We start from the raw sequence: 72,089 nt of genomic DNA, 5'->3' as shown, positions 1-72,089 counted from the left end.
CACCTACATCTGACCATAGAACAGGGTCCCCCTGTCACCTCCCCACCTTCATCTGGCCATAGAACAGGGTCCCCGTGTCAGCTCTCCACCTTCATCTGGCCATAGAACAGGGTCCCCCTGTCACCTCTCCACCTTCATCTGGCCATAGAACAGGGTCCCCCTGTCACCTCTCCACATTCATCTGACATAGAACAGGGTCCCCCTGTCACCTCCCCACCTTCATCTGGCTATAGAAAAGGGTCTCCCTGCCACCCCCCCACCTTCATCTGGCCATAGAACAGGGTCCCCCTGTCACTCACCTCTCAACCTTCAACTGGCCATAGAACAGGGTCCCCCTCTCACCTCTCCACCTTCATCTGGCCATAGAACAGGGTCCCCCTGTCACTCACCTCTCAACCTTCAACTGGCCATAGAACAGGGTCCCCCTGTCACCTCTCCATCTTCATATGGCCATAGAACAGGGTCCCCCTGCCAACCGCCCACCTTCATCTGGCCATAGAACAGGGTCCCCCTTCTCAGCTCTCCACCTTCATCTGGCCATAGAACAGGGTCCCCCTGTCACCTTTCCACCTTCATCTGGCCATAGAACAGGGTCCCCCTGTCACCTCTCCACCTTCATCTGACCATTGAACAGGGTCCCCCTGTCACCTCCCCACCTTCATCTGTCCATATAACAGGGTCCCCCTGTCACCTCTCCACCTTCATCTGACCATAGAAGAGGGTCCCCCTGTCAACTCCCCACCTTCATCTGGCCATTGAACAGGGTCCCCCTGTCACCTCTCCACCTACATCTGACCATAGAACAGGGTCCCCCTGTCACCTCCCCACCTTCATCTGGCCATAGAACAGGGTCCCCGTGTCAGCTCTCCACCTTCATCTGGCCATAGAACAGGGTCCCCCTGTCACCTCTCCACCTTCATCTGGCCATAGAACAGGGTCCCCCTGTCACCTCTCCACATTCATCTGACATAGAACAGGGTCCCCCTGTCACCTCCCCACCTTCATCTGGCTATAGAACAGGGTCTCCCTGCCACCCCCCCACCTTCATCTGGCCATAGAACAGGGTCCCCCTGTCACTCACCTCTCAACCTTCAACTGGCCATAGAACAGGGTCCCCCTCTCACCTCTCCACCTTCATCTGGCCATAGAACAGGGTCCCCCTGTCACTCACCTCTCAACCTTCAACTGGCCATAGAACAGGGTCCCCCTGTCACCTCTCCATCTTCATATGGCCATAGAACAGGGTCCCCCTGCCAACCGCCCACCTTCATCTGGCCATAGAACAGCATCCCTCTGTCACCTCTCCACCTTCATCTGGCCATAGAACAGGGTCCCCCTGTCACCTCCCCACTTCATCTGGCCATAGAACAGGGACGCCTGTCACCTACCCACCTTCATCTGGCCATAGAACAGGGTCCCCCTGTCACCTCCCAACCTTCATCTGGCCATAGAACAGGGTCCCCCTGTCACCTCTCCACCTTCATCTGGCCATAGAACAGGGACCCCTGTCACCTCTCCACCTTCATCTGGCCATAGAACAGGGTCCCCCTGTCACCTCTCCACCTTCATCTGGCCATAGAACAGGGACCCCTGTCACCTCTCCACCTTCATCTGGCCATAGAACAGGGTCCCCCTGTCACCTCTCAACCTTCATCTTACCATAGAACAGGGTCCCCCTGTCACCTCCCCACCTTCATCTGGCCATAGAACAGGGACGCCTGTCACCTCCTCACCTTCATCTGGCCATAGAACAGGGTCCCCCTGTCATCTCTCCACCTTCATCTGGCCATAGAACAGGGTCCCCCTGTCACCTCTCCACCTTCATCTTGCCATAGAACAGGGACCCCTGTCACCTCTCCACCTTCATCTGGCCATAGAACAGGTTCCCCCTGTCACCTCTCAACCTTCATCTGGCCATAGAACAGGGTCCCCCTGTCACCTCACCACCTTCATCTGGCTATAGAACAGGGACACCTGTAACCTCTCCACCTTCATCTGGCCATAGAATAGGGTCCCCCTGCCACTTCCCCACCTTCATCTGGCCATAGAACAGGGTCCCCCTGCCACCTCCCCACCTTCATCTGGTCATAGAACAGGGTCCCCCTGTCACCTCCCCACCCTCATATGGCCATAGAACAGGGTCCCCCTGTCACCTCCCCATCTTCATCTGACCATAGAACAGGGTCCCCATGTCACCTCCCCATCTTCATCTGACCATAGAACAGGGTCCCCCTGTCACCTCCCCACCTTCATCTGACAATAGAACAGGGTCCCCCTATCACATCCCCACCTACATCTGGCCATAAAACAGGGTCCCCCTGTCACCTCCCCACCTTCATCTGGCCATATAACAGGGTCCGCCTGTCACCTCCCCACCTTCATCTGACCATAGAACAGGGTCCCCCTGTCACCTCCCCACCTTCATCTGACCATAGAACAGGGTCCCCCTGTCACCTCCCCACCTTCATCTGGCCATAGAACAGGGTCCCCCTGTCACCTCTCCACCTTCATCTGGCCATAGAACAGGGACCCCTGTCACCTACCCACCTTCATCTGGCCATAGAACAGGGTCCCCCTGTCAGCTCTCCACCTTCATCTGGCCATAGAACAGGGTCCCCCTGTCACCTCTCCACCTTCATCTGGCCATAGAACAGGGTCCCCCTGTCACCTCTCCACCTTCATCTGACCATAGAACAGGGTCCCCCTGTCACCTCCCCACCTTCATCTGGCCCTATAACAGGGTCCCCCTGTCACCTCTCCACCTTCATCTGACCATAGAACAGGGTCCCCCTGTCACCTCCCCACCTTCATCTGGCCATAGAACAGGGTCCCCCTGTCACCTCCCCACCTTCATCTGGCCATAGAACAGCGTACCCCAGTCAGCTCTCCACCTTCATCTGGCCATAGAACAGGGTCCCCCTGTCACCTCCCCACCTTCATCTGGCCATAGAACAGGGTCCCCCTGTCACCTCTCCACCTTCATCTGACCATAGAACAGGGTCCCCCTGTCACCTAACCACCTTCATCTGGCCATAGATCAGGGTCCCCCTGTCACCTCTCCACCTTCATCTGGCCATAGAACAGGGTCCCCCTGTCACCTCTCCACCTTCATCTGACCATAGGACAGGGTCCCCCTGTCACCTCTCCATCTTCATCTGGCCATAGAACAGGGTCCCCCTGTCACCTCTCCACCTTCATCTGGCCATCGAACAGGGTCCCCCTGTCACCTCTCCACCTTCATCTGACCATAGAACAGGGTCCCCCTGTCACCTCCCCACCTTCATCTGGCCATAGAACAGGGTCACCCTGTCACCTCTCCACCTTCATCTGACCATAGAACAGGGTCCCCCTGTCACCTCCCCACCTTCATCTGGCCATAGAACAGGGTCCCCCTGTCACCTCTCCACCTTCATCTGACCATAGAACAGGGTCCCCCTGTCACCTCCCCACCTTCATCTGACCATAGAACAGGGTCCCCTTGTCACCTCCCCACCTTCATCTGGCCATAGAACAGGGACCTCTGTCACCTCCCCACGTTCATCTGGCCATAGAACAGGGTCCCCCTTCTCAGCTCTCCACCTTCATCTGGCCATAGAACAGTGTCCCCCTGTCACCTTTCCACCTTCATCTGGCCATAGAACAGGGTCCCCCTGTCACCTCTCCACCTTCATCTGACCATTGAACAGGGTCCCCCTGTCACCTCCCCACCTTCATCTGTCCATATAACAGGGTCCCCCTGTCACCTCTCCACCTTCATCTGACCATAGAAGAGGGTCCCCCTGTCAACTCCCCACCTTCATCTGGCCATAGAACAGGGTCCCCCTGTCACCTCTCCACCTACATCTGACCATAGAACAGGGTCCCCCTGTCACCTCCCCACCTTCATCTGGCCATGGAACAGGGTCCCCGTGTCAGCTCTCCACCTTCATCTGGCCATAGAACAGGGTCCCCCTGTCACCTCTCCACCTTCATCTGGCCATAGAGCAGGGTCCCCCTGTCACCTCTCCACATTCATCTGACATAGAACAGGGTCCCCCTGTCACCTCCCCACCTTCATCTGGCTATAGAACAGGGTCTCCCTGCCACCCCCCCACCTTCATCTGGCCATAGAACAGGGTCCCCCTGTCACTCACCTCTCAACCTTCAACTGGCCATAGAACAGGGTCCCCCTCTCACCTCTCCACCTTCATCTGGCCATAGAACAGGGTCCCCCTGTCACTCACCTCTCAACCTTCAACTGGCCATAGAACAGGGTCCCCCTGTCACCTCTCCATCTTCATCTGGCCATAGAACAGGGTCCCCCTGCCAACCGCCCACCTTCATCTGGCCATAGAACAGCATCCCCCTGTCACCTCTCCACCTTCATCTGGCCATAGAACAGGGTCCCCCTGTCACCTCCCCACTTCATCTGGCCATAGAACAGGGACGCCTGTCACCTCCCCACCTTCATCTGGCCATAGAACAGGGTCCCCCTGTCACCTCTCCACCTTCATCTGGCCATAGAACAGGGACCCCTGTCACCTCTCCACCTTCATCTGGCCATAGAACAGGGTCCCCCTGTCACCTCTCCACCTTCATCTTACCATAGAACAGGGTCCCCCTGTCACCTCTCCACCTTCATCTGGCCATAGAACAGGGTCCCCCTGTCACTTCTCCATCTTCATCTGGCCATAGAACAGGGTCCCACTGCCACCCCCCCACCTTCATCTGGCCATAGAACAGGATCCCTGGTTACCTCTCCACCTTCATCTGGCCATAGAACAGGGTCCCCCTGTCACCTCCCCACCTTCATCTGGCCATAGAACAGGGACGCCTGTCACCTCCTCACCTTCATCTGGCCATAGAACAGGGTCCCCCTGTCATCTCTCCACCTTCATCTGGCCATAGAACAGGGTGCCCCTGTCACCTTTCCACCTTCATCTTGCCATAGAACAGGGACCCCTGTCACCTCTCCACCTTCATCTGGCCATAGAACAGGTTCCCCCTGTCACCTCTCAACCTTCATCTGGCCATAGAACAGGGTCCCCCTGTCACCTCACCACCTTCATCTGGCCATAGAACAGGGACACCTGTCACCTCTCCACCTTCATCTGGCCATAGAACAGGGTCCCCCTTCCACTTCCCCACCTTCATCTGGCCATAGAACAGGGTCCCCCTGCCACCTCCCCACCTTCATCTGGTCATAGAACAGGGTCCCCCTGCCACCTCCCCACCCTCATATGGCCATAGAACAGGGTGCCCCTGTCTCCTCTCCACCTTCATCTGGCCATAGAACAGGGTCCCCCTGTCACCTCTCCACCTTCATCTGGCCATAGAACAGGGTCCCCCTGCCATCTCCCCACCTTCATCTGGCCATAGAACAGGGTCCCCCTGCCACCTTCCCACCTTCATCTGGCCATAGAACAGGGTCCCCCTGTCACCTCTCCACCTTCATCTGGCCATAGAACAGGGTCCCCCTGTCACCTGTCCACCTTCATCTGACCATAGAACAGGGTCCCCCTGTCAACTCCCCACCTTCATCTGGCCATAGAACAGGGTCCCCCTGTCACCTCCCCACCTTCATCTGGCCATAGAACAGGGTCCCCCTGTCACTTCTCCATCTTCATCTGGCCATAGAACAGGGTCTCCCTGTCACCTCCCCACCTTCATCTGGCACTCAAGCCCCATTGAAGTCTTTCCCCCTCCCAATTTAAACACTCCCTTCAGTTTTAGACTCTCTCATGCCAGGCAAAAGACTGACCAGCTTTTTCTTTAAATCAATGCCCTCTTCCTATCTTATGAACTTCTATTAATGTCACCCTCCACATCCCTCAGTGGAAACAGACCCATCAGCCGACCCAGTGTTATTCCAACCTCCCCAGTCTTCTGTATATTTCTGTCTTCCTTCCAGCAGAATGAATTCCTTCTTCTCATCAGGCAACTTTGTAGCGATTTCTTAATTCCTCTGGTGTGTTGAGATGATTATTGGAACATTTCCTAGGACTGAATTGCCACAAACTGTCAATGACGTTCAACACACCAAGGCTTTAAAATCTTAAGATGGAACATGTTGATTCTGTTTGCTTTTTATAAATATTAAGAACAGGGAGTTAAATGTCCCGCCATCATCAATGTTGCCTGCACAACATTAGGATGCCTTCTCATCAGTGAGGTACCATGTGGTGAAAGTCTACAAGGTGAAGTTCAAGTTTTACTTTAATTTATATACATTAGGAAGATTTGATGTGTGAAGTAGTGAGACATTTGGTGTCTGCTGTCTTTGCTCCAACATTCAATTCTGCTGAACTTTGTTTGGTGTAACAACGCAGCCACACGTTCATTGTCCTTTTTCTGTTACTTCAGCATTCATAGAACATTACAGCTCACTTCACAGCCCTTCTCATCTAGACCAAGTACTTGGGCCCTTCCCAGTTTTGGGGGCCGGAGAACACCAGACTTTTGACCAGGTTTGATTGTAACATTGCAAGGTGAAACTCTCATATTCTTTATAATTTCAAGCTTCTTAGCTCATTTATCATCAACCCAACAGAATCCTGTCTGTGCACAATATCAGGTCACATCCAGAATGGCACAGTCCACTTAACCTAGTGAACATCGGACAGTTACTCGTGTTTCATCTTAAATCAGAAATGAATTACTGTTCTTTCTCTTGTTAACCCCCATTTTGAGTCTGCAAAGGAGAGGAACATTTAATATCCACATCCACACAACTAATCTCTTTACATTGACAGTGTTCATTCTAAAACGATTTATTTGTCAACGATTAACCGTTTTGTGATATTTCAAACTTTATTTAAACTGCATTTTTATTTTTAAAAAATTTATTTCTTAAATACTTTATTTACATGTTTACAATTTACCTCCATTTTCAGCTTCACATTCCGATTGAACCAACAGGAAACGTCAAGATCTTGGAGAAGAGTTTACACCTACTACAGTGAGAAGGGTCTTTTGGTGAGTAGTCTGATGTGGTAGCTATTACATTAATACTACTGCACAGTACAATTACAAAGTATAGAGTTGCAATTTAAAAAAAAACACTCACTACCAAGCAAAAGCAGCTTGAGTGCACAATTGTGGGGTTCATTCAGGAGCCTGATGACTATGAAGATGACACTGTCTTCAGGCTTGTTGGTAATCATTTTCACATTCTTGAGGCTTCTCATTGATGGAAGGAGAAGAGAGTGTGTCCAGCATGTGAACAGTCCTTCAGCAAGTTGCCTTCCTTTCCTGGACATTGGGAAATAGAGATGGTTCATGGAGGGGAGGAGAGTTTGATGATGTTCTGAGCTGCATTTACTAACTTCTGTAGATTCTTCCTCTCTTGTGCAAAGCAGCTCCTGTCCTATGCTGTGATGCACCAGGCAAGGGTCCTTTCGATGGTGCCCTGTAGAGGTCGATGGGGGGGGGGCAGGGGGGTGGCATGCTGAACATCCAAAGTCTTCTCAGAAAGTCGAGGCATTGGTGCTTTCTTTTCTTTTTAAAATATTTTTATTGTCTAAGCATACATAATAAATGACAATTAGATAATGATTCAATTGTATACAAGTAAATACATACAGAAGGGAAAAAATAATGAGTAAATCAGAAAATATGTATAAATATATCAATGGTTAATTTCAATAACTCAATCTAGTAATAAACCATGTCAGACCCATTTATTGGAATGTTTTAATAAAATAAAGATAAAAACGGAAAAAGAAAAACTAAAAGCTAATGGACTAAACTAATCTAAATCAACCCCCTCCCTCTCATCAAGGTTACCTTATATGTTTGTAATGAAGAAAAACAATAATGATGTGGAATCACTGACGATCCCCAGAGAACAGACAAAGAGCTACTGGAACGTATAGTTATTACTGATTCTTCCAATTATAAATTCTAAGAATGGGCCCCATAATTTCATAAATTGAAACTTTCTATCTTTAATATTATATCTGATTTTCTCTAATCTTAAATAGGACATGACTTCCTATAACCACTGTGTATGAGTTGGGACGAATCTCCATTCCATTTCAATAAAATAGCTCCTCTGGCTATCAATGTGTAGTAAAAGCTCAGACTTTTTTCTGAGCTGCCGATAAAGGTTCATTTGAGTTGTGAGAAAAACCAAACAGAGCAATTAACAGACAGGGTTCCAAGTTAATCTTGAAAATTGTTGATAGAGTTTGAAAAATCTCTTTCCAAAATCTCTCTATATTTGGGCATTCCCATAACATGAATCAGAGAGGCTTCAAAAATTTTGCATTTCTCACAAAAAGGATCAATATCTGCATGGAAACGGGATCATTTAAATTTAGACATGGGAGTTCTGTGACCTTAAATTTAATAAGCCATGTTTTGCACAAAATGAGAAGTTATTCATCAAGCTGAGAGTGGAGAACCAATCTTGCCGAACATAACCATATATAACCATTTACGGAGCGGAAACAGGCCATGTTGACCTTTCGAGTTCGCACCAGTTCACTGATTTTGTGTGCCCTCTTCAGGCATTGGTGATTTTAAGTGTAGTGTATCTTTGTGAGAATTTTAACATCTATCCATAGGTTCTCTGTACTTTGGATGTGAAATCTCATACTAAAATCTTCAAAAACATTGGCTCTGTGGGAGAAGCCAGTGAGTGGCCGTGGACAATAACTTCTCAGACTGGAGGCCTGTGACTAGTGGTGTGCTGCAGGGATCATCCAAAGTCTTCTCAGAAAGTAGAGGCATTGGTGCTTCCTTGGCTGTTGTGTCAACTGCTTACTCCCAGATCAGGTCATTGGAATATTTATTCCTAAGAACGTGAAGCTAAATACCTTTTTCACTTCAGCGCCATTGACGTGCATCAGGGTGTGGTCTCTGCCCCCTCTATTTGGTCTTGTTCATGTGGCATTATGCCACCAGACTTTCAATCTGCTTTTTGTCACCTGTCTCTTGCTATTTTTTTAAATTTAATTTAAACATACAGCGGAGTAAGAAGGCCCTTTTGGCCCATGAGCCCGTGCCACCCAATTACACCAAATTGACCAACAACTCCAGTACCATTTGAACAGTGAGAGGAAACCGGAGCCCTGAGGTAAGCCCTTACAGAAAAACTTAGGATTGGAACCCTGGTCACTGGCCATGTAACAGCATTGCGTTAACCGCTAGACTGATCATGCCACCCCACATTGTTTTTCCTGCGGGTCAGGCAGAATGTCTACTTGTCAGTTGTGCAAACTGTACTCACGTATCAAAAAGAAGTATAAACAAATTGGCAAATGGAAAACAAAAATATCAATAGTCAGAAAATAATGAGCGAAGTAAGAATCCTTAAGTGAGTTTCTGATTGAGTTTGTTGTTTCAGAGTTTGATGGTTGAGGGGAAGCAACTGTTCCGGAACTTAGTGGTGTCATTGGAGAACTTGATGTGCGAGCTCTCATCACAGAATTACTGGATATTGTAAGTAGTTATTGGCTGTTGAACACAAATTATGCTCCATAACTGAATGACCTGATGCATTTATCAGCTGAATTGCCATGGGTCTGGTTGTACCAATTGCAGTGGTGCAGGACTCCCCAGCAGAGGTGTGCACTGCATAAATATAACATTGGGCAATGAAGATTTTGCTTCCTGAACATTTTTGGGTGTACATTAAGGATTTTGGGCTGCCGATCATGAAAATCACCTTAAAATTATCCTATCATGTACCATTTTGTTTAGATACGACCTTTCCTGTCATATTTTGTCTTCTCCAAGCATACAAAACCATGAACCACAGAACACTACCACACAGAAACAGGCCTCTTTGGCCTTTCTAGTCTGTGCTGAACCCTTATTTTTGCCTCGTCCCACGGGTCTGTATCTAGTTTGCCCTCCAAACCGCTCTCATCCATGTACCTGTCCAAATTCCTCTTTAATGTTAAAATTGAGGCCCACATTCACCATCTCAGCTGGCAAACCTTTCCACACTCCCACCACTCTCTGTGTGAAGAAGTTCCCCCTCATATTCCCCGTAAACTTTTCCTCTTTCACTCTTAACCCTTGTCCTCACTGAGCCTCAGTGGAAAAAGTCAATCTTCATTTACTCTGTCTATCCCCCTCATAATTTTGAATACCTCTATCAGTTACAGGACAATGTTCATTAGTCTCACAGCCTGTGGGAAGAAGCTATTCCCCTGCCTGGCGGTCCTGATTTTGATGCTCCTGTACCTTCTTCCTGGCAGTGCGTTGAAGAATACTGTGTGCTGGGTGGAAAGGATCTTCTATAAATATTTGAGCCCTATTTAGACAATACTTCCAGTAAGTTTTGTCTATAAAAGAAAGGTAGATCCCAGCGATTTTCTAAGTTACTTTAATGATCCTCTGTATAGACTGCAGCACAGCTTCAAACCTATGGACGATTCTGGAAAGTATAGAACAAACCTCCAATCAAGTAGGCTTGCCGATCATGAGAAGATGTTTGCTGCGAAAACTCAGGAACTTGCACAATGTTATAGCTGAGATTTTTAACATTTTAAAATAATGGGCAAATTTCCACTCTGGGTTATCCCAAACCTTTGATGTAGTTTGTCAAAAATATTTATACTATTTAGCACTGATATAAGAACATGTGCAGGGGAATGTTCTGAAGTGTTTTTTGAATCAGTTTTCACCAGAACTGTATGATGGATGGAAGATTGAAATAGATTTTGAAAGACATAATACTGTATTTTATTTCCTCTCAATCTATGCTAATTGAATCGTGATAAGGGAAAAGCCAAATACCTCTGACATCATTATACGAAGCTCCACAATGATTTCACACCGAGCACACAAAAAATATAACACACTATATTTTAGATAACAAAGCAGATTCTGCTTAATGCTTCAGCACTTAGTTAAACATTCCCTATAAAGGATCCTTCATGATTTTCTTCTTTTGGTCTTGTTATTGTTGCTTATAAGTGGTTATGCAGTTGCCAGGAAACCATACAAGCAGACTTGAGAGCTGATCAGAACTTAAATTTGCATTCATTTCTTTCATGTCCATAGCAACACCGAGAGTCCACGTTCCACGCACATAATCAGTCATTCCTAGGCATGACTGAAATTCTTCAAAGTGTTAAAATATGTTCTTTGACCTTTTTATTTCTGGTCCAATGATGTTCCATGATTTGAATGCATACAAAAGATTTCATTTGCAGAACTTCATTGCTGGCGTCTTTCCCTAACTGACAGTACAAAAGTTTAAATACGGTTTTAAAAATTAACACCAATTTACCTTTACCTTCATTCACTCTCCCCAACTTTTCTCCTGCATGGTATGATAACAAAACATTCATGGAAGAGAACACCAAGTAAACCGGCAGCTTTTCAAAGGAAATCGAGGATTCTTCAGAGCAAATGAATTGCTTAGAAAAAACGGCAAAGCAAAGAAACCAGTAACCCCCGATGGTATAAACAAACACTAAGTTCTCCTGGAGAACAAGTTTTGGTACAAACAAGTCATTGGACAGCAGGCAGGGCAAAAATAAAGTGTAGACTGACAGATTCCATAACTGACCACAAAATTATTCTAGGACCATTTAGCTAAATTGTAATTTGATTTTTTTTTTAAAAAAAGCATTGTAATTAAATAAATTGTTTATAATTTTTAACTGAGTAAGAATTATTTTGGTTTAATTTAAACAGGATATTTTAATTTCAATCACCCTAACCCCAGACCTGACCCTGACCCTAATGTGTGGAAATGGTAATGATTCAGAATCCAATTATATCCTGGTGTCCGCACAACTCATTAAACAAGGAGACCAGCACAAATCAATAAAAAAGGAGGAATCTATGTCAAATGAGAAAATCTGCAGACGCTGGCGTCGAGTACAATAAATACTGGAGAAACTCAACAAACATCCACAGGAAGGAAAGGGTAACCAAAATTTCAGTCCTGGGCCCTTCATCAGGAATAAGAAAGAGACAGGCAGAAGAGGAGGAAGGGGCACAAGCTGACAGGTTGGAGGTGGATACAGGTGGGAAGGTAGAAACTGGGAAATGAAGGGAGAATGTCACATGTATACACATATCAAACTTGTGCTGAAAGTTTCAGTCACACAAAATTAGCAATTGTTAGTTGAATCACAAGGTCACCATTTACTTCTACTGTGAATGACCAAGTCTGACAATGGGGTTCCATTCCAAATACATAACAACATTAATTCTTTTTTTTAAAATGGGACAGAGAGAGTCAAATTTGAAACACAACTTTCAAAGGACAATTCTGCCTATATTTAACAAGTAAAACACCATAGTAAATAGTTCCCCCACACCTTGATGAAGGGCTCAAGCCCAAAACGTTGGTGATGTATCTTCACCTTTGCTACATAGAGGCACTGTTTGACCTGCTGAGGTTCTCCAGCATTTGTGTGTTTTCTCATAGTAAATAGTTAAAAGCTCTGAATAGGCTGCATACCATCATTATTCTCAAAGTGAATGCACCAAGAATTTCATCAGGTTTGCATTGGATAGATAATCTTGTGTGATATTCTATGATTCTAATTGTTTGTCAGTGGGTGAAATCTGCACAGATCTGCAACCTACTAATTTTTTCTCCAATCCCACCTTCCTTTTCCTCACAAGGTGGGTAAAATAAGCAAACAAATTAAAAACAAGGTTGTAGCAGGTTGCACTGATCCACAAGCAAACCAGGCCACAGAGGTACAGGCTTTCATTGAGCTGACATCACAATGGTCCTGGAGGGAGGGGCCGAAAAGAATCATGGGAGTGGTACTGATAAGCTTTCGGAGAGTTCCAGTAAAGTTAGTTGGTTGGTTCAACTCACTCACAGCTTCTGTGTGGTTTTTTTTCTTCTGTTTGCTGCATCAACCACAGTGGTGACCCCAATGGTCCAAGTGGCAGTTTGGACCCCACAATGAATGACCTGAGCACACAGATGCAGTCTCATTGAAGCTTCTGACCTTTTGGACCTCCCAGCCGCTAGTCTGGTTCAAACAGACTGAGGCCCAATTTCAGGTCAGGGAGATCACCACAGACTTCACAAGATATTACTACGTGGTCAGCTCGCTCAACCAGGAGACTGCCAGATGAATCATCGACTTTTTACATCAGCTTCCAGCCACTGACAGGTATGAGGCAAGTAAGGTGCTCCTTATCCGTAACTTCGGCTTTTCCTGCCACAAATGAGCAGCATGGCTGCTCCACTTGGATGGCCTGGGTGACCGCATGTCATCTGCCCTATGAACAATATGCTGGCATTAATGGACAGCCACAGGCCCTGCACTCTGTTTGTGCAGATATTTCACGAATAGCTGCTGGGAGACATCCAGCTACTCCTCGTGGATGACGACCTCACCAGCCCATGCAGGTTAGCAGCCATGCGGATGTCCTGTGGCACGCCATGCAATATGGTGGACATCCATTGACCAAGTTGCTGTGTCATGCCCAGCAGCTCATCTCTCTCCCACTCCACTGAGGAGGCTGGCCACAGCTACAGCAGGTGGAGACTCAAACTCAGAGCGATGATGTTTCTGCCATCATAAATGGGGTTCTGGAGCCCACCTCTGCCATCTACCCTGCTCTCATCCGGGAAATGCCAGGGTTGATTGTCACTGATGACTACAACAGTCAGCTGCTGAGACAGCCTCCTTTATCCATCGGCATTTGAAGATGGCTCAGCTCCAAGGCCCAGATTGGGTGGATGAGCTGCTTTGGGCACTCCTTGGCATCCGCACAACGCCGAAGGAGGATTTGGCCATGCCCTCCACTGATCTTGTCTATGGGGCCCCACTGACAGTCCTGGGAGAATTTGTTCTTGCGGCCAGGAGGAAACACCTATGGTACTGCTAACACGACTTCGTGAGAAGGTGGGCACCTTGGCCCCTGTACCGAACTCACACCATGGTCCAGCTCCATCCTATGTCCCAAAGGATCTCAAAGACTCCAAATACGTCTTCATAAGGGGAGGCGCACACCAGACACCGGTTCAGTGTCCATACGAGGTGTTATGACCCAATGGGACTACGTGCCTTTTGGACATTGGTGATAGGCAGGAAACGTTCATGGTCGACCGCCTCAAACCAGCACACCTTGACCTTGGCCAACCAGTTCTAGCCCCGCAATGGAGAGGTTGGCCTCCCAAATTTATGAACTTTGGACTTGGCACTCCAAACACCCACTTCTTGGTGGGGGGGTGGGGGGGTCATGTAGGGAGCTGCACTTGCCCACAAGCGAATTGGGACATGGAGGTGCAGGCTCGGCCTGAGCTGACATTACAGTGGACCTGGTGGGAGTGACCAAAAAGGATCATGGGAGTGGTGCTGATAAGCTCTTGGAGAGTTCCAGTAAAGTCAGTTGGTTGGTTAAACTCATTCACAGCTTCAGTGTGTTTTATTTTTCACTTGTCTGAAAACATGAGTCTTGCTTGGTTATTCGACCAGGCCACAAGGGGGCAGTAAATCACCACACTTCAGTTTCACAGAGACGGTCAGGCTGATTCAAGTTAAAAGACAGGCAACATCTTTGCTGAATAAATTCAGCCACAACCTTTTACTATGCAATACGTTTGAGAGTCCCCAGATGGGGAATTGACAATGAAATCAGTTATAAATTAATTTAATGTCAATCTTCAAATACCTCTTCCAACTTTATTTAAGCTCATAGAATCTTGCCCCACGAAGGAAATTATTCACCCCACTGAATGCTTTAAAAACTCTATCCAATGAACCCTGTTCCCCCTATTCTTTGATTAGAGAACTCAGGGGTTAGGGGCAAGTAATTGGAAATCCTAAAGGACAGATCTCAACACTGTATGATGTAAAGGTGTCTGGTCAGGGAGATGCCAATAGCTTACAATATTGGCTGTTGGTTCCTTTGACATGATGTAAAAGGTTTATACATGCATTTTTAAGGATACTTTCCCACAGTGGCAGCTTTTCCCAAAGATGAACCATTTTTGGTATAACGTACACAATTTCTCTGACAAAATGTTCACACTTGTGTGGAAGTCATGATCATTCACAGAATCAGAGATGTTTAGGACACATGCTGGCTAGACGTAGTCTTTGGGTTCCATCCACATCTGAGCTCAGCATAAGTGGTTCTATAGCTTACAGCTATGTCCAATGTTCTTTCCAGTATCTCTGCTAGAACTGCCTCCAAAGTCTCGCCAACCTTCACCTCATGGACAGAGAATAAATCCTCGGTTGGTTCCAGGGTTAGGAAGTGAATTGTTTGCCATGGAGAGATCAGAAAGCCCATGAGGAAATCGACAAACCCACAGGGCCAGGAATTCCAGGGATTGGAGGGATGGTGTTCCAGCCTGAGATCCTAGTGCAGCCATGGCCGAGCACAACCCCTCCAACCTTGACTCGACACCTCAGAGTTTCCCAATGTTCCTTAGATTGTCACATTATAATATATAAAAAATGTCATATACAAGATATACTTCAACTTTTGCCTACTGTAAGGCAAACAAAGTCACCATGAACGTTGCCTGGTGACCCTAAAAAAGGGAGAAAGAGAAGCAAACGAGAGTCCCTTCAGTGTCACTGAATGTCTGTGGATTTGCCTGGAGCTCCTCTGCAGCCACACAGACTCCTGTTTGATTCATCGGCAACCCAAGCTCCAGGTCCAAACCTCTGATGCAATGAACAACCTTTCAGCACCCAAGGCTCTTCTTGCAGTACTTACCAGTCTGAAGCCCATCTTTGTACAATTCTGTGTTTCAGTGTGTGTAGGACTGGAGCCTAATGATATCTTACGTAGGAACAGAAGGGTTTACAATGGAGGCAGCAGAGATGAATGGTGGACTAAGACAAGCAGACAGACACGTGACTAGTTGCAGCGAGTTAAGGGTGTTGCGTTCAGTTGGAATCTCATGGCACATTTGTAATGTCTCTGGCCTGTGTCAATCTGGGTATACACACAAAGCCTAATCCAGTGTGAACGACATGAGAACAATCTCTGATGTCACTGTCGGTGTCTCCCACCAGTCAACCAACTCCCAGTTCTCTTCCAAGCTCTTTGCCTTTCCATGCTTGCCTCCCCACCCCCCCCCCCACCCCCACCCCCCCCACCAAGTGATTCTTACCACCCTGGCCTCACTCTCTTCACCTCCTTCCCCTTGGGAGGAAGATTTATGAGTGTGACATCACGCACAACCTAATTCAAGGACATTTCTTTTCCTGTCAAGATCAGGCTCCCGAATCCAACACCTCCACTGATACCTGCCCATTTTTTGATTGGGTTTTTTGGGCATTGCTTTACAGTTACTGTCAGGTAAATGGAAACAGCTGTCACCAGATGGTAGGACAGGGTGCTCCAGTGGCACAGTCATGAAGCTGCCTTGAATTCCCTGCCAATGTTGTCTGTGTGAGTGGCTGTAATACTTCTCCATTCGTTCTCAGACTCCAAATGGTGAAAATTCCATTTGGTCAATTAGAGGTGACAAGTCGGGAACTTCAAACTTCCATGTCCACGATACTGAGGGTGCTGATAAATGCTCCTCACATCCCCACTAAATCAGGCCCCCCCACGTCACATTCCTGCCTCCGTCGCATCCCTGCATCGCATCCTCCCCATGCCGCTTGCTCCTGTGCTCTTGCATCCTCCATTTCACATTGACCATTTACTGCACACAACATACCTTCCACCTCAAACATATTTCTCTTTTCTCAGTCGACCTTTAAAGGAAACAATCAAATTCTCAAACCAAAGATCCATCTGATGGCTACACTGATTCTAACTGGTGTTGAACCACACTTCTGCATGAGACCTTGAATGTCAAGTCAGCAATACGAGGTTGAGTGTGTCAGCAGGTAGGAACATCACGGAGTGAATCCACTGACGGTGCCTGATGCACTGAGTCCTTCTGGCTTCCCATGCCTCACCCCAGTGTCCCCCATCTGCAGTTCTGATGTTTCTCCCCTTCGCTGTCAACACGACAGCAATGCTAGTGCCTTGCAATGATCTTTGAGCAGATTGATGTGGGTACCACAACCTGAAGGCGTTGTCATGTTTGGAAGTGGGAGGAGGAGAGCTCAGCATTGTGGGCAGAGCATGGTAAAATTTTGCATTGCTGGTGCACAGTAGTGGCATGTTACAAACCTGGTGCAGTTTTAGGAAATTGATGTTTAACAAACACAATTTTCAGTCTTGTCTGGAGGGTGGGGAGTGTCTTTCAATCCACGCTGGCACACATGTACCCAGATACAACCAAAGGGTGAAGGTCCACTGAGCAAGCAGCAAGGACTGAGGCTCCTTGATTTGAGGTCCCCTAGGTGTCCATTCAGAAGGAGCGCCAGTACTGCATCTCTGAACAGTGAAGCAGACACCTCACACGAATACCGATCGTGTCTGCTTCGGAATCTTGGGCCCATGTCCTCGAACTGACCAGTTAGTAGGGATCTGGTTTGCAGTAGGAGCTGCCAGTGTCAGAGGCAGCCCTGGGGAAGCTGCGTGCTGACCCGTTGCAGGAGCCCAGAGGTAGGGGAGCCGCCTTGCTGGTCTCATCTGCTTCATCGTCGTTCTGCTGGATCACAGTAGACATGGTGGTCTCCATCCGGCTGACCTTGTACATGCTGCTCTGAGTTTGGAAATACCTGGCAGATTTCAGCTCCAGCCCCTCGTAATCGTTGGCTCTGGCGAATGGGCAGCAATGGAAAACACGGCGAAAACCAGCACGGAATCTGCAAGGCAAGCCAATTGGGAGGTCTCAGCACTGAAATACAAGCATGCGCATGCACACACACGTACCCACTTCAATGAGAAATCTCACTTGGGTGAGTATCTAACCCAGTGGTTCTCAACCTTTATCTTTCCACTCACATGCCACTGTGCCATCGGTGCTCTGTGATGCATAAGGGATTGCTTAAGGTGGGATGTGAGAGGGAAGGGAAGTTTGAGAACCACTGCTCTAGACCCAATTGTTAATGAAATATTTTTCTTAAGAAAAATTGTCATTGGCCCATTTCCTTTGGAGTTCTGAAACCGTGCACATAACGAGTCAATGAGGTACGATTAAAACAGTGGCTTTCAAACTTTTTCTTCCCACCTACATACCACTTTAAGCAACCCCTTACTAAGAACAGCACCTATGGTATAGAGAATACTTAAAGTGGTATGTGAGTGGAAAGAAAAAGGTTGAGAACCACTGATGTACACAGTTATTGATAGGAATCAAACTGCATTCACTGGATTGCAGACCAAGTCATTAAGGTTAATTCCCGCTATGAAAATGCTGCTGTTCAATGTTATTAGCATGTGTGTGGTAAGAATTTCACTACGGTGACATCCTGGTGGGAAGTGGGTGATCAGAGACTCAAACTCAGCTGTTGCAAAGCCAAGGAGATTTTCCATCATCAGGAAGAGCATCAGTTAGGGCTTACCGCTCATTGAGACAGCAGTAAATGATGGGGTTGTACATGGTGGAACTCATGGCAAGCCAGAAGATAGCCAGGTACACCTGCTGGATGTACTTCTCCTGGTAGATCTCCATATGGAACAGGAAAAGCAGGAAGTAGATGTGAAAGGGCAGCCAGCACATTGCGAAGGTGGTCACCACCACGATCATCATCTTTACCACCTGTGTCAAACAGAAGAGACAACCATGAGAGGTCATTTTTGCGTTCTCTGTTCTGTGATCTAAACACCACCATGAGGTCCAGGTGAATTCTGCAGTTTTAATCAAAGCAACCACTTGGAGGAGAAGGAAGATAGACAGAGATACAGATAGAATGAGAGATTGATAGATAGATAGATAGAGAGATAGAGAAATTGTTAGAGATAGATACAAATAGAGTGAAATGGGTGGATAGATTGATAGTGGAAGAGATTGATAGAGATTAATTGACATAGATAGATAGCGGTAGAAAGAAAGAAGCACATATCGGGAGGCAAAATAAAAATTGTTTGCAGCTCCACAAACTAATTAGAAAGTTTAGTCTACAGTGTGCAATAAAAGATACTCTTGACTGTTACTTCAATTGAAAAAAATAATGTGATTACATTTGAGGGTGTTTCCTTTCTCTCCAACCTCTCTATATTCTAGTTACCAGTTACTGAAGGTCTCACTCACCTTCCTCTTGGCATTCATCTGCTCCCTGTATCTGTCCGTGGAATCCCCTGGAATCTCGCTGGCCCACAGAGTCAGACCAACAATAGTGTAGGCAAACCCCATCACCGTCAGGGGCAGGAAGTAGACAAGAACTATAACGCAGACATGATACCTGTTGGGAAGTATCGGCATCAGTCACTGAAGAACACCATCCTACAATTCTGATCCTAAAAGACTTGTGGGGAGTTCGAGGCAACAGTTACAAATTCATTGGAAATTCTATCCCTCCTGGAAGAATAGAAAACCATGAACCAACAGTTTCCATGATAGAATTCCAGAAATTCACATTGCATAAACCCTTTGGCTATGATTAATAAATCCAACCATAGAGATATTCATCCCATTTCTCCTTTTGATGAGTGCAGTTAGTACATATTAACTCTTGTTCTTCTTTACAACTTTTACATGAACCCTTGAGGGCTATTAGAGTTGCTGCCTTGCAACTTGGGTTCAATTGTGACCTCTGGTGCTGTCTTTGTGGAGTTTGCATGTTCTATCTAGGGTTCAGCCCTGGTTTTCTCCCACAGCCCAATTAGTTGGAGTGGGTGAACTGACTACTATTCATTGCTGCTGGTCTGCAGGTGATTGCTCAACTCCGGGGGAAATTGATGGTATTGTGGGGAGAATAGGTGACAAGGAAAATTCGTGGGGACATGGAAGTGTCTTATTAGCTGAGGTAGGCTTCATGTGTCATGTCTGATGTTGTAATGTGGAAGATGGAAGAGACATCGACGTCAGTTCTGGTCACCTCATTATCGTGTTAGAGTTTGTGGGCAATTAAATATTACTTTATGGCATTGTGCTTTTTGATGTAAAAGTGGCCAACATAGAATGCAAAGGATTATTGGATTGTAACTATAGATGAACCTAAAGTTTTGTTTTCAAAAAAGCGATAACAACTTCCTTTCCCCAGAAATGATGTCACCTATATTAGTTGTAATGCTTTTCTTATCCATGAAGGAGTGAGGATTTGCAACATTCCACATCTATGAGAAACATTAACTGTGACAGTCCTGAATGAATGATTGAAGCTAAGAAGTAATTAAAGACTTTGAGAGTTATGGTGGAGTGATCAATGGACTGATAAGACATTCCAATTCATGCACAAGTGTGAAAGCTGTTTCCAATTAATTTCCAATGAGTGAGAACACTTGAAACCATACGAAGGCATTGAATTTATTTACTATATAAGATAACTGTTCTGTGCACTTTGAATGATTCAACACTAGAGAAGATTCAATGACTTCTCATCGTGCCTCTTTGCTCCTGCCAGCATTAATGCAGTAATAAAGTGTGTTTTAAAACTGGTTCTGTGGTTCTCTGCTGTGTTCTTTATTCATAGGTAAGTTTGAAACACAGGCAAACTTTGATAATAGGAAGGATGTGGAAGCTATGGAGAGGGTTCAGAGGAGATTCACTGGGATGTTGCCTGGATTGGAAAATAAATCTTATGAGGCAAGGATAGCAGAGCAGGGACTTTTCTCTTTGGAACACAGAAGGATGAAAGGGGACTTAATAGAGGTCTACAAGATTCTGAGAGGGATAGATAAGGTGAACAGACAGTGCCTTTGTCCCAGGACAGGAATAGCAAACACCGGAGAACATCTCTACAAAGTGAAGAGAGGAAAGTTTAGGGGAGTCATCAGTGATTTTTTTTTTACACAATGAGTTGTGGGTGCCTGGAATGCCTTGCCAGGTGTGGTGGTGGAGGATGGAACAATTGGGGCATTTAAGAGACACTTGGATGAAAGCGAAATGTAGGGTTATGATGAAGGAAAGGTTTTGCTTTTTTTTGGTAGGAATATGTGGGTCGGCACAACATCGAGGGCCAAAGCTCCCGTTCAGCGCTGTAATGTTGTATGTTCTATCTTGTGCACGGAAGAAATCCTTTCAGTCCTGTGCGAGAATGCTCACCCAGATTTGTATGATCATGTTTCTGGAGAAGAACTTGAGCTCATGAGTTTGAGGTGATCAAGAGTGTGAAGGAAGCCTCCACACTCTAAAGAATGAGGAATGAGGTAGACTTAAAAAAGAATTATTAAAAAAGAGAAGATTCAACCAAATTCTCTGAACCATTCAGGTATTGGGTATGGTTTGTTTTTGACCTTTGGGAAAGGTTACTGAATGAGATTTCATATTCTCCTGGAGCTGCCTTGTAAGATAAGGTTTGTTCAAAGCTTTAGAAAGCAACCTTACTTCAGAAAGAACATTGCTGTCTTAGGCTGCACCTGGAACCATGATTTCTTGGATGGATGGGACCCATTCTGAATTGTCTCATTGTTATAATGAGTTTTAAGACTATTCCCTAGCCGATTGCTAAGAATAAATGTTCACGGCAGAATTCTGGTCTTAGGAAATCATTGGTCATTCCTGTGGTACAGACGCTCTACGCCACACATGTCAAACTCAGGCCCGCGGGCCAAATTTGGCCCGTGATATAATTATATTTGGCCCACAAGATCATATCAGATATGTATTAGAGCTGGCCCGCTGGCCACCGCGCCAGAATAGCACATGCACAGCTAATACTACAAATCCCAGAATGCTTTGCAAATGCATTGGCGCCGGCCCGTCAGCCCGCTAATCGCCCCCACCTCCTCTGTTTACTTTCATTAACATCTGCGACCTGTCGCCTAACTCACATGTAATAAACCCCTTACGAAAAATGGCCAAACGAAAGACAGAAAACAGGACCTTTCAAGACAGGTGGGAGGCAGACTATATGTTCATCATTTTAAAAGGCAAACCTGTTTGTCATTGAAGCAAGTTGTTAGCTTGTGAAAAAAAATACATTTAAAAGCTTAAAGGCTATAGAGAAATATTATTTATTGAATATTTTATTTCTCATTTGTTAATGCTTCTTCTGGAAAGAGTTTAACCAAAACTATTATTAAACATTTATTTTAATAAGAAAAAGTTTAACATTACATATGTTGAAAGAAGAGAAAACATGCAAATGTTGTTGAAAATTTTCAATAAATATTTAGTTTGGCCCACGACTTAGTCCAAGTTTTTAATTTTGGCCCTCTGTGAATTTGAGTTTGACACCCCTGCATTACACCATCTTGGTTTACTGCATGCACAGGAGACATTTGAATAGAAAACCTGCTCCTGGCAGCCCCAGATGTGAAGGGAATTGTCCAAATTCTGCAATTTCACACATTCAGACAGCAGAGTACTCTTCATCAAAGGTCCTCTCTGATACCAGCAAGTCGACAGTCCCTGGTGATATTTGTCACATTTTTTGCTTTGATCTTTCAGGACATGTAATCCCCAGTAATATGATCATTTCAGCATTTTATTCCATACCATAACCCAGTTTTAATTTCTCTCTGCAATGTTGCTACAGTGACAATATAGTATCTTTATATAGTTCAAAGGTTCCTTTTATTGTCACATAGTAATACATTAAGAATGTCGTATACATGATATACTTCAACTTTTGTCTGCCAGAGTCGCCATTCGCATTGCCTGGCTCAACTAACAATAGGAGAAGGTGAAGCAAAAGAAGGTCCCTCCAGCGCTCTTGTAGCCTCTGCAGCCCTCCGACTCCAGGTCAAACCATTGGCAACCCAAGCTCCAGGTCCAAACTTCAGACACAACCAGGAAGTCTTCAGTGCCTGAGGCCTATCAGGAGACATTCTTGCCCTCAACATGCTCTTGAATCCTGGTTCGATACCTGTTGCCCATGAGCCAGTCTCCAGCAGCCCTTTGTGGACCCTTTGACCATGTTACCATCAGCTCTCAGTCTGTGTGTGTTCTTCAGTCACTGAGCCCCTCACTGGACTGCTGCTGTGGTCACCATCCTGCAATGTTATCTCCCATGCTTCTCCTTCTCAAAAGAGGGTGTTCTCGTTTCTGGTGCCCTGCACCGAACATCTGCATCCTCTTGTGGTATGCTGCCCAGCACAGGTGTCGCCATCTTGGGCTCAGTTCTCTGCGGTTGCATGATTTAAAAAAAAACACCATAGACTCCTTTAAAAGTAGTGGTTCTCAAGATTTTTCTTTCCACTCACATCACACTTTAGATAATCCCTATGCCATTGGTGCTCTGTGATTAGTAAGGGATTGTTTAAGGTGGGACGTGTGTGGGAAGAGAAGGTTGAGAATCACTGCTCCAGACCCAATTGTTACTGAAATATTTTGCTTGAGAAAAATGGTCATTGGTACATTTCCTTTGGAGTTCTGAAACCGTGCACATAACAAGTCAATGAGGGACGATTAAAACAGTGGTTTTCAAACTTTTTATTCCTACCTTAAGCAACCCCTTACTAATCACAGAGCACTGATGGTATAGGGATTACTTAAAGTGGTACCACACGGATGGTAATCTCTTCAATCTGAGGCGTCTGCAAGCTCACACCAAGACACAAGAGAAACTTGTCCGTAAACTACTCTTTGCAGACGATGCCGCTTTAGTTGCCCATTCAGAGCCAGCTCTTCAGTGCTTGACGTCCTGTTTTGCGGAAACTGCCAAAATGTTTGGCCTGGAAGTCAGCCTGAAGAAAACGGAGGTCATCCATCAGCCAGCTCCCCACCATGACTACCAGACCCCCACATCTCCATCGGGCACACAAAACTCAAAACGGTCAACCAGTTTACCTATCTCGGCTGCACCATTTCATCAGATGCAAGGATCGACAAACCTCACAAAGATAAGCGTATACAGCGTATACAGAGCCGTTGTCATACCCACACTCCTGTTCGGCTCCGAATCATGGGTCCTCTACCGGCATCACCTACGGCTCCTAGAACGCTTCCACCAGCGTTGTCTCCGCTCCATCCTCAACATTCATTGGAGCACCTTAATCCCTAACATCGAAGTATCGAGATGGCAGAGGCCGACTACATCGAGTCCACGCTGCTGAAGATCCAGCTGCTCTGGGTGGGTCACGTCTCCAGAATGGAGGACCATCGCCTTCCCAAGATCGTGTTATATGACGAGCTCTCCACTGACCACCGTGACAGAGGTGCACCAAAGAAGAGGTACAAGGACTGCCTAAAGAAATCTCTTGGTGCCTGCCACATTGACCACTGCCAGTGGGCTGATATCGCCTCAAACCGTACATCTTGGCGCCTCACAGTTCGGCGGGCAGCAACCTCCTTTGAAGAAGACCGCAGAACCCACCTCACTGACAAAAGACAAAGGAGGAAAAACCCAACACCCAATCCCAACCAACCAATTTTCCCCTGCAACCGTGTCTGCCTGTCCCGCATCGGACTTCTCAGCCACAAACGAGCCTGCAGCTGACGTGGACATTTACCCCCCTCCATAAATCTTCGTCCGCGAAGCCAAGCCAAAGAAGGTGAGTGAGAAGAAAAAGGTTGACAACCACTGGTTAAAATCCTTTATGGTACAGTTGGCACCAACTCCAGACAGTAGGACTCTGTGATGCAGTGCTGTGTCTCTGATCTCTGCTCTCCCAGGTCGCACCAGCTGCAATGCTGCCATTACTGATGAGGTCAGCAGAACACACATGTTCTGTAAGTCTATGGAAATGATTTTGCTTTTTCTGCTGTATCTTAAACATACTCTTTCCTCAGGATCTATTTGCATATATAATTTACAAGGATGCATCTTAAACAACATGCAAACCATCCACAAATGGTTCAAAGATCTTCATGGGATTCAGGTAAACTTTTAAAATGGCGTCACTGCTGGAGGGGTGAGTTTGAGAGGTTGAAGGGCAAGCTCCCAAACATCCCAGTCTGGATTCTGGCCACAATATTGCCATGGTTACCCTGGCAGGTTACCCCATTCTCAACAATCTCCAGGCTTCATCCTCTCTCACTCTATCCCAGTAGTTCTCAACATTTTTCTTTCCATTCACATATCACTTTAAGTATTCCCTATGCCATCGGTGCTCTGTGATTAGAAAGGGATAGGAAGAAAAAGTTTGTAAACCACTGTTTTAATCGTACCTTATGTGCACGGTTTCTTAACTCCAAAGGAAATGGGCCAACAATTGGATCAAGAGCAGTGATTTTCAACTTCCCTTCCCAATCACAAACCACTTTAAGCAATCCCTTACTAATCACAGAGCACTGATGGCATAAGGATTACTTCAAGTGGTATGTGAGTGGAAAGAAAAATGTTGAGAATCACTGCTCCATCCCTTGCACGGATGTACATATGCCACAGGTGTGCATACCCAGAATACCCAGCATAAATGTCTCAACACAGCAGGTCTTGGCTAAACTTTTACCCAAATAATGTGTGTCTTTCTGCCGAAACCTCACACCATTTCTATCCTGTGCATTTGCAATTGTTGGCTCCTCCAATCAATTTCATTCAAACCAGCTGATCACCTTTAATTCACTGCCAATCAACTTATCCTGTGATTTTACATTTTAATGACTATGACCCTAACTTGTGCACAACCCCATCTCAACATTAAGACCCAATGTATTACTCTGGTTGAACCATTCTATATTCACTCTGCCTGGAACATGTTCCACTGATCAGAACATAAGAAATAGGAGCAGGCGTTGGCCATCCGGCCCATCAAGCCTGCTCTGCCATTCAATGTGATCGTGGTTGATCTGATGATGGGCTTATCTCCACCTTTTCCCCATATCCCTTTTTTCCCCAACTATATAGAAATCTATCCAACCTTGTCTTAAATATATTACTGAGGTAGTCTCCACTGCTTCAATGGGCAGAGAATTTCATAGATATCTATCAGAGCTCCTATAGAACTCCATGTGATCTAATTATGCTTTGTACGATGGTCCATGTTTTCCAAGGATCTAAAGGAAGGCTTCCAAAACTTTAGGAGCAATTACAATCATACAGCATACAAACTGGCCTTTAGGCCACTGAGTCCTTGATGGCATCAAGCTTGTGTTTACATCAATCTTACACAAAACCCATTTTGCTCTTCTCAATGTTCCAATCAACTCTTCCCAGCTTCAACCGTTCTTTGACAGCAGGAGGAATTTACAGTGGCTATTTAACTGACTAATCCTCTCGCATTCACTTGTCTGACTCATTACATAAAAACCTGTTAGACGTATCTGCTCTGAAATGTATCTGACGTATACCACCTGTAACAGGTCAGACAAGTGAATGCGAGAGGATTAGTCGGTTAAATAGCCACTGTGTGGTTGCTCTCTCTAATTTTATTATTGCTAATGGCTGATAACTTTCTTTTAGGAAAGTAACTTGCCCTCAACAAACTCTTCTGTGAAGCAGGAGTCTTTCTTCCCTGTGATGCTGGCCTGTTGTTGGGCCATGAGAGTTTCTGGAGTATTGTGTGCCTCTGGCATCCAGTCACAGAGTCAGAACTGTTTATAAATGAAAATCTGCTCAAACTACTCAACCTCAGTGAGTCCAACAGTTCATTCAACACGTCACCCTACTAAGAGTCTCTTTTAGCTTGACGCTAATTAATTTCAAGAAGAATAGAATATAAGGTCGGGAATGTGATCAGGGCTTCAGAGGAGATTCACAAGGATGATTCCGGGAACGAACATGAGTTCTTGGCCTGTACTCATTGAAATTTAGGAGAATAAGGGGGGGGGGGAAATCTCATTGAATGTTAAAAGGCACAGTGTAGATGTAGAAAGGTTGTTTCCCATGGTGGCAGAGTCTCAGATATCAGGGCACAATTGAAGAGTGTCCATTTTGAACACAGAGGAATTTCTTCAACCTTAGGGTGGTTAATCTTTGGAATTTGTTGCCACAGGTGATTGTGGAGGCCAGGTCATTGGGTGTTCTCATGGCAGAGATTGATCAGTTCTTGACTAGCCAGGGCATAAAAGGTTGTGGGGAGAAGGCCAGGCAGTGGGGCTGAGTGGGGAAATGGGTCATCTCATGATTAGGTGATGGGGCAGACTCAATGAGGTGAATGGCCTGTTTCTGCTCCTATTCTTATGGATTTGCAGCCTAAATGCATACATGGCTCTCTCACATCTTTCTCTACGCAGCAGAAACCCAGCCCAGTTGCTTCCTACAATCCACGGGCAGCACAGTGGTGTTGGGTTCAACCCTGGCATCTGGCAGTGTCTGTGTGGAGTTTGCATGCTCTATCTATAGCCATGAGTTTCTCTTGGGTGCTCCAGTTTCCCCCTCAGCCCAAACATATACAGGTTGGTGGGTTAATTATCGGTAACTGCTATAAATTGTCCTCAGTGGATGAGTGATAGATTCTCAGAAAATCATTGGAAATGGGAGAGAATACAATGGGTTAGGATGGGATTATTCTAAAAACAGGTGGGTGTGAGTTCAATGGGCCAAAGGCCCTCTCGAGGATTATATCTGTGACTTGAATTCAAGACCTCAGATCTGATCTGAATGACGCAATGAGTGGAATATTTTGAAGAAACATTAACTGGTCTGAAAATAAAATTGCTGGCAGATTCGTATTCCTGTAACTGAGATAATTGAAGGAAAATCTCCCAGTGACAACACCTCAAGATATTTCAGCATTCAGTCAAGTGATAGAAATGTTTCTATCTTTAAATATGGTGCATCCATTTGATGGCCTTGAAGTGAGCAGCTGTTCAGATCAGTGAGTTCACTGCACTGCATGGAACAGAATTCATTAACAGGAGTCAAGTGAGAGCTGAGGGAAGTATTTTACACCGAATAGACAGGTAGCAATCAACAAATTGAGGAGAAGCCTAGCCAGTGTACCAACGTCAATTGACAGTTCAGTGAAGATTCTCTGGGATCCATTCAACACAAAACTTGTACTGGAAACCAGTAATGGGGGCTCTGACAGTAAAATGTCACTGGCCATGGGGGAGGGGCTGGAGGATTGGAGGGTGGCTCATGTTGTTCCACTGTTTAAAAAAGCCTCCAAAAATAAACCTGGTAATTATAAGCTGTAAGTCTGATGTTGGTGGGTAAATTAATGGAGAGTGTTCTTAGAGATGGTATATACCAAAGACAGGGATTGATTAGGAGTAGTCAACATAGTTTTGTGCATGGTAGATCATGTTTTTCGAGGAGGTTACGAAGAAGGTTGACAAGGGGAAGGATATTGTCTATATGGACTTTATTCTTGCCCTGAGAGTTGGTGCATCCATACCAGGCAGTGATTTACCAGCCACAATGCTCTCCACAGTACACAAGACGTTTACAAGAGTCTTCAATAATGTACTGAACCTCCTCAGACACCTCACAAAGTATAGCCGCTGGCGAGCCTTCTTTGCGATTGTATCAACGTGGAGGCTTTAGGACAGATCCTCAGAGATGTTGACACCCAGGAATTTAAAGTTCTTGACCCTCTCCACTCAATGAGGACTGGGTTGTGTTCCCCTGACTTTCTCCTGAAGTCCACAGGCAGGGATAGGGAGACACTTAGGGAGAGTCACCCCAGTGGCGAGCGGCATTGGCCAGTTCTTCATCCTGGGTGCTGCCATTTTATTAATACAGAACTTTATTGACACTTTGTTAAAACAGCAGCTGCTGGCAAGGTGTGAGCGGGGCCCTCCACTGCCTGAATGTTTGCTCCCATCTTCACCAAAGGTTGTGTGTTATTTCGGAGAACATTTACAATTTTAAACTTTAAAAAAAAATTATTCTTATTTAATTTTTATTTAGTTATTTATTTCCTCAATTATATTTGCTGGTGGTTGCTTGAATTCCAGATTCCAGGGATTTTACTGTACTAGAGTTTTTGCTATTTTCTTCCTCGGAAGATGACAGCAAAATCTTCCCAGGATCCTTAAGTTCACAATCATCTCTTTGGTTTTGCTAACGTAGAGCGCAAGATTGTTGTCGTTACACCATTTAACGAGCTGATCTATCTCCCTCCTGTACTCTTCCCCATTGCCGTTTGTGATTCTGCCGACAACTGTGGTGTCATTGGCAAACTTGTAGATGGCATTGGAATTGTGCCTGGCCACACATTTGTGGGTGTATAATAAGTAGAGCAGAGGACTAAGCACCATCCTTGGGGTGTACCTGTGTTGATGATCAGTGAGGAGGAGATGTTGTTTCCCATTCTTACTGACTGTGGTCTTCCAATGAGAAAGGCAAGGATCTAGTTGCAGGGTGGGGTACAGAGGCCTTGAGTTTGTAGCTTCTTGACCATTGCTGAGGGAATAATGGTATTGAAGGTCAAGCCGTAGTCGATGAAGAGCAGCCATATGCATGAATTGCTGTTTTGAGGTGATCCAGAGCTGAGTGGAGAGCCAACGATATTGCATCTGCTGTGAAGCAATTGTAATGATAGGCAAATTCCAGATGGTCCAGATCTTTGCCTAGATGCATGTTAAATCTGACCATGACCAACTTCAACATCACAGTTGAAGTTAGTGCTACTGGGCGGTAGTCATTGATGCAGCCCACGCTACTCTTCTTGGGTAGTGGGATGATTTTGATGGGAACCTCTGACAGCCACAATGAGACGTTGAAAATGTCCACGAAAACTCTAGCTAGTTGGTTGCTGCAGATTTTCAGTACCTTGCCAGGAATGCCGTTAGGCCTGACTCTTTGAGCGGGTTCACCCTCTTGAATGATGTTCTGATGTTGCCCTCAAAGACAGATATCACAGGGTCCTCAGCCTTTTCAGGGATTCTAGTAGGCACTGCTTGGTGGTTCTTCTCAAAGCAGGCATAGAAGATGTTCAGCTCATTGGGTAGTGAAGCATGGTAATGTTACGTATGAAGTGTACAGCACCTGTGATCAGAGCTTGATGTCAAAGTGCCATGATAGAAATTCAACCCCAGAATTACTCCAGTGAGCAAATGTTCTCCTTGAGGATTTTCTTCTTTTATAAGTAAGAATTGGAGAAGGGTATTTTCAATCCAGAAAGATCTTGTATTTAAACTGCGCCTTGCTATATCTTGTCTCCAAAATATTTCAGAGCCTGTTACTATTGAAAAACAAGTAGTTTTGTAGGGAATCTGAGATGGTTAGTGATTTGATAAAATCTATCTCTTCCATTTTTCATATTGAAAGATTGTCTGGATTTGAATACTTAATCAGAACATGAATACATTTTAATTATGGACGGGTACTGTATATTTGGAAGGAGTTACAATGTGGAATTAAGGCAATTGGCATGCATGCAAATTAAGGCAATTAGCATGCATGCAAATTAGTTTGAATCACTGAACTACAATGATGGTAGTAAAAAGCACAATGGAGAAATTCAGCAGGTGGACTTTATATAGCAAAGATAAAGATACATAACCAATGTTTCGGGCTTCATCCCTTCATCAAGGTATGAGCAAAAATGACAATGTATGTCAAAACATCGAATACTGCTCTCCGCGCTCCTCCTGACAAAATTGCTGCACCCCTTTTTTTTGACAAAATATAGGCAGGTGCCCTTTTCTCCACCATTGTGTTTTTACTTCAATCACAGGGTCAAGTCAAGTCACCTTTATTTATCATTCATGCCATGCTCACATGGTAAAGATGAGATAGCATTTCTCCAGGACCACAGAGCATATTTACATAAATATAAGTTAAAATAGGTTAAACACATTGAAATATTACTGTAAGAGTCTCCAATATCAAAGTACTCTATGCACATATGTTCTGAGAATTCGGGAGTCTGTTGCCCGATCTGGACGCAAGGGCCCGAGTGCTTCAGTACCTCCTACTAGATGGAAAAAGGGAGAGCAGTTTACGTGAGGGGCGTGTGGAGTCCTTCATAATGTTTATTGGCTTTCGCCTGTATCGAGTGTTGTAGATATCCCTCATGGTAGGAAGAGAGTCCCCAATGACCTTTTCCATTGACTTACTATCTTCTGCAGGGTCTTGAGATCCGAGGAGGCACAGCTTCCAAACCAGTGATGCAGTTGCACAGGATGCTCCCAGTAAATGTAGTGAGGATGGAGTTTCTTCAGCCTTCGCAGGAAGTAGAGGTGCTGCTGGGCTTTCTTGGCTATGGAGCTGGTGTTAAGGGACCAGGTGAGATTCTCCAGCAAGTACATTCCAAGGTACAATATTCTTGATGTTCTCAACGGTGGAACCATCAATGGTCAACAGAGAGAGGTCTCCATGGGTCCTCCTGAAGTTGACAACAATCTCTTTTGTTTTTTTTACATTCAGATACTGGTTGTTAGCTCGTCACCAATCCGCTAGTGACTGCATCTCATCTCTGTATGCTGACACGTCATTTTTACTAATCAAGTTCACCATAGTCGTGTTGTCAGCGAACCTGGTGATGTGGTTTGAGCTGTGTTTAGCTGCACAGTCGTGGGTCAGTGGAAACAACAGTGGACTAAGCATGCAGCACTGGGCCCCCCCCCCTCCCTACCCCCGTGTTCAGTGTGATGATCTTGGAGGTGCTGTAACCGATCCAGACTACTTGAGGTCTCCCGACAGCAAGTCAAGAATCCAATTGCAGAAGCAGGTGTTTAGACACGATAGGATCGACTTCCTTATCAGGTGCTGTGGTATGATTGTGTTGAATGCTGAACTGAAGTCAATAAATAGCATTCAAATAAATCAGTCCTTATTTTCCAGATGGGTGAGGGCTAGACGGAGGGCTATGGCAAAGGCATTGTCCATGGAGCAGTTGAGTCTGTATGCGAACTGTAGGTGGTCTAGTGCCTGGGGCAATAGGAGCTTGATGTGCCTCATGATGAGCCTCTCGAAGCACTTCATGACTATGGGCATGAGTGCGACAGGGTGGTAATCATTGAGGTAGGACACAGCTGACTTGGTTGGCACAGGGACAATGGTGACAGCTTTGAGGCACGCTGGGACCACAGGGCTTCTCAGGGAGATGTTAAAGATGTCAGTGAAAATATCTGCTAGCTGAGCCACACATCCCCTTAGCACTATGCCAGGGTTAGACTTTCGTGTTTTACAACAGTGATGGTGGGCTGTTTAACTTCATACTTTATTTTCACATTCTTGGAAGTTGGCCTGTTTGAGTTGTGGTAATAATCATAGACACATGGCAAGACTAGTGTCAAAACAAAAATCCCTCCAACTCTTAGACGCACTGTCAAAGAAATAAGTCACAGTTTCAACACCTGAGTATAACTCCCTTTGCAACAGGTGGACTGCTGCAATTCGCTTTCTAAAGAGGAATTGGGAATGGCCAATAAATAGGAGTCTTGAACTTATTTTTTAAAAAATCCAAAATCTGAAGAAACAGAGGGGATACTTGTGGAAACAGCTATTGATTGTAAAACACGATTTGTTTTTGCTATATTTCATTGCATTTTGTGGGATTTGTATGTACTTTTGGCTACTGCAATTTCATACACTAATCAAGCTTAATTTTCATGGCACTTGATAGGATACAAACAAGTAAAATTTGACAATTCAAGCAATCTTGTCTATGTTCCAAGGATATGAATAAGACTGATGCTCTGCTTGAATAATGTGTCATCTTTACAAAACACTTACAGATGAAAACAAATACCCAGCCTGCAAGAGCCCAGATGCAAAGTGGTTGCAGTGTGGGATGGGTACGTGCAGCTAAGGGAACAGTGAAGATTGCCTTACGTCGTTTCATGCTCATTGCTGTCCTCTTCATTCTCGGGCCACTCCACGTAACATACCACTCTGCCTGGGAACTCTTCTGTCTTGGAGTAATAGCACTGCGGAAAGGCAAGGGACAGTGCCATCACCCAGATGACTCCAATTACGACTTTGGTTGCAGTTGCTGACAATCTTGGTTTCAGCGGATGAATGATAGCCATGTACCTGATAATAGAACACATCCAGTTGTCAACTGAGTTTCCCCTTTTTTCCCCACCTTTTCCTCAAAATGCCTCAATTATGCTCAAAATGACTCAACAGTTGATGGTCATAACAATACCATTATTCTTTCCCATGTGTTGATGTTAGGACAACATGGGCAGAGTTCCTGCCCTCACTTAATATCCTTGTGCACATGTACCTTTACAGAGGTCTTGGTGCCTCACAGTTCGGCGGGCAGCAACCTCCTTTGAAGAAGACCGCAGAGCCCACCTCACTGACAAAAGACAAAGGAGGAAAGACCCAACACCCAACCCCAACCCACCAATTTTCCCCTGCAACCGCTGCAACCGTGTCTGCCTGTCCCGCATCGGACTTGTCAGCCACAAACGAGCCTGCAGCTGACGTGGACATTACCCCTCCATAAATCTTTGTCCGCGAAGCCAAGCCAAAGAAATTACAACTGTTTTGTTTGCCACTACTGTCCATAAAGGGTAGCGACAGGCTGCTGATACATTCAAGGACCATTTCACACTAATGTTATCAGACCAGTGAACAGACTCTCACTGGTAAAATAATACAACATGGAAGAATAGAGGAACAAGCATTTTAGCCTAGGGTGTCCATGCCGAACGTCATGCCAAATTAAACTAGACCTCTGATGCTGGATTTTTATCCCTCTGTTCCCTACATATTTATGTCTATCTATAAGGTGGAGAGGGTGAGCAAATTTAAGATCTTGGGAGTCACTATCTCAGAGGACCATTGCTGGACCCAACACACCAATAGCATTGTGAAGAATGCACGTCAGCGCCTCTACCTTCTCAGGAGTTTGCAGAGATTTGGTATGACATCTGAAACCCTGGCATATATCGATATATGTGTGGTGGAAAGTGTGCTGATCGACTGCATCACCGACTGGTATGGGGAAACCTATACCCCTGAGCATAATGCCCTCCAAAAGGTAGTGGACACAGCCCAGGACATCACAGGCAAAACCCTCCCCCACTATCGAGAACATCTACAGGGAACGCTGCTGTCAGAGAGCAGCAGCAACCATCAAGGATCCACACCGCTCTCTTCTCGCTGCCGCCATCAGGAAAGAGGTGTAGGGGCCACAAGACTCGCACCACAAGGTTCAGGAACAACTGCTCCCCCTCCACCATCAGACTCCTCAACAACAAACTCAATCAGGGACTCGTTTAAGAACTCTTGCTTTTGAACTTTATTGATTTTTTTTTCTCTCTGTATTGCACAGTTTCTTTTTGTTTACATGTGCACATTGAGCACAGTTTTTTTTAGCACTACCAATAAATGGTAATTCTGCCTCGTCCTCAGGAAAAAGAATATCAGGGTTGTGCGATGTCATACATGTTCTCTGACAATAAATATGAAATCTGAAAACTGAAGCCCTTAAATGCTACTAATCTACCTCCTACTACCCCACTGCTACCCCAGGTAGCCTGACCCCACTGCTATCCCAGGCAGACTGTTCCAGCCATCTAGTTCTTAGTGTCATTCAGCAGTCTCACTGCCCATGGGAAGAAGCTGTTGCTCATACTCCTGTATCTCTTTCCCAACAGACTTAGCTCCACACAACTCCTTTAAAATTTACCCCCTTCTTTAATGCATGTACTTGCACTGTTTGAACTGAACAGTTTTTCTCTACATTCTGCACTTTGGTATAAATTGATAGTATCTGTTGTATTTCAGTATGGGTTGGTGTTCCTGAATAGCACGCATAGCAAAGCTTTTTCCCACTATCGTGTTACATGTTAGAATAAACTATTCAATTCAATGATCGGCAGTGTCACAGAAAGCATTTTCAAAAGTGCCACGGGGGCACTTGTAAATAACTTGCTGCTTGATGATATCTAACTGAAGTAATCAAGGGAGTAAAATTCAAAGGGCAGGGACTCCACTAAATGTGAAACTTCATGTGTCAGTTTGAGGGACTTAATGGCTGCAATGTGGTCTGGGTGGATATGGGAAGATTAAGTATCACTTGATTCTCTTGCAGAGTGTACTTCTTGCCCTGACACCGATACAGGAAGAAAGTCTATGCATCTGAGCATGTCATTGCCCAGGTGCAGAGTTGGAAAAGTTTTCTGACTTGTCCAAAAGACACAGAGTGATGTCTGCAGTGGTTTGAGGAAAACTGAAAGCTTATGTACCTTTCGTATTCCTTTTTACAGAAGCACGTGTGAGAGGAGAGAACAAATGGTAATGCTATGTCAAAACCAAAAGAATGGGTGAATTCAATCAGCCTGATCACTGACGAATCCCATGCTTGTTTCATGACTTCTCACAGAGATAGACATTTATAGATCATAGAATATGATAAACCTGCCCCACAACAATCTTACCCTTCCCTACCTCACGCCCATAGATGTTTTTCTTGCATCCATGTACAGTACTTCTCTTAGTCTTTTAAATATTCCTTTGTACCAGGATGTCAGGCACCCATCACCCTCGCATTTAATGTTTGACATCATTTCTAAATGAGGGCAATTTCATAAATAATTGCCATATTGTTTATTACTAAGGTGGAAATCGCTCCTTGGGATTAGATTGTATTTTTCCAATGGTTTTGTGTCAGGTATTAAAAATACAAAGTGTTTTCATTACTATATCAATATGGCTTCATGTGCATGCATGTGTCTCCTTGAGATTGAATAGGAATAGCAATTCAAATGTGTATTTGCATGTGTGTGACCACATTTGTAATAGCATTTGTATGTGAGTGTGTGTGTGTTCAGTATATAATTGCATTTGTCTCAGTGGGCAATAGGCGTGGGCAGGATCAGGCTTGTCTGCACTGTCTTTGGTTAAAAGAAAACTTAATTTGCTGACACTCTGGTTTAGTGCTGAGATAACTGATGTCTCTTGCCTATTTGATTGAAAATCCTGTCATATTCTTGCAAAAGACAAGAAGCGAGTACCTTTGAGAGCAGGAGAAAAACAGGAGGATGGTGTATTTGAAGAGCAAATCCCGAGAGCTGTCCAAGGTGAAGTAGTCAGTTAAGAGAGTGCTCTTGGCAAAGGTAAAACTAACACAGGAAAAGCTGACAGTCTTGAAAAGGGGTCCAGATCTGAAATATTGAGTGACCCTATCTACCCATGGATGCTGCCCTGTCCTGCTGAGTTCCTCCAGCATTACTTTTTGCAAGAGACAAGAGCATTTGTTTTCAGTAGGAGAGAAGGCAGGAGAAAGGTGTGAAGAGCAAAGGCAAACTGACCTAACGTGCTGTTAGTCTCCACCATTTTCTCCCCTCCCCAAACATGGGTGACACCTCCTTTGATTGCACTGAAACCAATTGGCTAACTGGACAACCAATGGAACTGGACACAAATGCTCTGAAATGTGCAGGAGGTCTGCTCAGATATGAAGAGATGGTTCAGTGCAGGAAACTGCCCATGAACAAGAAATGTGCCTCCCCCCCTCCCCCCACCACCTCTCTCAGGCTGGGTTGTGAAGGGGTGGGGTTGTCCTGGGGAATGAGTGTGATCAATTGTACACATGACCACAGCATCTTTCTTCGATCTCTGTCACTCTACAAACTGAGTGTGCCTTTTGAAATATTGCAAAAGATCACACAGCAGCTTTGCCGTTTGAGGTAAAAACTGAAAACCAGATAAACCATAAGACGTGGGAGTGGAATTTGGCAATCCAGTCCATCAAGTCCATCCTGCCATTCCATCATGGCTTATTTACTATCCTTTTCAACCCCATTTTCCTGCCTTCACCCTGTACTCCTTGATTCCCTTCCTGATCAAGAATGTATCTATCTTTGCCTCAAATATCCCCAATGACATGACTGCCAAAGCAGTCTGCGGTAATGATTTCCACAAATTCACTACCCTCTAAGTGAATAAATTCTTCCTCATCTCTGTTCGAAAGGAAGGTTTTTGTTCTGAAGCTGTGCCCTCTTGTCCCAGACTCCCCCCCCACATCACAAAAAATATTCTCTCCACGTCCACTCTATCCAAGCCATTCAGTATTCGATAGGTTTCAGTGAGATTCCCTCCCCCCATCCTACCAAACTCCAGTGAGTATAGTCCCAAAGCCTTCAAACACTCCTCGTATGAAAACTGTTTCATTCTAGTGTTACGAGCCCAAAGAACCCCAAAACCCAGCAGCAATAGGCATTCTCCAAGACAAGTAGTTACTTAAACAAAATTGTTTTTAATTATCTTTATACATGAAAACAGAATCAAACTTTAACTTATCTCTATTAACTTACTAAACCCAACTTAACCCCCTTCTAATTCTAAGTGCATGTATATGTGATGTGTGTGTAAATGTAAGAAGATTTCCTTTGTTCACAGATCAACCTCACTTCTCATTCTTTCAAGTTCTCTGGTTGCAGGCAATTCTTATACTGTGCACAGAATTTATCATGTATAAAGTTCACCAGTCTTTGGTGCTCGAAAGGTAAATGTTTACCACTTAGGAAAGCTCTCGTAGGGTTTGCAGAGAGAGATTTGTTGTTCCAGGATTTCCACAACTGAGGTACCACCATTAGTCACCTCAATGTCTTGCTGATGAAACTTGCCCCATCAGGATTCTCCAGATGATAATCTCTTTCTTTCAGGCTATCACAGAGTTTCTTTCTGTTCCTCTTATTCCAAGAGAAACATCAGACAGATAGCACTTCCAGCCATCCGCCACTCTGGAGTTTTCTGTTTCAGTTCCAACCAGTTTCTCCTGCTTTTTTTAGCTGTCTCTCTCTCTTTCTTTCCCTCTCCCACCCCCCCCCCCCCACCCCCACTCCAACTGCCAGAAAGCAAGTAAACAAAAACCCTGGAATGACCTTTCTGTGCACTCTGTTAAAACCCTCGCAAAGAGCTTTTAACAGCCAGAGCATCCCCTGTTTGTTGCTTTAATGATGTCATTTCAATTAGCACCTGCTTGTGAAATATACGCAGCATTCTCCATAGTTTCTATAAATTGATTGATTATGAATTCTTCAATATTTTAAATAAGATCTGTTTTAAAGTGTGTCTGTATGTAACCTACTCTAATTTTACCAATTTATCTCCCAAATATTCCATTACACTAGGGATCATCCTTGTAAACTTCCTCTGGCCCTCTCCATTGCCAACACATCCTTTCTTAGATATTGGAGCCCAAAACTACTCACAATATGTCAATTGTGGTCTGACCAATGCTGTATAAAGCCAACATACTTGATTTTGTATTATCTCTCTTTCAAAATGAACACTACCATTCCATTCCATTTGCGTTCCTCACCACTGATTCTACACCACTACACTGATTCCTCTACACTGATTCCTCACCACTGATTCTACCTACAAGTTGATTTTCAGGGAATCTTGTACAATGACTCCCAAGTCACTCTGTACCTCTGATTTCTGAAATCGTGGCCTGTTTAAAAATAGTCTGAGGCTTTATTCCTTCTACAAAAGTTAATGATCATATTCTTCTCCACATTGTACTCCATCTGCCATTTCCTTGCCCAGTCTCCTAACCTGTCTAAGTCCTTCTGCAGAATCAATGCTTCCTCAATACTATCTGATCTATGTATCATCTGCAAACTTTGTCACAAAGCAATCCAATCCGTTATCAAAGTAGATGACATATAATGTGAAAGGAAGCATCTCCAGCACCAAGCCCTACTGATCACTGGCAGCTCCGAGCCCTGCGGAACACCACTGGTCACCGGCTGCACCGAGCCCTGCGGAACACCACTGGTCGCCGGTGGAACACCACTGGTCACCGGCAGCACCGAGACCTGTGGAACACCACTGGTCACCAGCAGCACTGAGCCCTGAGGAACACCACTGATCACCAGTAGCCAACCAGAATAGGCTCTTTTATCCCCACTCTCTGTCTCCTGCAGTCAGCCAATCTTCAATCCATGCTAGTATCCTTATCATAGTCCCATTGACTCTTACCTTGCTTAGCAGCCTCATGTGTGGCACCTTATCAAAAGGCTTTTGAAAATCTAAGTAAACCACATCCACTGATTCTCCTTCCTCTCTTCTTCCTGTTATTTCCTGAAAGAATTCCAATAGGTTTGTTGGCCAAGTTTTCCCCTCCTGGGCCAAAACCGGGCCAAAATTGAGGCAAAGATGGGAGTTAGATTTAAGAACAACAATTTTTGAACAACGCTGGTCCGACCTACGTCAGGACAGCATGTCAACAGTCATTCATGCCAGATAAAGGCTGTTGCAATACAATTTCTTGCACCAGCTGTATCTTATGCTGAATAAATTACACAAGGTAAAACCAGAAATCTTAGAATTGTGTTTTCGATGCAGCATAGAGACAGGAACCTTTGTGCACTCAATCTGGCTATGCTCAAGGTGAGGCACCTTTGGGTAGAGTTTGGGACATTTTGGAAAAAAATTACAGATGTGGAGTCACAGGATCCAGACCTCTTCCTGTTATATTACAGACATGAGTCCGAGGCAGTCCAAATACCAGATTCAATTTGTAAAAGTTACCTTGGCGGTGGCCAGGAAATGCATAACGGTTACCTGGAAATTTGACTTCAAGCTAAGCACAGTATGATAGAACACGGAGATGCGGAGCTGTGTTCCCCTGGAAAAATTACTTATAATTTAAGAGGGAGACAAAACATGTTCGTTAAGGTGTGGCAGCCATACTTGCCATATATTGAAATGCAAGTGCGATTAACCTTCTCAAGGCCTCTCTCAAAAGGAAACAGTGGACAATAGGCTCACCTAATTCCTGGAATGCTGAGAATGAGATAATTTGGAGGCCTGGCCAGCACCCCCCTCTCCTTTTTTTTTCCTAACATATTTGTATTGTGGAGTCAAGTGATGGAGTAGTGGCCGGTAAGGTAAAACCAGCCCTCTCCAGAAAAAAAGTCAAGAAAAGACAAAGCTTAACAAATATAAAGTATAAGAAATAGAAGATAAAGTTGCAGCGAAGAGAAAGAAGATGGCACCCAAGAAGGAAAAAGTAAAAACAACGGGGAAAAAAGAAGAAAAGTCACTGGAAAAGAAAGAAGAAGGCCTTACCTGCATGAAGGAACAGGGAGCCGTGGTGGTGAAAAGCGCCCGATCTCCGAGGTTGGTGCCGGCCCCACGGAGTCGTGACCCCCCCCCCCCCCAACCAGTGGACTGCAAAAATGAGCCAAACAAAAGTGCACAATCAAAGGTAAAAGGAAACACTGACAGGAGGGGGTCTCAGCCGAGGAGCGGTCAACCACGGCGTGACCACCAGGGCTCTCAGCTGGAAGATGAGGAAGGCGGCAGGAGAGGGAGTGAGGAACCAGGCGAGGAAGAAAGTCAATGGGGTAATGGCAAGAGGAGCAGCAGCAGGAGGCCTGACAGATGAGCAGTCCAGGAGGGGAGGATCAACAACAAGAGGCCCAGCAAGAAGAGGCCCGACAAAGTGATACAAGCAACTCATCAGGAGAATCAGAAGAGACACAGATACAAAGAAGAGAAGAAGACACAAACAAAGGTACAGACACAGAAGAAGAGGAAGAGGACCAAGATCTTCACAGAGAAATAGAAGGTCAAACAGATGGACAGAATATAGATAAAGCCTTTTTTGATGAACAAATGAGAGCATTGAAAGAATGGTTGTCATTAGAATTTAGTGCAATTAAAAGAAAAATAAAAGCAGAAGATAAAATCCAAAGTTTAGAACGGGTCATGACAGAAATAGGGAAAAGAGTAGAAAATGTGGAAGAACGAAAAACAGCTGTGGAAATGGAAGTAAATGACTTAAGAGAAAAATTGGAAGAAAGTGACAAAAAAATTAAAGAGACACAAGAGTTGTTATTTCAGAAAATTGATATGTTGGCAACGTCAAAAACCAAGATCCATCTTAGTAAAATTTTTGAGATATACGACAAGAGAAAATATATTGGAGCAGGCAAGGAATAAAGTTAGAGAAGATAATAAACCATTGGAATACAAGGGTCAAAAAATATTTTTTTTACCCCAACATAAGTTTTGAACTCTTAAAGAAGAGGAAGGAAATTAATACGGCGAAAACAGTTTTATGGAAAAAAGGTTATAAATTCATGTTAAGACATCCAGCCGTACTTAAAATATTTATACCCGGGGAGTAAAACAGACTGTTCTTGGATCTGGAGGAAGCACAAGAATTCGCAGAGTGTTTGCAGGATAGAAAGAGAGATGAAGAGATGTAATAAGAATGAAGAAAGGTGATAAAGTATATATAAAGATGTAAAAACAATGTATATGTAAAGAACTAAAGAGGGAAAAGAGAGGGAAAGGAAGGAAGTAAGGGGAAACAAGGGAGAGCTTTGTTATATGTGTAAAAAAAGTGTTTTCTAGGGGGGGTTGGTGGGGAGAGAATAACCGTCACTGCAAAATCACTTGACGCTTGCGAGCAAGATCGCAACCCAAATTGAAAGGGAAGTTGTGGTTGCCCGGCAAGGGATAAGGGGCAACTCAGAGAGGGGGGGAATTTGGGGTTAAGGTAATATTGGGTGTGGGAATTGTTGGAGTATTTTATGTTTTAAATGTGTTGTCATACATTGAGTTTAAAAAGGGAAAACAGAGATGGAAAAGGGGGATGGAGGTGGTGAGGAAGCGAAAAAGAGGTGTAAACAAGATATAAGATGGCCACTTTGAACTATATGACTATAAACATTAATGGAATACATAACCAAACTAAAAGGAAGAGGCTATTAAATTTACTGAAAAAATAGATATAGCATTTGTGCAGGAAACGCATCTAACTGAAGTGGAACATAACAAATTAAAGAGAGACTGGGTAGGATACGTAGCGGTAGCATCATATAATTCAAAAGCTAGAGGTGTAGCCATATTAGTTAACAATAAACACAAGGTTATGCATGATACAGTATAATTGGTTACACAGGTTATATATCACTCCTCAAAAATTAAAAGAATGGGATCCAACATTATCAGATAGATGTTTTCGCTGTAAGAAGGAAATGGGAACATCAATACATACAATTTGGGCATGTACGAAAGTGAATACGTTTTGAGAAGATCTAAATCAGATATTTTAAAAATCACAAAAAATAACATACCAAAAAATCCAGAGATCTTTCTTTTAAGTAACATAAGTAATGAATTAGGCCTCAAATTGGATAAAGTGCAAAAAAAGATTTATTATGATAGCCTTAGAGGTAGCAAAAAAGTGTATAATGTTAACTTGGAAAATGGAAGAGAGCCAGAGAATACAGCAATGGTACCTGGAAATTAATAAATGTATTCCATTGGAAAAAATAACATATAATTTAAAAAATAAAGTCACATTATTTGAACAAATTTGGGAGCCATACATGGAACATAACAGAGAGAGCTTGCCTTGGACCTCCACCCCCTAAAATGATAAGAAGACAAAACAATTTGATTCAGTCTGTAAAAACAGATGACACATTTTTCTTGTTTATTTTTCATTGTGTGAAGACATTGTTTTATGGTTTTATTGTATTGTATATGTTGAATATTTATTGGTTTTGGAGGTGGGTGGGAAGGGGGTAAGGCAGGAAAAAAAGGGAGAAAATTCCACTGTGTATATTTAATGAGGAACGTTTGTGTATATTTTGGTTGATATCGTTCACAGTGTGAAAAATAAAAAATTATAAAAATATTCATATTGTTATTCTTCGTAACTGACATATATTGGGGTGGGGGGGGGAAGAAAGGAGAGGGGGATTGATCTTCTATAATGTTTGTAAAGTAAGAATTTGTAAAATTATAAATGAAATTATCAGAAAAAATTCCCCTCCAAGTACACTAAAACCTCATCCTTCAGAATAGATTCTAACACCAAAGTAAGGTTAATTGGCCTATAATTTCCTGTCTTTTGCCTCCTTTCTTAAAGAGTGGAGTGGCATTTGCAATTTTCCAATCGTCCGGAACAATCCCAGAATCTAGTGATTCCTAAAAGATCATTCACAATTTCTTCAGCTACTTCTTTCAAGACCCTAAGGTATAGTTCATCTGATCCAGGTGATTTATCCACCCTCAGACCATTTAACTTTCCCAGTACCTTCTTGTGGGTAAAGCCAGCTATTCACAATTTCTTCAGCTACCTCTTTCAAGACCCTGGGGTATAGTTCATCTGATTCAGGTGATTTATCCACCTTCAGACCACTTAACTTTCCCAGTAACTTCTTGTGGGTAAAGCCAGCTATACATACTTCATCCTCTTGACACTTGCGAACCTCTGGCACACTGCTGGTGTCTTTCACAGTGAAGGCAGATACAAAATACTTATTAAGTTTGTCCACCATTTCTTTGACCCCATTACTGTCTCTCCAATGTCATTCTCCAGCAGTCAAATGCCCATCCTCACCTCTCTTTCGCTCTTTATGTACATGAAGAAACTGTTCACATCCTCTTTTGTTGCTGCCTTGCTTTCCCCTTTGTATTTCATCTTTTCTGTTGTTTTTTAATTGCCTTCTGTTGGCTATCAATACAACCACATACGAAATACATTTGAAATACCCCAGTCAATCTATGATATCTTGTTACTTGCTTTATTGCTTCTTATATGATCCTATGCAGCAACAGTTATGTTGCTTTTGGGGCATAGAAATAATATTGGACAATGAAGATTTTGCTTCCTGAGCATTTTGGGATGTATTTTATGGATTTTGGCTGCTGATCACAAAAATCACCTTAACATTTTCCAATTCTGTAACACTTTTTAGATAAAACCTGTTTTTGTAATTTCCTGTCATATTCGTAACATCAAGCAGACAAAACCATGAAGTGTAACGTCATTGAAAATTTATTTTCTGCATTCGCACTTGGACTTCTTCCCTGCTGATCTGGGTGCAGTCGGTGACGAACACAGTAAAAGGTTTCACCAGGACAATGCGACCATGGAAAAGCGGTATCAGGACAACTGGAACCAAACTGAACACCTGCCTATATTTTGCTCACACCTTGATGAGGGGCTCAAGCCTGAAATGTTGGGGAGGAGTCACGTAATGAAGTAGTGGCTGATCAAGTAGAACCAGCCCTCTCCAGAGAAGAGGAAAAAAAAGTTTGAAAAAACAGAGCTCAATAAATATAAAATACAGGTAAAGAAAGATAAAATTACAAAGAAGAGCCAGGAGATGGCACCCAAAAAAGAGAAAGTAAGATTAACAGAGAAAAGGGAAGAAGGAAAATTACTGGAGAAAAAAGAAGGCCTTACCTGCACATCAGAGCAGGGAGCCACAGTGGAGAGGAGCGGCCCATCTCCGAAGTTGGTAAGTTCCAGGAGCGATGTCTTCCCAACCAGTGGACTTCAAAAATGGCTCTCAGAGCCAAGCAAAGGCGTGCAACTGCGTATGAGTGAGGAGTCGCGCATGTGCAAGCAAAAATAAAGGTGAACGCCGGCGGGAGGGGGACACAGCTGAGGAGTGGTCAGCTGCGGAGCGACCAGCTGAGAGACACCCAGCATCGGGGCGTATGGCTGGGAGAAGCACGCAGGAAAGAAGAACAAAAAAGCAGTGAGAAAGGGAACGAGGGGCTGGAAGAGGATGAATGGTGACGGGGCGACCAACGACGGGATGGCCTGCCGCAGGAGGCCCAGCAGCGGGAAACCCTGCATTAGGAGCCCAAGCAACGGGTCGACCTGCAGCAGGATACACAGCAGCTGGAGGCCCATCAAGGACACAGAAGCAGGTCATCAGAGAGAGATGAAGATACACAGATACAGAGAAGAGAAGAAGACACAGACATAGGTACAGACACAGAAGAAGAGGAGGAATAAGACCAAGATCTTCACAGGAAAGAAGAAGGTAAAATAGAGGCAAAAAATTAAAGCCTTTTTTGAAGAACAAATGAGGTCATTAAAAGAATGGCGATCATTAGAATTTAGTTCAATCAAAAGAAAAATGAAAAGAGCTGAAGACAAAATGCAAAGCTTAGAGTTGGTCATGACTGAAATAGGGAAAAGAGTAGAAAATGTGGAGGAACGAGAAGCTGCTATAGAAATGGAGCTAGATGATTTAAGAGGAAAGTTGGAAGAAATCAGAAAAAAAATTAAGGAGACAAGATTTATTGTTACAAAAAAATGACATATTGGAAAACTACAGTAGGTGAAACAACATAAAAATAGTGGGCCTGAGAGAGGGTGAAGAAGGGTCAGATTTGAAGGAATTTATAAAAGGATGGATCCAGAAGGTGCTGGGAATGACAGATTTACATGAAGAAATAGAAATAGAAAGGGCACATAGAGCACTAGTACCGAAACCACTATCACATCAAAAACCGAGATCCATATTGGTAAAACTCCTATGATATACGACAAGAGAGAACATACTGGAGCAGGCAAGGAATAAAGTTAGAGAAGACAATAAGCCGTTGGAATATAAGGGACAAAAAATATTTTTTTACCCAGACTTAAGTTTTGAACTTTTAAAGAAGAGGAAGGAATTCAACACGGCGAAAACAATCTTATGGAAGAAAGGTTATAAGACATCCAGCAGTACTCAAAGTATTTATCCCTGGGGAACAGAACAGGCTGTTCTTGGACCCAAAGAAAGCCCAAGAATTTGCTGAACATTTGCAGGACAGGAGAAGAGAGGAGGAGGAGTGACAAAAAGGATGACCGGCAAGAAATTATACAAAAATATGTAATAATATAAAGTAAAGATAATGTATATATTAAGATTTAAAGATGGAAAAGAAAAGGGAATGGAGGGGAAGAAGAGGAAAAATAGAGAGCTTTGTTATATGTATAGGAAAATAGTGTTCTCTGGGGGGGGCTGGGGGTGGGAGGATAATGGTCACTGCGAAATCAGTTGATGCTTGCGAGTAAGTTCACAAACCGAATGGAAATGGGAGTTGGGATTGCCTGACAAGAGTCAAGGGGCAACCCAAGGAGGTAGGGGGCTCATTTGGGGTTAAAGGGTTATTTGTTGTGGAGATTGTTGGGGTATTTCATGTTTTAAGTGCGTTGTCATATATTGAGATTAAAAAGGAAAACTTAAAGAAGAGTAATGGAAAAAAGGGGATGGAGGTGGCGAGGAGGCGGAAAAGAAATGAAAACAAAGATATAAGATGGCCACATTGAACTACATGACTATAAACATTAATGGAATACATAACCAAATTAAAAGGAAGAGGCTACTAAATTTACTGAAAAAGGAAAAAGTAGATATAGCATTTGTTCAGGATACCCAAAAATCCAGAAATTTTTCTTTTAAATAATGTAAGAAGTAAAGAATTAGGTCTAAAATTGGATAAAGCACAAAAAAGATTAATTTGCCTTAGCAGTAGCAAAAAAATGTGTAATGTCAACTTGGAAAATGGATGAGAGCCTGAGAATACAGCAATAGTACATGAAAATGAATAAGTGTATTCCATTGGGAAAAAAAAATCACATATAATTTAAAAGACAAAGTTACATTGTTTGAAAAAATCTGGGAACCATACATGGAACATAAAAGAAAGAGCTGGCCTCGGACCTCCACCACCTAAAATGATAAGAAGGTAAACACAATCAGATTTAATGTGCATAAGTAGATGACACGTCTTTCTTGTTTGTTTTACTTTTGTATAAATATTTTTTTAATTGTATTTTGTATGTTCAATATTTATTGGTTTTGGAGAGGGTGGGAAGTGGGGGGAGGGATGGGGAAAAAAAGAAAATGTCACTGTATATTTAAAGAGATACATCTGTAAATATTTTGGTTGATATGGTTCATAGTGCGATAAATAAAGAATTACAAAAAAAAAAGCCTGAGTGTTGGTTCTTAGCTACGTTCTTAGCTACGTAAAGTACACTCTTTTACCAGCTTTCTCTAGTGTCGAATTTTTACTGGCCTGCTAGGTATTTCCCATAGCCTTGTCAATGGAAACACACGACACAAAGAAGCTTAAACTGATCTTAAACTTCCCCTCAATGATGGTGAAAATTTTTATCGGTATCTTTGGTACTTTGAGATTTCATGATTCCAACTTCTCTTGTCTTGACCTTCACCCTCTGAACTTGATCTACCTCAATCCACCATTTCTTTGATCCTTACCCCATTCATTCCTTGGCCTTCTCTGACCTGCACTGGAACTGGTTAGACAATACCTCCATTTTTAAATTCTCATCATTCTTTTCAAATTTCTTCTAAATAGGATCCAAGATAGAATAATCTCTTCAAAGCCATGGATGCAGAGGTGGTGGAGAGCTCAATTTTAGTTTGTCTGTTCTATGCTACAGGTTGGAAGGACATTTAGACCTGAGTCTCAAACTCTCTCCCCAGGCTGATGATAAATTGGGATTGAAAAACAGGGGAGATCAATGGGATTGAAATCTGTAGGGAACTGGCATGTTCTTGGGGACAATCATCCACCCTCAGCATTGACTGGCAGGCAGGATTCGGGGGCTGAATGGCTGACTTCTATTTTCTATTGACAGGTGTGGCTTGCAAAGGCTGTCCTCTTGCTTTACTGTGTGATCATGGGCTGAATAATCTCACTGTGCTACAGCCATGCAGAGTGGAGGTTAAGGGCCATTCCCCGAGTAAGTAGCTTTGATAACCTCACTGCTGTGTCTGGCTGTGTTTGGCTTTGTGGAGCTGTTTAGGTGCAATTCTCTTCATATTTTTTGTGGAAATTATTACTTTGTCTCTAATCTGATCTGAATAAATGTGACTTTGGTGTGCAGAATTTTTTTTCAGTGTCATTTCCCATCTTGAAGGCTGAACATGCCCAAAAAATGTCACAACCCTCCTGTGGTGGAGATTATTGCTATTTCAAAATGCTAAACTTTTAAAGCTGTGCTAATTATATACAAAATGTGCGTCAGCTGCAGAATCCCAGACTTTGCCCATGTTCTCCAAACCATGACGACTGAAATCTGCTAGGAGCATTGGGTTTCCAGTCACAGCACTAATGTCACGTAGAAGGCTTCATGAACTGACTTTAGTTCATTAATTTAGGGGGGGAGGGTGAGAAATACTGAGTATTCCACCCCAGAACTTTTAACAGGTCATGCCAAACAACACTTTAAAGTAGGTCTCCAAAGATGGCACAATTCTGATTCTGGACATGACAGATGAAAGTGAGAAAGGAAATGGAAAGGTCATGGCATTGCACAATCTCTTGAAAATGTGTGTTGAATCTTCCATCATTTTAATTCTTCTCCCTACTTCCACTTCTGTCAATAATGTCCTGGACTGTTCTGTTAGAGCCCAAGGTACATATTCCATCTTGCATGTTTGAGTCCTGGGGAATATCACAGTTTTAGATAACCAGCTTTTTCGATTGCATCATAACTGGCCAATTCTTATGTAAAAATCTGTAACATTAGCTCTATTTTTCTCTCTACCCTGATTCTGCTTGTTGGTTGAGTTCTTTCAGAATGGGCATTTATTTCCAATTTTTCACAGATTCGGAACTTTCTGTCCACAACCCTCATTTATCTCCCTTGATTTACACCTCCAGTTAGATCATCAATGATAAACAATGATTCTTCATCCTCTCAGAGCAGGACAATCTCCCTCTACACCCCATCGCTAAAATTTCTGAAGCTTTCTGCATCCCTGTTTTTTTTTATGCAACTAAACTTGCTTGTTTTTTTCTTCTGTTCAATCCTACTGAAATATCGTCAATTTGAAACATTAGTTCTGTTTCTCTTTCCACTGGTGCTGCCTGGCCGGTGTTTTAATTTCAGATTTCTCGCATTTGCATTTCTTTGCAAAATTAAAAAAAAACTTTCAACATTAAAAAAAAGCTTTTGCAGAAATGAAGCAATCCCTGATTGGAAATTCTTTAAGGACCAGGTTGCACCATGTGTCTTGTAATCATTCTCTGATTAAACCCTGTGGTTCACTTGATGAACTAAATTTGAATTGACTATTCAAGGTGTGACTTTATTCTGACATTTATTAATGAGTCTTCATCTCTTCTGGATATATTTGCATGCAAATCTAGCCTGGTACAAAATAGTCTTGTGTTCAGTGTGACAAGAATAAAGAGAACGATGTTAACAGTGCTGAACCTAATCAGAAGAGAGCCTGAGAATACAGCAATGGTACATAGAAATTAATAAATGTATTCCATTGGAAAAAATAACATATAATTTAAGAAATAACATCACAGTATTCGAACAAATTTGGGAACCATACATGGAACACAACAGAGAAGTCCTACCGCGGACCTCCACCCCCTAAAATGACAGAAGGAGAAGAAGAGGAAATGAACTGACCCAGTATGTAAAAGTAGATGACACAAATTTCTTGTTTATTTTCATTGTGTGATGACATTGTTTAATGGGTTTAATGTATCATATATGTTGAATGTTGAGTGGGTGGGGAGGGAGGGAGGAAAATGGGAGAAAATGACACTGTGTATATTCAAGAGGGAAATGTTTGTGTGTATTTTGGTCAGTATGGTTCATCGTGTTAAAAATAATTTTATTTTTAAAAAACAGTGCTGAACCTCTTGCTAAACCCCAATGATTAAGAATACAATTAATGGACAAACATCAGTGGATGCAGGAATCAAAAATTTATTTGGAAAGTGCCTGACCAAAGATGAAATTGGGTTATTTTTAGACATACAGCATGGTAACAGGCCCTTCCAGCCCACGAGCCAGTGTCCCCAAAATATTACCAACTAACCCACAACACCCAAATGTTCTGAAAGGTGGGAGGAAACCAGAGCACCCAGAGGAAACTCACGCAGACAGGGAGAACTCCTTACAGGCAGTGCCAGATTCAATCCTGGGTCGCTGGCACTGTAACAGCGCTGCACTAACAGCTACACTAACTGTGCCACCCTTATGAATGGACAAATGTCAATTGGATGCAGAAATTGAAATGTATTTGGTTAGTACTCAAGCAAGGTTGAAATTAACTTTATATATGATTTAATAAATTGACTTTTTTGTATGATCATCAGTTTATTTCTGTTACGAGCCCAAAGGACCCCAAAACCCAGCATCAATAGACATTCACAAAGACAAGCGGCTTTCAAAACAAAAGTTATTTTAAATCAACCAAACATGAAAATAGAATCAAACATTAACTTAACTCTGTACTTAACTAACCCAAATTAACCCCCTTCTAATTCTAAGCGCACGTGTATGCAATGTGTGTGTAAATTCAAGAAAAGTTCTTTGGTTCACAGTTCAGTCTCACTTCTTCTTCCATGTTCTCTGGTGCAGGCAATCACCATTCTGTGCACAGAATTTAACATGTATAAAGTTCACCAGGCTTGGTGCTTGAAAGGTAAATGTTTATCGCTCAGGAAGGTTCTTGTAGGGTTTGCAGAGTGAGATATTTGTTGCTCCAGGATTTCCACAACTGAGGTACCACCACGAGTCACCTCAGGGTCTCACTGATGAAACTTAACCATATAACCATTTATGAAGCGGAACAGGCCTGTAGGCCTTTCGAGTCTGCAACGGTTCACTAGAACAACTCCATTAGCTCAAACCTCCTGCTCAACGCCAATAACCCTCCAACGCCCTCACCTTCATGTACACATCCAACCTTCTCTTAAATGACAGAAGGGACCCTGACGCAACTACCTCATTAGGAAGTTCATTCCATTCTTCCTCCACTCGCTGAGTGAAAAAGCTACCTCTAATATTTCTCCTAAAGTGTTGCCCCTTTCCCCTTAACTCATGGCCTCTTGTTCCAACCTCCCCTGCCCTCAGGGGAAAGAGTTTGTTGATGTCTAGTCTATCTATTCCTTTCATAACTTGCCCCATCAGGGTCTTCTAGATGGTAACCTCTTTCTTCAAGCTACCACAGAGTTCCATTCCTTCCTCAATTTCAAGAAAAACCTCAGACAGATAGCACTTCCAGCCATCTACTGCTCTGGAACTTGCTTTCATCAGTTTCAGTTTTCCCTGGATTGCACTTTTCAGTTACTTATCAGTGTCCCACACACTGACTGACTGACTGAGCTGTTAACTCTCTCTCTCTTCCAACTGAAACTCCAAAGAGAGCATGTGAACTCATGTTTTGCAAACCCCCCACCTTCTGCAGCAAACAGGAGTTCTTCGTTCTGCTCCCATCTATGGTTATCTTCGGTCAACAATCCAGAATTGACCTTCCTGTGAGCACTTTGCAGAAATGGTACTGATAGACAGGATGACTCCATCAAGACCATGGTCAAGCATTTTATGATGTCAGTTACTTGTGAAAGATGCTTACATTCTCCAGAGATCCTGCAAATTGAATTCTCCAGCCTTTCAAATGAGATCTGTTTTAAAATGTGTGAATGTATATTTACTCTAAATCTTATAAATTCTCCCCAAATTTTAATATTGTTACACTTCCTCTAGTAGAGCAATCATGGCAACATGATGTTAAAACCCAATGGGGTTACATTAATCCTCATTTGGAACCTTTATACTTGCACTATCTTATCTCATGCCTGTGTATTCTCTTATTCTGGGAATGCTATGTCCACTGCAGCCAAAGCAGCAGATGTAACTTTGTGCTTTGTATGCCAGAGTGTTCTGCAGAGGACAAATTAACCTCATCTGCTGAGTCCAAGTTTCAAGGGAAGAAACGGGATACCAATGTTAAATAAGCAGCACAGTCGTGTAGAGTTGATGCTGTTGCTTCACAGCTCCAGGTACCTGGAGTTGATCCTGACCTTGGGTGCAGAGTGTGCACATTCTTCTTGTGACCATGAGTTTCTGTTGGATGCTCCAATATCAAAATGCTTTTTTTGTAAGACAATTCTCCTTAATATTAGAAAAACAGCAAAAGAATTAAAAGGGAGTGTTCTAAGAAAGTGAGTTATAAGGACAAAGGAAATAATGAGAGGATCTGATGGGATTGATCTGTAGGGAGTTGGCATTCCGATTTCAGATTTATTGTCAGAGTACATCATGACATCGCAAACAACCCTGACATTCTTTTTCCTGCATCAAGGCAGAATTGCCACTTAGTGGTAGAGCAAAACAACAGTACTACATGTAAACAAAGAAATGTAGACAATTATGTAAATCAGAGAGGAGAAAAAGGCAATAAAGTGCGAAGTCCTTAAATTAATCCCTGATTGATTTTGTTGTTGAGGCGGGTTGTTAATGGCGGGTTGCAGCTGTTCCTGAACCTGATGGTGCGAGTCTTGTAGCACCTATACCTCTTTCCTGATGGCAGCAGCGAGAAGAGAGTGTGTCTGGATCTTTGATGATTGCTGTTGCTCTCCGAAGGCAGCATTCCCTGTAGATGTTCTTGAAGGTGGGGAGGGTATTACCTGTGATTTCCTGGGCTATGTCCATTACTTTTTGCAAGGTTTATGCTTGGAAGTATTGGTGTCCTCATATCAGACCATGATGCAGCTGGTCAGCACATTTTCCACAACACAGCGGTAGAAATTTGCCAGGGTTTCCAATGTCATATCAAACTTCCACAAACTCCTGAGGAAGTACAAGCATTGACGTGCTTTCTTCACAATGACATTAGTGTGTTGGGTCCAGGAGAGTTCCTCCGAGACAGTGATTCCCAAGAACTTAAATTTGCTCACCCTCTCCATCTATGATCCCCCTTCCTGAAGTCAACAATCAGCTCCTTAGTCTTGGTGACACTGATTGGTGCACCGTTCAGCCAAATTTTCATTCTCCCTCCTGTATGCTGACTCATTGCCCCTTTTCATACAATCCACTACCGTGGTATTGTCAATGAATTTGTAGATGGTATTTCTGATGGATCTCATTGTCTTAAATAATGTAAATAAGTGTACTGGGAATTTGACCACAGGTCTAGATTTCTGAGTGTTCAGAAATTATTTACAAGTTGAACCTTTGACTGAGAGCGAGTGCATTGCAGTTCTATACTGATCACCCAGTCAGTTCAGATCACCATTTCCCCAGCTCATGGAAACTAGTGCTCTCCCAGACATTGCAATTTGCCCATGCGAAGTTTAAATCCAGTTGAGAAAGATTATATTCTTGAAAATGTGAATGAAATCTTCTTTATTCATTTTCAGAAAAATCTTCCCATTCAAAGTTTATTTTCTTTGTTCTGGGTATTTTTGGAGATTTTATTTTTTACGTTGTAAGAATATCACTCCCCAGAGGTGTTGGTAAGTCTTTCCCTCATTGCATATTTCCACCCTGAACTGTGGTCAGGCTGACGGTCTCCAAGGTCAATTGTAAAATACCCCATGCTTCTCTCGGCTTAGAACTAACATGACACCAAGCCCATCCATATAAACTGCATCATTATGTACAGTATTTGTTATATTCTTTCTTACAATGAACTGCAAACATGATATGCGCAATTTACTGGATTGTTTTGATGGCATTTGTTAGTTAATGAATAGCAGCTATTAAAAAAATTGATGAACATTAGTCCTTGTTCACTGATATAATTTTCTCCTTTGATTTATTTGCATTTACTCAGTTGGATATTTGATTGATATAATAGTTAGATGCTTCAGTCATTTGCAGACTTTGCATTGCAAATGAGCTGGTCAGACCCCATCTGGAATACACTGAGTTCTGTTGGTGGAAATGTTAGCCGCAGAGAGGCTTCACTCATTAACCAGAGTGATTCCACAGCTTATCTGGGCAGGCAACATGGTCATCATCGGTTTTCCACTCTGTTCTTATCAATGATCTGAGGAGTTTAATATTATTTAAAAACTGATTTTGACAGGAGAATCACAAATAGGGGCCAGTAAATTAGGTAAATGGAATAGGGTGGATTGCATCATTTGGTGGACATGAATCAGAATGGATACATCTGTACTTATGTTCCAATTAGTGCATCAGAGATGACAAAATACAGCTGCCCAGATGTGTTGGTAAGAATCTTTTGCTTTGAATTGATAGATATTTCCTGAAATTCCCCTTCAGGAAAGAGGAATAAAAGATGACAGTGTATTGCAGATAAATGTTTAGGAGATAATTGGTAAAAATTAGAGTAGGTTACATACTTACACACATTTTAAAACAGATCTTATTTGAAATACTGAAGAATTCATATTCAGTGGACTTTACAGAAACTATGGAGAACGCTGTGCTCGTTTCACAAGTAGGTGCTAACTGAAATGATGTCGTTAAAGCAACAAGGAGGAGACACTCTGGCTGTTAAAAAGCTCTTTGCAAGGGGTTTGACAGAGTGCACAGAAAAGTCACACCTGGATTTGGTTTACCTAAAGGCAACAGCTTGACCAAGAAGACTAACTCCTATTGTTTGCTGGAGAAGGTCAGGAGTTTAGTAAGTGAGAGAGTCACATGGGCTTTCTAGCAGTGTCAGTTGGAGTGAGAGAGAGAGAGATGAAACAAGCTCTCTCAGCTAGTGTGTGCGACACTGAAAGCAGCTGAACAGTGCAAGCCAGGAAGCTTGTTGGAACTGAAGAAAAGCTCCAGAGAGGCGGATGGCTGGAAGTGCTATCTGTCTGATGCTTCTCTTTGAATAAGTGGAACAGAAAGGAACTCTGTGATAGCCTGAAAGAAAGATGTTATCATCTGGAGAACCCTGATGGGGCAAGTTTCATCAGTGAGACATTGAGGTGACTAATGGTGGTACCTCAGTGGTGGAAATCCTGGAACAACAAATCTCTCTCTGCAAACCCTATGAGAACCTTCCTGAGCGGTAAACATTTACCTTTCGAGCACCAAAGCCTGGTGAACTTTATACATGTTAAATTCTGTGCACAGTGTAAGAATTGACTACAGAAGTGAGATTGAACTGTGAACCGAAGAACTTTTCTTAAATTTGCACACACATTACATACACGAGCGCTTAGAATTAGAAGGGGGTTGTTGGGTTTAGTTAAGTTCATAGAGATAAGTTAAAGTTTGATTCTGTTTTCATGTTTAAAGATAGTTTAAAAACAATTTTTGTTTAAGTAACTACTTGTCTTGGTGAATGTCTCTTGCTGCTGGGTTTTGGGGTCCTTTGGGATCGTAACAACAGATCTAACAAAACTGCGCTTAAACAATTAGCTGCAGTGTTGAAATTTTATTTTTCTCATTGCCATCACTAATGAACTTTTATTGAGTCTCATTAATTCTCACATTTTCCTTGAATTAAAGTCCGGGCAAGCGATAATCCTCAGAGCTGTTGTCAAGGCCTTATGGGTGGAGCTGAGGAACAGGAAGGACATGAGCACACTAATAGGGCTGTATTACAGACCACCCAAAAGTCCAAGTGATTTGGAGGACCAAATAGCAGACCAGTGTAAGAAACAGAAAGTTGTGATAGTAGGAGATTTTCACTTTCTGTACATAGACTGGGACTCTCACGTGGTAAAAGGACTAGATGGGTTTGAATTTGTCAAATGTGTACAGGAAATTTTTCTACATCAATATCTAGAGGTACCAACAAGAGATGATGCAATAATTGATAATCTTTTAGGGAACCAGGCAGGTCAGGGGGCAGAAGTATGTGTAGGTGAGCATTTTGGGTCCAGTGATCATAATATCATTAGTTTCAAGTTCATTATGGAGAAGGTTAGGTCTGGTCCTCGAGTTGAGGTTCTGAATTGAAAAAGGTCCAATTTTGAGGAAATGAGGAAGGATCTTGGAAGAGTCAATTGGAAAAAGTTATTTTCTGGCAAGGATGCGTCCAGTAGGTGGAAGGCCTTCAAGGATGAAATTTTGAGAGTGCAGAGATGGCATGTTCCTACCAGGAATAAGGGCAAAGTTAACAGACATAGGGAACCTAGGTTTTCAAGGGATATTGGAGAGTTGGTTAAGAAAATTAGGGGGCTATATATACAATATAGGCAGCAAGGAGCAAATGAGCTACTTGCAGAATATAGAAAATGTCAGAGAATGCTTAAGAAGGAACTTAGCAAAGCAAAAAGAAAACATGAAGGTGCTTTGGCAGATAATGCAAAGGAAAATCCAAAGGGTTTCTACAAATATATTAAAAGTAAAAGGATAGTAAGGGACAAATTGGACCCCAACAAAAATCAAGAGTGGTCAACTATGTGTGGAGCCTTGTGAAATGGGAGAGATCTTAATCTTTTTGCATTGGTATTTATGCAGGAAACTAACATAGTGCATTAGTATGGAAGGGAAACAAATAGAAAAGTATTGGAACATATGGACTTTAAGGAGAAGGAGGCACTTGCTGCCTTGCAAATATATCCAGTCCCATGGACTGGATATGATACTCCCCCACACCTTGAGGGAGAGTGCTGAATTTGCAGAGGCCCTGGCAGATATATTCAAAATGTCCTTAGTCACGGGGGAAATGCCGGAGGATTGGAGGGTGGCTCATGTTGTCCCGCTGTTTAAGAAGGGATCCAAGAGTAAACCAGGCAATTATAGGCCAATGAGCCTGATGTCAGTTGTGTGTAAATTATTTGAAGGATTTCTGAGAGATAGGATATATAGTTATTTGGACCGTCATCAGCTGATTAAGGACAGTCAGCCTGGATTTGTGTGCGGTAGGTCATGTTTAACAAATCTTATGGAGATTTTTGAGGAAGTTACCAAGAAGGTTGATGAGGGAAAGGCTGTGGATGTTGTCTATAAGGACTTTAGTGGGGGGTGTCACATGATGTAGAGGAGGAAGGAGACGGCCTCCCGAAGCTTCTGGGTAATTATAAAAGGAAAATAAAATAACTTACAGTAATTTAAACAGGAAGAAAAGGAGGAATATATGTTTATGGTGAAGATGTCAATAAATAATCAACAAATTTCGACAACTGTGATCTCCCAACGAGAAGTTCAGTTACAGTTACTTATAGGAAGAAGCCGGGAATTGAGGTTTGTTCTGCCTCCTGTGCAGACAACCCAACACCTGGGAGGAATGGTGGAACATCTTCGGTGTTGGAGCCAAGAGATGTTATGGAAGAAGAGTGGAAGAAGCAAGAAGCTCTCTCCAGTCTCTCAAGACTGATCAAAGTACAGAAGAAGAGGATGAACTGGTGAATGTTAAACCAGTGAGCTAAGTTAAAAAAGTTAAAGTACAAACTAAAGGAAAATATACTAATGAAGATTTAATGAAAGTACATGTTTTGGACCATTTCATCCAAGTCAATACAGTACTGGGTTTTAAGTATGGTATGCTTCTACAGATTGTTCTAACCTTATAAGGGCAGAAATGTTTGATCCACCAGTCCTATTAAGCCATGTCTGATTGCAAGTAACTGAATCTCTTTCTTGAATTTGGTCTACCTGCAACATCCTAATTATGAGCATCCTAATTAGCATATTGTACTTTTTTTCACACTAAATTGATTTGTTTCCACCCCTTGTGATTGAAATGTTATAGTCACGACACTTCTACTTTACTAATTTCTGAGTCAGCCCTGGCAAGTGGGTAACATTGCCAATACGCTTGTCAAAACTCTTGAGTCACTGATTGACCCTGAGAATAAATGATGGATATTTCCATTATCTCCCACTGTCAGGATTTTTTTCCTATAGATGCAGAATAAATTTTCCAAGTTTTATTATTGAGAACTTGTTCAAAATACCTTGGAAAAGAAAATAAATTTGGTAGTGGAAATTATCTCTGCACAATTGCAATGGATTCAGGATTGTGCAAGCTCAGTTTAAGGTCAATTGTTTGATGAATGAGCTTTGGAATAGATTTTCTGACTTTAGTCAACTCAGACAGGGAGCTGTAGTTTTTTTTTAAATAGAAGTGCATTTAGGTTTTGAATTGTAAAATGTCACTAAGGATAAAACAAACATAAACGAATTGCATTAGGCAAAAGAGGTTAAAAATGCAATGGGGAGAGTTCTAGAATTAGCGTTGTGTTCTATATATAGGCATGAAGACCACTGCTTACATGTTAATAAGTCAGTGGGATGGAAGCAGCAAGGTGTTGACTACGAATGACATTGTGCATGCTTGGGAGAATGACTGAGTGTTCCTGTATCCTGCCCAAGTACATTCATATCACCTGCATACATGGCACATTATGTGACAAGCTAGGCAGGTACGTTTTCTCTACTTGATGTTGAGAGCTCCAAAGGCTGAAACATGAGTTATTCCTATTGTATTCATGAGATGGTGTGGACTGTCAGCAACACCAGAAATGTACACCATAATCTGGAACCTCATTTCAATGAATTTCCTTCAGGTGAAGCCAAAAGATCAACCATGACCCAATCATGGTTCCGGAGGGCATGAGGAAGTAAGATGCCAATGTGGTGAATATCCAACATGGGACTATGTACACATTGAGCAGAACTAATAGACTGAACTAAATGATCTCCCAGTCAATAGATTGTATCAAAGCTCAATAGTTCTGTCAATACCCAGTCATAGACAGTGGAGGACAGTTAAGCAGCTAATAGAAGGAAGAAGTTTAAAAATAGTCCCCCATCTTCAGTGATGGATAAGTCCAGCATGTCACAAAGATGAAGCATTCTCAACCATGTTCAGGTAGAAGCACCTCAAAAATAAATTTCTGACAGGACTCTTTAATCTGTCAAAAGACTACAAGGATGACCACACTTTATGTGATTAAAAGCATACTGAAATGCTGAAGGAACTCATCTGAAGACTTTCATTTGATGCATGCAATGGATTTTTTTTTAATGTGTTGGGTCAGCCACCCTTTCAGGAGTGAGTGTCTCACTTACCCCATCACTATCATCTCCACTTGGGACAGACTTTTGCTTTTCCAGTCCTGGCCTTTGGAGAGTCCAGGGTTTTAATCTCTGCACAATTGCTAGCTCTGCATTCTGCTGCCAATATGTAATTTCTCTCTCCATTGATCCTCTTCTACTCTGCTCTGTGTGAAAACTCTGCAGCTTCATGGTCCCCAAATACAATAAAACCACCCACGTTTTTTTTTACCCTGCTGCAAACTGTCCTAAGCACATTATTTTGTAAATCTAGCATTAAAACAGAGGTATGAGAACAAGATCCTGAATAGGAACACACCATTCAGTCCCTCCTGGTTCTTGACATCGGAGCTGATTCCCTAACCTTACTATTAATATTAAATTTGAAACAAAAACTTTCGAAATTCAAGTGCCCCACGGTTTATCCTGAGCCTTTGACATTCTTTAGAGCAAATACACAAGATGTATTTGACAACTCAGGTTGGAATTGACAATTCCAGAACGTTTAATAAATTAACACTAATCACAAATACAACGTAATTTGTGGGAACAGAGGCTCCATTCAGGCAGTAAAATTGAACAGAAAAGACTCAGACGCTTTGATTGTAGTGCAATACACATACGTGCTGGAAAAACTCAGCAGGTCGCACAGCATCTACAGGAAGTAAAGGATAACCAACGTTCAGGACCTCATCCCTTTCTCAAGGTGTGAGCAAAAAGCAGACAGGCGCCTGATTTTTTTAAAAGGCAGATTGAGGAGGGAGAGAGGGGCAGGGGGATAGAACAAGCTAACATAGGTGGATAAAGGTGGGAGGGTAGAAGATGGCCAAAAAAGTGGAGGTGATGGGCAGAGGGGTAGCTCTCTGAGTGGAGAGGAAAGGGAAGGGGTGGGGAGCTGTAGGTATCAACTTCAAACGGATTTCTTGCCCTTTTAATGTTTTTTTTTATCGTGGAGGAATAAATATGAGTACGATTTCTCTTGGGTTTTGTGCACATAACGTCTTTGAATTTCAGTTCGGCGATTTTTATTTCAGTTTGAACAGCAATCGCCGCTGTTTTGTCTACCGCAGGGAAGGGAGTGAGAAGCATTTTGACAGAATGCGGGAGCTAAAGGGACCGGCCGGTCCCTGCCGGTTCATCAATGCGTTTTACACTGACTGCATTCGCTTCCCCCATCTTTCTACCAGTCTCGACGGCTTGAAATGGCAATGGAAATATTGAATAGTAATCACCTCAATGCCATAAAGACCGAGCAAAAAAAAAATCCAGTTAAGTCATCAGAACATGTTTGGAAACCTCGCTGAATTATTTTTTTCTGAGATCCCTTGGGTCGACCTATTTCATTTTCAGAACGTTGTAGGAATTCAATTTCGATCTGTACACTGAGAAGTAATACAACTGGTCATGCTGGAAATATTATTTTTTTTAAAAATTACACCCGAGCAAATCAACAGACCAGGAGGCTTGTGTGGGTAGAGTAACGATTGTTTCCAATCCAGCTTCTCTGTCAATTGATGGATCCTACCTGAGTGTTTCCAGCATTTTCTGTTTTCATATTATATTTCACCCTTCTGTGAATGTCAGGTGAAAGTGTTGCAAGACGAGTAACCGGAATTTTACCGCAGCGACCAGACTGGAGATGTACCCTGACCAGGACCGACATCTGAACACCTCCCACGTTATGATTCTCCCATCCCGCCTACTGACCCTCGTCCAGGGAGAAAAAAAACCCTCAGTCCCTCAGAACAAGAGGGGAAAGGGATTCTTGTTCAACGTCTTCTAGAATCTAACCCGCTAAGGTCGTGCAATCCACTAAACAAAAACGGAATAAATGTGCACCTTGCACTCGCTGTATAAATCTTACATTTAAAGCTTAAATCTCGCAACTATAGTCGGTGCACAACATTAAACAAAATCTTTCCTGACAAAATGAAAAATACTCCCCGGTCTAATTTGGTTCCTGGGTTGGGATGCGTTCTTGCAATTGCTTTCAGCCCCTCCCCTCTCATTAAACGTGTTTGCAAAGTGGTCAGAAATATAAAGCCTTGTTCATAAGGATGGGATGGGTGTCACTTCGGAATGTGGCTCTCGAAATAAAGCTCGACTTCTTCAGGCGGGGTTCCCCGTCTAAAACCGGCCAGCGTCAGATCAAAATTTCCAGCCACCTCTCTCGAAAAACTTGCTTGCCTTTTCCCAAAGCTGCACAGGCACGATTTCACCCGCCTGTTCCCAAATCTGTTAGAGGAATCTCAATTGAAAAAAGGCCTAACTTGATGTTGGACATCGGGCTCCTACGTGCCTCAGATTTTTAAATAACCTGATGCTGAGTTTGTCTGTGATGAAATAACGATTTGATACCCAAATCGCAAAGCGTGAATGATTGCTCTGGTGTGGAACGTTTGGGGGTGGGTTCTGGTGCATCTGAAATATTGGGAGAGGTTGCACCCAGCAGAAAGCGGGTTGGAGCGGGCGTTTAGCTCGGTTGCAAATCTTAATTTGCCCACCTCTATCTTGTTGGAGCGAAGCTGCGATCAGTCCGTTCATCCTCAAACTGAAACGGCAACTTGCAGCATCTCAGGAAGGACATTGGAAGCGAGCTCTGGCACAAGCTCCTGAACACGTTCTCCCTGTTCCATCAATTCTCTCTGACCCTGTGGGGAAACGTTGTTGGAACAGCGCAGGCGGCCGGGACTGCACTCTGCCAGCGACTGCGTTTGGAGATGGTGAGGGTGGGGTGGGAATGGACTGGATACTGTCCAAAGAGATTACGTGGACTTTCGGTATTGCGGTCGGCGAGCAGAAAAATGGACAGAGCAAGGTGCGAGGCGGGAAGCAATTGCCATCTACACGAAAGGTGCTTGGGAGCGGGTCGGGTTCGGCATCACGGCTGAAAGTTGAAGAGGTGGAATCGGAGAAAGTTGTGGCAACGAAGGAGGCCGTTCGGCCCTTCGTGTCCAGACCAATTCGCAAAAAAAAACCCAACCCATGAACAATAACCTAGGCATTGAAGGGAATGTGCCGGACTTCATCAGTGAACGGCGCTTCTGGCTGAGGGATCCGGAATCTTGGTGTATTGTTCCTCGCTTTCTAAAATTTACATTTACAGCACGTTAACAGGCCCTTCCGGCCCACTCGTCCATTCCGCCCAATTAACCTACAGCCCCCGGTACATTTTTGAACGGTGGGAGGAAACTGGAACCCCGGGAAAACCCACGCAGAATCGGGGAGAACTCCTTAAAGACAGCGCGGGGTTCGAACTCGGTTTTCTGGCCCCGTAACAGCGTTAGGCGAACCATTTGATAACCGTGCCCCGCATTTGAGTTTCCCACCCTCGCCGCTCGGGGAAATGTTTATACAAGCTTTACATTGACGTCGTCCGCCTTTGCAGATGTAAAACAAACGAAAAAGAAACGCTGCGGATGTCGGAATCTTGCGCGAACAAAGTATCTGGATGGACTTGGAGTGAAGTGGTCGGTCCAACCCCTGCTTGGACCCTGACGCCTCGTTCCCCACTTATGACCCCGTGGGGAAACGTTGTTGGAACAGCGCAGGCGGCCGGGTGACTTGAACTTTTCCTTTGCACCCTCCCAGTGTGCTTTGTACCACGACCTCCTCTATTTCGGACCACTTCCATTCTACGCCTAGGCTAATATTCTGCTTTCTTAAGCACTGCGCCGCTAGCTACAGGGACAGGTGGACGATCCTCTCCCCCACCTACCCAATCCCTTCCCAAATATGAACTCAGCCGGTCTCGCAGCGTCAGGAGGAGGTAAAGATATATTATCGACGTTTCGAGCCTGAGCCCTTCTTACTCCCTTCCCATTCTACATTCCCTTCCCAAATGAATTGCCCCGCGCTTCTCCGGGCAGGAATAAATCCCGTCTAGAAGCTCGTGAGGAAGTTCACCTGTCCAAGGCGACAGCGGTCATGGAGTAGATGCTGGCGAACATGGCAGTGATAGGGAAAAAGTTCTGGAAACGGCAGTAGGCAGAGCCGAAGTACCAGTCATTATGAATGCTGTAGATGAAGTTGACGACCGTGTTGAAGGCAGCCATGGAGAGCTCGGCGAATGCCAAGTTGACCAGTAAGTAGTTGGTGACCGTCCGCATCCTCTTGTGCGCCAGGATAATCCACATGACCACAAGGTTGCCGCCCACGGCGACCACCACGATGATGGAGTACGCAAAAGCCCAGAGGGCGATGAGCCATTTGGGCTGCAGGAACTTTGTGTCCAGGAGCACGGTGTCGTTCCCCGGGCTGGAACCAGTCCAAGACCCGTTGACGGTGCTCAGGTTCATGACGGGAGCGACGACAACTCGCCTCTCCCTGACTCTTGAGTTTCAGTCCCCAACCTGATGCTCAGCCCCTCTGGGAGAAATCTGCGTTCCTCCGGGGGAATTAGTGTTTCTCGCTGAAAGTTTACCGATCCACTGGCTTCTGCCGTTTGCGCCTTGCACAGCACTTTCCTCCACAGGTGTTCGCTCCTCCTGACTGACGGGCCCACACTGGGAAATAGGAGGCGGCTGAGGGTGTATTTAAAAACAATGCCTTTGCAGGGCAGACGTCAGTGTTCGAGGGGAGGGGAACAAGGCCACGAGGACCTCCCCCATTCGCGCCGCTCCCTCCCTCCCTCCCTCCAACATCTCCGCTTTTCCCAGATCCACATACCTGTAGTTCGGTATTCTGGTCCCCTCCCTCTCCAAATTATCGTCAAGAAGGAAGACGTTTAACTCACAACGAGAGAATAAAAAGGTTGTGGTCAAAAAAAGATTTGATTTTAATTACGTTTTACAAAGTTTACCTCTTTATAAAGCGCCGCTGATTTGCGCGTTGTATGAATTGCCACAAATATTTGGTGCCAGACTGCATTAGAATGTAATTCTGCCCAGTCGACCGTTTTCTCTCTCAGTTCTGCGCTGCTGGATAATGCGTTTTAATTTTCACACGTCAGTGGCCGTATTTCCTGTACTGTTTGCTGTTTCTGAGTGGTGTCTTCCCCGGAGCTGCTTTAAGGCTTCTTCGGGTGCATTCCCCACCAAGAATACGCCTGTAGAAGCGATTCAGACCTGTGGAATGGTCGTTCAGGTGGCAGCGCTGATAGCATAGCGCTGGCCGTCTGAAAGGGACAGCTGCACAGGAGGCGACTCGCAGCGCACTCCGGCTCCTGTCCCTTCGGGCTGTCAGGGTTGGGGCGGCGGGCGCGAGCAGAGCAGTGGGATCAGTGTGGGGACCGACGTGGGGCTATGGGGAGAGAGCAGAGCAGTGGGATCAGTGTGAGGACCGACGTGGGGCTATGGGGAGAGAGCAGAGCAGTGGGATCAGTGTGGGGACCGACGTGGGGCTATGGGGAGAGAGCAGAGCAGTGGGATCAGTGTGGGGACCGACAAAGGGCTATGGGGAGAAAGTGGGATCAGTGTGGAGATCGACACAGGGCTGTGGGGAGAGCATGAGGTAGTGGGATCAGTGTGGGGACCAACATGGGGCTATGGGGAGACAGTGGGGCAGTGGGATCAGTGTGGGGACCAACATGGGGCTATGGGGAGTGGGATCAGTGTGGGGACCAACATGGGGCTATGGGGAGTGGGATCAGAGTGGGGACCAACATGGGGCTATGGGGAGAGAGTGGGGCAGTGGGATCAGGGTGGGAATCAACATGGGGCTGTGGGGAGAGAGCGGGGAAATGGGATCAATATGGGGACAGCCTACAGCCTGCACCGGCCGCCCCAACGCTGACAGCCCACGTTGGCTGCCCCTGCCATGACATCCCGCGCCAAGGGGGCGGAGGAAGGGGGCTGTCAGGTGCTCGCCAGCTGACTCTCATCCCCTCAGCAGCTGCTTTCAGGCAGCTGCATTCAGGTGCCGGGGAGGGGAGGGAACCTCAGTGCTCCGGCAATGATCCCTCTTGGAGGAGGGTTGGAAAGTGCGCCTCAGAGGCGCCTCCTGCTCTCTCAGGTGGGTAATAAGGGATGGGCTGATGACAATCAACCAGCGACCCAACTCCCTGCTCCTGACAGTCTCCATCACTGCGCCTGACAGCCCCCTCCCCGCTGCCCCTGTCCCCCGCCGCGGGACGTCAGGGCAAGGGCAACCAGCTCGGGACGTCAGGGCTGGGGCAGCCGGTGCGGGACTTGAATTGCCTTCTTTTCTTTATGAAGGTAGCTGTAGCAGCTTAAAAATTGTAGTATTTTAATCAGAGAAAAGGACAAAGAAAATGCTTGACATTGTTGCACACTGGAACTATTAACTTTGAGTGTATCTGAGGAGAGAATACAATAGATGATCGAGCCTAAAATGTTTCACTGATTGATATTTGCTGAGCTCAGAGCAAGATCTTTGGACGTGTTGCTTGGTTTTAGTGGGTCTATTGGAAATGGTACACCTTTCTCACCAGAAGCTGGCTGATGGTGATTAACAATGAGGAGATAAGTGACCTTGCCTTTGCCAATTCTAGACTGGGGCTAACTTCCAGCCAACAATGTGGTTTGGAGAAACTATCTTCTGTTTATTGACAATCCAGGTAATTGATCCACACTGGCGGACCAGTTCCTCAGTGATTGAGGAACCCACACAGTCTGCGGGTGGCTTATGACCTGGAGTCCCGCACGAGCTGTGGGCTGCTGGAGATTGGCTCATGGGAAGCAGGTATCGGAGTCGAGATTTGAGAGGGTGCTGAGGGCAAGAAGGGCCTTGGGCACTGAAGGCTTCCTGATCATATTGGAGGGTTGGATCTGGAGCTCAGGTTGCCAATGGAGTGAACTGGAACTTCTGTGGCTGTAGAGGCTGTGATAGTACTGCAGGGGAATCCTCAGACACTCAATGTTTCTGAAGGGTCTTTCTTTGGCTTCTCTTTCTCTCTTACTGTAAGGAGCACTGGTCAACACTAATGGTGACTCATTGTCTGCCTGACCAGAGGCAGAAGAAAATTTCATGTAATATTACCTGTACTATTACATGACAATAAATGAATCTAGAATCTAATTTACTGTTGGATATCCCAGAATGACAGATTGAAAGGGCTTCTCCGTGGATGCCAATAATCAGATACCCTCATCGCAACTTCTGACTTGTTATGACCTTTTATTCATAAATTGTGGACACCCAAATCTGAATTCGGGAACAGTTTGGAAAGTAAGAGAGAAATGTGTATGAACAGGTGTAGTTCCATTTCAGAATGGTGTTTAACCTGGAGCAGAACCTATGTATGCTGCTGTTACTTTGTGCATGTTTCCATTGTCTTTCTTCAAGTTGGAGATGACCTGATTAGTAGTTGTAGTCAAATAATTCCTTGACGAAGGGCTCGGGTTATATATCTTTATCTCCTATGGATGGTGGTGGGGGGGGGGGGGGGGGTGCTGAGTTCCTCTAGCATTTCTTTGCGTTTACCTGGTGAGTGGCAGCTGTGCATTTCTAGATGGTATACAGCCCACGAGTGAAGCAAGGACTGAACGTTTATGGTTGCAGATGGTTTGCAAACTAAACTAGATGATGCAGCTTCATCCAAGCAAGTCCAAATTACCATGCACTTCAGCTGTGTTTTTCAAATGGTGGAAAATGACTCCATTGCAGCTGTGTGCCTAATCCATGATGCAATCTTACAGCCACTGTGTTTTATTTTGGAAAGTTTCCAACCAGCAATGACCATCAGATGTTGCTGGTGAGGAAGGCACTTTTGAAAGGTGTCCATCAACTGCCTTGTGCATTTTAGGTAGCAGAGTGGATCTCATGATATATAAATCACCCTCTTGTGTGCAGGCTGTAAATGGAGGAGCCAGTGCTGAACTGGAAATTTCCTTTTCATGATCTACTGATGCTTTGCAATTCCAGTGCGTGCAATTTAGATTCTCAAGTTTATTGTCATCTGATTGTACAAGTGCAACGCGACAAAAGAGCGTTCTCCGGTCCTCGGTGCAGAACATGCAGAATTGACTGGTGGAGGAGGCAAATCAGGATGGAAAAGTTAGCTTCACCCACCATATATTATCTAAAGGGGAACTTAATACTATCTGAGAAGGGTGATTTGGATGCCTGGAGCTCTGGTCCACCACTGGACCAGACAGAAGGCCATGCAGTTATAGGGGTTGGCAGGAGGTGGTGGCAGAATCCATGGATCTTCTCTCTCTGAAGGGACTCTCTTTTGCTTCACTTTCTCATCTTGATAGTGGCACAGGAAACTGGACAAAGGCCTCTTTGTGTGTCTTTACAGGGCAAGCACGGGGAAAAAAAATATGTGCATGACAAGAAAGGAATGGTGAGGTATGTGGAGCTGATGAAATCTCTGTTAAAGTCCAAGAAAGGGGTAGAGAGTGGGGGTCATATCATCACTCCATGCTATCTTGTGTTTCTCACAAATGCCTTAATTGTGACAATCTCCACAGAAGGAGATTCTCAGCTGTGGAAATTTGGGATTTGAACCCACAACCTCCTGTGAGGCAAGGATGAAACCAGCTCAATGTTTAATTTTGAATAGGTTTTATCTCCAGTTTTTTTTATTAAAGTCAAGGTTTATGAAGTAAACAAGTTCCAAAAAACTTAATTGGGTGGCCACCTCACTGATCACCAATACTCTATATATGAGACTAAGCATGAGCTTCCTGTTGCTAACAATTGCAACTCCCCAACCATTCGCACAGTGACAGATCTGTCCTTGGCCTCATCCATTGCAAGGTTGAGGCTAAACATAAACTTGAGGAACAACAAAACAAACAAGCTTTAAAACCTATTGAGATTTATAATTTTAGGCAACCTACTCCCCCAGCCCCTGCCCCCCCCTGCCCCACCCCCCATCAATAACTGGTTCCATGTCTTATTTACCAACACATACTCAATTTTTCTTTTATCTGTTCAAATCTTTCTTCCCCTCCTTCCTCATTGTTTCTCTCTCTACTTATCTCTCCACCTCCCATGCCTTCTGTTGCATGAGCTATGGGACCCCTCCCCCAACAACTTTACATATGTAATGATACCTTTTTAACTTGGTCTTGATGAAGGGTCCAGACCCAAAACATTGACTGACTATTTCTAACTATGGATGCTGTCTGACCCCACTGATGCTGGGAAACTGGAACAACACACAAAATGCTGGGTCAGGTAGCAGGCATGATAGGCAATACAGTCAACCTTTTGGGCCGAAACCCTTAATCAGGAACAGCAAGAACCGGGCAGAAGCCTCAATAAAAGAATGAGGGCAGATCATGGGCTGTTGGGTAGTCCCGATGAATGGTTTTGGCCCAAAATATTGGCTTTCTGTTGCCTTCCATGGATGCTGCCTGTCCTGTTGACTGCTTTTGTTGTGGGATCTGGGATTTCTCAATACGATACTACTTGATGCTCATTGTCACCACACAGGCTCATGTTAAACTAGTATCAGTCAGGAAACCTGATAATGTGTCTAATAGTTGTCTCTCAACATTTCTCTATCGGATGTGGTTTAAAATTTAAATTTAAATTTAGATGTACAGCACAATAACAGCCCATTTCGGCCCACGAGTCTGTGCCATTCAATTTACACCCAATTAACCTATATCCCCGGTACATTTTTGAACAGTGCAAAGATACCAGAGTCCCCAGGGAAAACCCACACAGACATGGGGAGAATGTACAAACTCCTTACAGACAGCGCAAGATTGGAACCCTGGTCCCAATTGCTGGCACTGTAATGGTTGTAGCAACTATTAAAAAAGGACTCGGAGGCTAAGTAGGCTCTTTATTGTGAGTTTTAAACAGTTTAATAATTAACACAATTAATTACACAAAAGACTCATCACGTTCATGGTAACATTCTTCATAATGTCTAATGTCTAGTAGTAATGACCAGTCTCTTCAGTAACATAATGTGTAATGACCATGAATCTGTGGTTACAGTCAACAGAAAATGTCAGAGCCTCACTCTCCCACCGTCTATCCTGCCATTACAGTCAAAGCAGGCTAACTAACTGCCCCAACTGCGGTATCTTCCAGTGCACATGCGCTATTGACTTGGGTTGGTACATGTGCACTGAAAGATACCAAACAGCCTCTGGACCATGGGATGCCCGCAGCCAAACCAAAAATGGTAAACAATGAGCCTTTGGCTCTTACAAAGCCCTTGTGCTAATTTTTTTTATTTCTTAACTTGTGCTGATGAGATATGATAAGAAATATATAAGTACAGAATATTAGCGACAAGGAATGAGATATTACATCTTCCAAATTCCTAGACAAATACCTAGACAACATTTACTTGATTCAGGAAATTAAGATTTAAAGCAAGCCACCTTCTAGACTTAAGGAGTCTATTAATGGACACAACTGTTGAACGTGCTATCAACTGAGAAAGACTAATGAACTAGTGATAAGTCCCAGCTCCGATTTAAGGGCACAAGGCACCAAGATTTCATAAAGCAACATGTAAGGATGTTTGAAACAAGGCAGAAGCAATTTGTCAGAGCAAATCTGATCAACCATCAAGGCCCATTCTGCCAGTATTCTTTGTCAATGTATACAGAGATGTGCTTGACCAGTAACATAATCGTTGTATTGAAGCATGTGTGTCTCTGACTTCAGATTCCTTGTAAGAGAAATACTCACATATTTAGGGAGGACTCTATTACCTATAAATGTGGTGCTAGCATTGTATGACTTTGTGTTGGCCAATGAATGCACGATTCCCACATACAGCATTTTCCAGCTAATCCTGTCGGGATAGAGATTCTGGAGTATCAGAGCCAGAACTACCAGGCTGAGAAACAGGTCTTCCCATGCTCAGTGAGAACGCTGAAAAACTGATGAGTTGCTCCAACAGCCATGCTGTGACTTAACTATTCCTTTAACAATAATATTTATTTTAAAATTTGTATATATACTGTGCATATGTATTGTTCGTATGAGTGTTATGTCTGTACGTGTGTTGGCACCAAGGACTGGAGAACGTTGTTTCATTGGGTTGTACTTGTACAATCGGATGAAAAATGAACAAACCTGAAGGGGGTAAATTCTGTCATACAGCTCTGCAGCATGGAAAAAGGCTATTTGGCTTGCTCGTCCACGCTTGACAAGCTGTACATCTGAGCTTGTCCCATTTCACGGTGCTTCATCCATATCACCTTTCGTATCCATGTACCATGTGTTTTAAATGTTGAATATTACCCTCCAGAGTGTCTGTTCCATTTCACTAACTCCTGGAGGAGTCAATGCCTGTTCCCATCTTTCCTTCAAGAAAGGTCTAATTAATGGAGAAAACATAGAAAGGGTCCATTAGGTACACCATAGGTCAGTCTCATTTATTCAAATAACATCAGTACACCATCTTTTTAACAATCTGCTATTTTACAACGTATTCCCTTTTGTAACCATATTTTTAAAATTCAGTTACCCATATTTAGAGGTTCTACTATATTATCACATAATGGAGCTCTTGCTGAAATATCCACTTTTCTCCTGAAACATTCATTAATTTCCTGCCATATTTTTTATCATATGAACCAAAATAGGAATGTTTGTCTTTTTTATTGATTTAAGGATCTATTGATAAAGTCTTTAGCTATTTCTTCATTCATTGAATGTAGCCGCATACAAACCCATTTTAGTGAATTCCCTTCAAAGGAAGATGCCAAAAATCTTGCCTGTGCAGCCATATTGTATTTGTTAAAATCTGGAAGTCTCAGCACCCCCCCCCCCCCCCCTGATTTATAATCCCAGGTTAGTTTTTCCAATGCAATTCTAGGCACTTTGTTATTCCATGGGAATTGTCTTACTTGATTGTTCAACAATTTTAAAAAATCTAAAGCTATAGGCAATGATTGGAACAAGTACTGAAGTCTCAGCATCAACTTCATCTTTACTCAACTCACTTCTTCCCCTTAATGTTAATGGCAAATCCTTCCACGTTTGTAAATCCTATTCTATTTTACTAAGCAGAGGAACACAGTTAAGTTTGAACAGATTTTGTACATTATTGTCTGTAACTACTCCCAAATATTTAATTCCATCTCTTTTCCATTTAAACCTACTATCTCTTTTATATCCTTTGTAATTATAATTTGTTAAGGGCATTATTTCACTTTTATCCATACTAATTTTGTAATCAGGCACACTACCGTATTTTCTAAGAATCTCTTGTAACTTTTCCAGGGATTCTTCCAAACCTGACAAATACAATAATACGTCATCTACAAATAGTCTGATTTTATACTCATCCTGTCTGACCATGAAGCCCTTAATCTCAGGATCTCTTCTAATAATTTCAGCCAGAGGTTCAATTGCCATTATGAACAGTGCCAGAGGCAGGGGGCATCCTTGCCTACTTGATCAACTCAAAGAGAATACCTTTGTCATTTGACTATCAGTAATTATCTTTGCCTGTGGATTGTGATAAAGTGCCTTTATCCAATTAATAAATTCCCTTCCTATACAAAATTTCTCCAATATTTTAAACAGAAAAGACCATTCAATTTTGCTCTATGTATTATATTAAACAGTCTGGCTACATTATTCACTGAATGTCTACCCTTTACAAATCCTACCTGATCCGGATGTATTAATTTCGGTAGATATTGCCCTAGATATTGCTACAATTTTATAGTCAGCATGGAGAAGAGAAATTGACCTGTATGACGATGTTTTTAATGGGTCTCTATTCTTTTTAGGTAATACCGTAATTATCACCGTTGAAAAAGATTCCGGAAGTGTCCATGTCTCCACCGCTCGGCTCAATATATCTATCAGTAATGGCATTAACATATCTTTAAATTTTTTATAGAACTCAGGCATAAACTCATCCTCTCCTTGTTAGCCTGTAAAGTATTCAGTGCTTTCTCAATCTCCTCCCTTGTAAAGTATCCAGGTAATTTCTATCATATCATCTAATTTAGGTAATTCAACTCCTTCTAACAATTCATATATTTCATTTTCATCCCCCAGTATATCTGATTTATAAAAGCTCAGTGTATTATTGTCGGAGGCATCATTTATTTCTTTCTGATTATATGTAACTACATTGGCTTCCTTCTGTATTGGATTTACCATCCTCGCTGACTCTTCTGCCTTTAATTTCCATGTAAGCACCTTGTGAGGCTATTCCCCCAGTTCATCACATTTCTATCTATCTTTTTTCACTCTGTATGTTTGTAAAGTGTGGTAACGTTTTTTTAAATTTTCCATTATTCTATATTTATCCTGTACCCCATTTTCTGATATTCTTTTTCTAATTCTGATGTCACTCTTTCCAAATTATTTAATTCAGAATTATATTCCCTCTGCTCATTTTTTGTAAATGAAATAATCTGACCTCTCAAAAAAACCTTATTGCATCTCATTAAAAAGCTATTATGTGTTGAACTCAGATTTGTTTAACAAAAGATATCTATTTTTCTCCTAATAAATTGTTTGGAATCCTGTTTCAACATTATCTGATTCAGAGACCATCTATAAAATCCTTCTTGTTTCTCTACCATTAAGAGTCAATGAAGCTCAACAGCCTCACAAGGACCGGTCAAAGACACATATTTTCATTACTTTTAGGTCCAAAGGTTCGATGGGCTCTCTCAATCTGTACTTGTCCGCAAACTGACTTGGCATGAAGTCCTCGGGAATCCAGGTTTCAAAGAATTTAACCACATCTGTTCCTTCAACGCCTTCTTCTAAACCAATTATGCATACATTATTTTGTCTGCTAAATTTCTCCATCTAATTAGTCTTGTCAAGGAGAATTTGTTTATCTATCGTCCACTGTTTTTCTTGGTAATGTAGTTTTTCCAATTTCTTATCATGCTATTCAAATCTCTCTCAGCATTATTCACTCATTCCATTAAATCAGTAATTGACTCACCCATATCTTTGATTGAGTCTGTTAATTCTTTCATCACTCCTTCAATTTTGGCAAACCATGTTCCCAAGGCTTCCATAACCTTGCTAGGACTGTCTGTAATTCTTGTGCAGAAGTTGAGCAAGTTGAGGCAGTTCCCTTTGGACTATCAGTCAAT

At 43.5% G+C, this 72,089-nt stretch overlaps 1 protein-coding gene and 1 long non-coding RNA gene across 2 annotated transcripts; one reads left to right on the top strand and one right to left on the bottom strand.

Annotated features, from left to right (window-relative positions):
* Positions 1–6,011: 6,011 nt before the first annotated feature.
* On the top strand, positions 6,012–10,629 carry LOC138752447 (uncharacterized). The gene is made up of 4 exons (XR_011350651.1): positions 6,012–6,176; positions 6,873–6,954; positions 9,329–9,423; positions 10,335–10,629. It is a non-coding gene; the product is annotated as an uncharacterized lncRNA (long non-coding RNA).
* A 6,721-nt stretch (positions 10,630–17,350) lies between these two features.
* Positions 17,351–62,429, bottom strand: LOC138752925 (substance-P receptor-like). Its single transcript, XM_069915536.1, has 5 exons — positions 62,038–62,429; positions 32,493–32,693; positions 19,031–19,181; positions 18,342–18,538; positions 17,351–17,642 (listed from the first exon to the last, which is right to left on the bottom strand). Exons 1-5 carry the CDS (start codon positions 62,427–62,429, stop codon positions 17,351–17,353), a joined length of 1,233 nt encoding a protein of 410 aa, XP_069771637.1.
* Positions 62,430–72,089: the final 9,660 nt, after the last annotated feature.

The sequence above is a fragment of the Narcine bancroftii genome, chromosome 2 (assembly GCF_036971445.1).
Source record: "Narcine bancroftii isolate sNarBan1 chromosome 2, sNarBan1.hap1, whole genome shotgun sequence".
Classification (NCBI taxonomy): Eukaryota; Metazoa; Chordata; class Chondrichthyes; order Torpediniformes; family Narcinidae; genus Narcine; species Narcine bancroftii.
Note: the sequence above shows the minus strand (reverse complement) of the source record. Positions and strands in the feature narration are given on the sequence as shown.

Excerpts from the sequence above, each read along its gene's own strand:
- LOC138752925 (XM_069915536.1), bottom strand. The coding sequence starts at position 62,429 with ATGAACCTGAGCACCGTCAACGGGTCTTGGACTGGTTCCAGCCCGGGG. Across the intron at positions 19,182-32,492 it reads AGCAATGAGCATGAAACGAC|GTATCATGTCTGCGTTATAG; the intron begins GTAAGGCAATCT and ends ACTTCCCAACAG. Across the intron at positions 17,643-18,341 it reads TACTGCTGTCTCAATGAGCG|ATTCCGTGCTGGTTTTCGCC; the intron begins GTAAGCCCTAAC and ends CTTGCCTTGCAG.